This window comes from Chanodichthys erythropterus, chromosome 1 (assembly GCF_024489055.1).
Source record: "Chanodichthys erythropterus isolate Z2021 chromosome 1, ASM2448905v1, whole genome shotgun sequence".
Classification (NCBI taxonomy): domain Eukaryota; kingdom Metazoa; phylum Chordata; class Actinopteri; order Cypriniformes; family Xenocyprididae; genus Chanodichthys; species Chanodichthys erythropterus.
The window spans coordinates 36,729,910-36,801,998 of NC_090221.1; the positions used below are offsets into that span (position 1 = coordinate 36,729,910).

At 36.2% G+C, this 72,089-nt stretch overlaps 4 protein-coding genes across 5 annotated transcripts; 1 reads left to right on the forward strand and 3 right to left on the reverse strand.

Annotated features, from left to right (window-relative positions):
* Nucleotides 1-23,197: 23,197 nt before the first annotated feature.
* aurkb (aurora kinase B) lies at nucleotides 23,198-31,296 on the reverse strand. Of its 2 annotated transcripts, XM_067383767.1 has the most exons (9): nucleotides 31,221-31,296; nucleotides 30,914-30,952; nucleotides 30,737-30,776; nucleotides 29,686-29,719; nucleotides 27,771-27,959; nucleotides 27,549-27,687; nucleotides 27,330-27,478; nucleotides 26,903-27,077; nucleotides 23,198-23,593 (listed from the first exon to the last, which is right to left on the reverse strand). In XM_067383767.1, exons 1-9 carry the CDS (start codon nucleotides 31,224-31,226, stop codon nucleotides 23,411-23,413), a joined length of 954 nt encoding a protein of 317 aa, XP_067239868.1. In that variant the 5' UTR covers nucleotides 31,227-31,296; the 3' UTR covers nucleotides 23,198-23,410. The 2 variants fall into 2 exon arrangements, with proteins under 2 accessions (XP_067239868.1, XP_067239876.1); XM_067383775.1 differs by lacking the exon at nucleotides 30,914-30,952 and having other exon boundaries at nucleotides 31,221-31,274.
* A 1,661-nt stretch (nucleotides 31,297-32,957) lies between these two features.
* On the reverse strand, nucleotides 32,958-39,960 carry tmem107 (transmembrane protein 107). Its single transcript, XM_067383801.1, has 7 exons — nucleotides 39,883-39,960; nucleotides 36,646-36,725; nucleotides 36,335-36,442; nucleotides 36,071-36,138; nucleotides 34,354-34,454; nucleotides 34,003-34,099; nucleotides 32,958-33,206 (listed from the first exon to the last, which is right to left on the reverse strand). Exons 2-7 carry the CDS (start codon nucleotides 36,715-36,717, stop codon nucleotides 33,152-33,154), a joined length of 501 nt encoding a protein of 166 aa, XP_067239902.1. The 5' UTR covers nucleotides 36,718-36,725; nucleotides 39,883-39,960; the 3' UTR covers nucleotides 32,958-33,151.
* On the reverse strand, nucleotides 39,699-43,859 carry LOC137018938 (F-box/LRR-repeat protein 12-like). Its single transcript, XM_067383788.1, has 4 exons — nucleotides 43,736-43,859; nucleotides 43,363-43,438; nucleotides 40,950-41,620; nucleotides 39,699-40,100 (listed from the first exon to the last, which is right to left on the reverse strand). Exons 1-4 carry the CDS (start codon nucleotides 43,834-43,836, stop codon nucleotides 39,905-39,907), a joined length of 1,044 nt encoding a protein of 347 aa, XP_067239889.1. The 5' UTR covers nucleotides 43,837-43,859; the 3' UTR covers nucleotides 39,699-39,904.
* Nucleotides 43,860-44,171: 312 nt separating this feature from the next.
* leprotl1 (leptin receptor overlapping transcript like 1) lies at nucleotides 44,172-50,107 on the forward strand. Its single transcript, XM_067383816.1, has 4 exons — nucleotides 44,172-44,319; nucleotides 44,809-44,884; nucleotides 44,968-45,154; nucleotides 48,838-50,107. The coding sequence occupies exons 1-4, from the start codon at nucleotides 44,304-44,306 to the stop codon at nucleotides 48,952-48,954; spliced, it is 396 nt and encodes a 131-aa protein (XP_067239917.1). The 5' UTR covers nucleotides 44,172-44,303; the 3' UTR covers nucleotides 48,955-50,107.
* The last annotated feature ends 21,982 nt before the right edge of the window (nucleotides 50,108-72,089 follow it).

Sequence of the window (72,089 nt, forward strand, 5' to 3'; positions counted from 1 at the left end):
ATAGTACAAAAGGAAAGTAAAGACAGTTCAGATCAAGTGGGGTTGTTGATTGTAATCTCACCTAGTTCACAAGCCAAGTTTTGTTTTATTACTGGGACAGATTCAAGTCTCCCTTTCCTTGTTTATCTGGCAAAAAGCCGTTTAACGACAGACACAGAAACGAGAGACAGAGGAGATTAAATCAAAACTTACAGTTCTTGTTTTTTATGGAATATTGCAGTTTATTATAAGTGATAATTTTGTTAAATTCATGTTCCTGGTAATCTTGAATCAGAATAACCTCTATCTCTTCTCTTCTCTGATGACGAGGGCGGGGCAACCTGTCACTCACATGAGATCCACCAATAGCAAACCACAACCATCCAATCAATTCCCCACAGACAAAATCAAGCCCCGCCCTACATTTGTTCAGTTTCATGATGAATTAAAGGATTGAGAGTCCATTAAAAATGCATATTTGTTGACCAATAATGATAATAATATTAGACGCATCCTGCTATGTAAGTGCATGAGAAAAATGTAATTTTCCTAATTAAATTCTTAACAATTTCCTAAGGCTTTCAAGCACAAATTGCACCATTTCCTGAATACGACTCTTTTCCTATGTCTTGCATTGTATTTTTATTAATATGATCCGTGTTAAATCATTGACACATTTAAGCTTTTCCCATAATGTTTTTCTGTCTCCTGTTGCTCCGGGAAACAGTTCTGAGCACAAGAGATTACTATTAGCTAACCCAGCATAAACGTATATGGTTACTGTAATCTCAACATTTGGAAGCCAAATAAGTTTTAGGCATATATTCTGCAAGCAAGTTAAATATGTGCTTGCAATGCCTGTTTATGGTCACATTTATGGTCTTTAAATGAATTATTAGCTAAGAGGCATTATATCTAGGTCATCGGTCAATTATAATTTCACATGTCTCTCCAGTTGATTTCTGATTGTCTGATTCATACGCCCTCAAATGGACACATTCACTCTTACTTTAAAAATAAGATGGATGTGTTTGTGCACTTAACAACAAAATGCTCTATGGACGAATGTGAAAAACATTAATTTACTGATTTGTTTTCTAAGACTAAGTTAGGGAGAACTTGCGAGTAGCATGCAAACTCTGCCCTGTTTGCCTTTAATCATTTTTAGCCTTTTCTTTTGTTCACTGTGACTTGCAAGTTTCAACAGCGAAAGGAAAAACCAATGCAAACAATTCAATCTGTATGTACATCTTCATCAGTGTTTGTGGCCGCGTTTGCAGTGATTAATCAAGAACTGGTTCTTCCAGTCACTAGAAGTGCAGAATCACCCTAACACACCATATAGCAAACATACACGTGTACTGTAAGTGTCTTTTCATTCGGCCGCTGACTTGTCCTGAAATGACATTTGCCAATGAATACACTGAAAAGTTATTTCTCTGCTCACCTGTACATACAAGTTACTATGAAATCTAGGCTACTCCATTTTCAGCTTCTGATTTAAGGCATTGATATTCTCAAGTTAGTAAGATTCAACAACATGACAACAAGTCAGGACATGACAACTTTTACAAAAGGACAGACTTTTGCTGGTCCCCACTGACTTCCACAGTAAAGTAATAAAAAAAAAAATCCTGGAAGTCAATGGGGACCAACTGTTTGGATACCAACAAATAAAAAGTTCTTCAAATAAAGTGATCACATTTCTTCAGAAGACTTGGATTAAACTGCTCGATGCATGGATTTATTTTACGCTGTCTTCATGAACATTTTGAACCATCAGAGTTTTGGGTAATAGACTTTCAGTGGTATCAAAGTCATTTTCCTAATCTGTCTGTTTTGGATAAAAGTGTCAGTTAAATGATTAAGTGTAAATGTACATATGGCTGACAAAATGGTCGTATACCAGTACCTCTAGAACATTTACTTTCTATTTGACCAACTCTTTCAAAAGTACGGAGCCCCACACATGACATGCAGGAAAAAAGTACTAAATCATGCACTCGATTTGCTAAATCTTGATTATGATTTACTATTTCGTTCCCTCGATTTGCTAAATCTTGAGCACGATTTACTATTTTGTTCGCTCGATTTGCTAAATCTTGATTACGATTTACTATTTCATTCCCTCAATTTGCTAAATCTTGAGGACGATTTACTATTTTGTTTGCTCGATTTGCTAAATCTTGAGCACGATTTACTATTTTGTTTGCTCGATTTGCTAAATCTTGATTATGATTTACTATTTCGTTCCCTCGATTTGCTAAATCTTGAGCACGATTTACTATTTTGCTCGCTCGATTTGCTAAATCTTGATTACGATTTACTATTTCATTCCCTCAATTTGCTAAATCTTGAGCACGATTTACTATTTCGTTCCCTCGATTTGCTAAATCTTGAGCACGATTTACTATTTTGCTCGCTCGATTTGCTAAATCTTGATTACGATTTACTATTTCATTCCCTCAATTTGCTAAATCTTGAGGACGATTTACTATTTTGTTTGCTCGATTTGCTAAATCTTGAGCACGATTTACTATTTTGTTTGCTCGATTTGCTAAATCTTGATTATGATTTACTATTTCGTTCCCTCGATTTGCTAAATCTTGAGCACGATTTACTATTTTGCTCGCTCGATTTGCTAAATCTTGATTACGATTTACTATTTCATTCCCTCAATTTGCTAAATCTTGAGCACGATTTACTATTTTGTTCCCTCGATTTGCTAAATCTTGAGGATGATTTACTATTTTGTTTGCTCGATTTGCTAAATCTTGAGCACGATTTACTATTTTGTTTGCTCGATTTGCTAAATCTTGAGCACGATTTACTATTTTGTTCCCTCGATTTGCTAAATCTTGAGCACGGTTTACTATTCGTTCACTCGATTTGCTAAATCTTGAGGATGATTTACTATTTTGTTCCCTCGATTTGCTAAATCTTGAGCACGATTTACTATTTCGTTCCCTCGATTTGCTAAATCTTGAGCACGATTTACTATTTTGTTCGCTCGATTTGCTAAATCTTGATTACGATTTACTATTTCATTCCCTCAATTTGCTAAATCTTGAGCACGATTTACTATTCGTTCACTCGATTTGCTAAATCTTGAGCACGATTTACTATTTAGTTCCCTCAATTTGCTAAATCTTCAGCACGATTTACTCTTTCGTTCCCTCGATTTGCTAAATCTTGAGCACGATTTACTCTTTCGTTCCCTCGATTTGCTAAATCTTGAGCACGATTTATTATTTTGTTCGCTCGATTTGCTAAATCTTGATTATGATTTACTATTTCATTCCCTCGATTTGCTAAATCTTGATTACGATTTACTATTTCATTCCCTCGATTTGCTAAATCTTGAGCACGATTTACTATTTCGTTCCCTCGATTTGTTAATCTTGAGCATGATTTATTATTTTGTTCGCTCGATTTGCTAAATCTTGATTATGATTTACTATTTCATTCCCTCGATTTGCTAAATCTTGAGCACGATTTACTATTCGTTCACTCGATTTGCTAAATCTTGAGCACGATTTACTATTTTGTTCGATCGATTTGCTAAATCTTGATTGCGATTTACTATTTCGTTTACTCAATTTGCTAAATCTTGAGCACGATTTACTATTCGTTCACTCGATTTGCTAAATCTTGAGGACGATTTACTATTTCGTTCGCTCGATTTGCTAAATCTTGAGCACGATTTACTATTTCGTTCCCTCAATTTGCTAAATCTTGAGCACGATTTACTATTTCATTAGCTCTATTTGCTAAATCTTGATTATAATTTACTATTCGTTCACTCGATTTGCTAAATCTTGAGCACAATTTACTATTTAATTCCCTCGATTTGCTAAATCTTGATTACGATTTACTATTCGTTCACTCGATATGCTAAATCTTGAGCACGATTTACTATTTGTTCGCTCGATTTGCTAAATCTTGAGGATGGTTTACTATTCTTTCACTCGATTTGCTAAATCTTGAGCACGATTTACTATTTGTTCGCTCGATTTGCTAAATCTTGATTACGATTTACTATTTCGTTTACTCAATTTGCTAAATCTTGAGCACGATTTACTATTCGTTCCCTCAATTTGCTTAATCTTCAGCACGATTTACTATTTTGTTCCCTCGATTTGCTAAATCTTGAGCACGATTTACTCTTTCGTTCCCTCGATTTGCTAAATCTTGAGCACGATTTACTATTTCGTTCCCTCTATTTGCTAAATCTTGATTATAATTTACTATTCGTTCACTCGATTTGCTAAATCTTGAGCACAATTTACTATTTAATTCCCTCGATTTGCTAAATCTTGATTACGATTTACTATTCGTTCACTCGATATGCTAAATCTTGAGCACGATTTACTATTTGTTCGCTCGATTTGCTAAATCTTGAGGATGGTTTACTATTCTTTCACTCGATTTGCTAAATCTTGAGCACGATTTACTATTTGTTCCCTCGATTTGCTAAATCTTGAGCACGATTTACTATTTCGTTCCCTCTATTTGCTAAATCTTGAGCACGATTTACTATTTAGTTCCCTCAATTTGCTTAATCTTCAGCACGATTTACTATTTTGTTCCCTCGATTTGCTAAATCTTGAGCACGATTTACTCTTTCGTTCCCTCGATTTGCTAAATCTTGAGCACGATTTACTATTTCGTTCCCTCTATTTGCTAAATCTTGATTATAATTTACTATTCGTTCACTCGATTTGCTAAATCTTGAGCACAATTTACTATTTAATTCCCTCGATTTGCTAAATCTTGATTACGATTTACTATTCGTTCACTCGATATGCTAAATCTTGAGCACGATTTACTATTTGTTCGCTCGATTTGCTAAATCTTGAGGATGGTTTACTATTCTTTCACTCGATTTGCTAAATCTTGAGCACGATTTACTATTTGTTCGCTCGATTTGCTAAATCTTGATTACGATTTACTATTTCGTTTACTCAATTTGCTAAATCTTGAGCACGATTTACTATTCGTTCACTCAATTTGCTAAATCTTGAGGACGATTTACTATTCGTTCACTCGATTTGCTAAATCTTGAGCACGATTTACAATTCATTCACTCGATTTGCTAAATCTTGAGCACAATTTACTATTTAGTTCCCTCTATTTGCTAAATCTTGAGCACGATTTACTCTTTCGTTCCCTCGATTTGCTAAATCTTGAGCACGATTTACTCTTTCGTTCCCTCGATTTGCTAAATCTTGAGCACGATTTACTCTTTCGTTCCCTCGATTTGCTAAATCTTGAGCACGATTTACTATTTCGTTCCCTCTATTTGCTAAATCTTGAGCACGATTTACTATTTAGTTCCCTCAATTTGCTTAATCTTCAGCACGATTTACTATTTTGTTCCCTCGATTTGCTAAATCTTGAGCACGATTTACTCTTTCGTTCCCTCGATTTGCTAAATCTTGAGCACGATTTACTATTTCGTTCCCTCTATTTGCTAAATCTTGATTATAATTTACTATTCGTTCACTCGATTTGCTAAATCTTGAGCACAATTTACTATTGAATTCCCTCGATTTGCTAAATCTTGATTACGATTTACTATTCGTTCACTCGATATGCTAAATCTTGAGCACGATTTACTATTTGTTCGCTCGATTTGCTAAATCTTGAGGATGGTTTACTATTCTTTCACTCGATTTGCTAAATCTTGAGCACGATTTACTATTTGTTCGCTCGATTTGCTAAATCTTGAGGATGGTTTACTATTCTTTCACTCGATTTGCTAAATCTTGGGCACGATTTACTATTCGTTCACTCAATTTGCTAAATCTTGAGCACGATTTACTATTTAGTTCCCTCAATTTGCTTAATCTTCAGCACGATTTACTATTTTGTTCCCTCGATTTGCTAAATCTTGAGCACGATTTACTATTTCGTTCCCTCTATTTGCTAAATCTTGAGCACGATTTACTATTTCGTTCCCTCAATTTGCTAAATCTTGAGCACGATTTACTATTTCATTAGCTCGATTTGCTAAATCTTGAGCACAATTTACTATTCGTTCACTCGATTTGCTAAATCTTGAGCACGATTTACTATTCGTTCACTCGATTTGCTAAATCTTGAGAATTTACTATTTTGTTCCCTCGATTTGCTAAATCTTGAGCATTATTTACTATCAATCGCTCAATTTGCTAAATCTTGATTATGATTGACTATTCGTTCACTCGATTTGCTAAATCTTGAGCACGATTTACTATTCGTTCGCTCAATTTGCTAAATCTTGATTACGATTTACTATTTTGTTCCCTCAATTTGCTAAATGTTGAGCACGATTTACTATTCGTTCACTCGATTTGCTAAATCTTGATTACGATTGACTATTCGTTCACTTGATTTGCTAAATCTTCAGTACAATGTACTATTTCGTTCCCTCGATTTGCTAAATCTTGAGCACAATTTACTATTTCGTTCACTTGATTTGCTAAATCTTGATTATAATTTACTATTCGTTCACTCGATTTGCTAAATCTTGAGCACAATTTACTATTTAATTCCCTCGATTTGCTAAATCTTGATTACGATTTACTATTCGTTCACTCGATATGCTAAATCTTGAGCACGATTTACTATTCGTTCGCTCGATTTGCTAAATCTTGAAGATGGTTTACTATTCTTTCACTCGATTTGCTAAATCTTGGGCACGATTTACTATTCATTCACTCAATTTGCTAAATCTTGAGCATGATTTACTATTCGTTCACTCGATTTGCTAAATCTTGAGCACGATTTACTATTTTGTTCCCTCGATTTGCTAAATCTTGAGCACGATTTACTATTTCGTTCCCTCTATTTGCTAAATCTTGAGCACGATTTACTATTTCGTTCCCTCAATTTGCTAAATCTTGAGCACGATTTACTATTTCATTAGCTCGATTTGCTAAATCTTGAGCACAATTTACTATTCGTTCACTCGATTTGCTAAATCTTGAGCACGATTTACTATTCGTTCACTCGATTTGCTAAATCTTGAGAATTTACTATTTTGTTCCCTCGATTTGCTAAATCTTGAGCATTATTTACTATTCGTTCGCTCAATTTGCTAAATCTTGATTATGATTGACTATTCGTTCACTCGATTTGCTAAATCTTGAGCACGATTTACTATTCGTTCGCTCAATTTGCTAAATCTTGATTACGATTTACTATTTTGTTCCCTCAATTTGCTAAATGTTGAGCACGATTTACTATTCGTTCACTTGATTTGCTAAATCTTCAGTACAATGTACTATTTCGTTCCCTCGATTTGCTAAATCTTGAGCACAATTTACTATTTCGTTCACTTGATTTGCTAAATCTTGATTATAATTTACTATTCGTTCACTCGATTTGCTAAATCTTGAGGACGATTTACTATTTTGTTTGCTCGATTTGCTAAATCTTGAGGATGATTTACTATTTTGTTCACTCGATTTGCTAAATCTTGAGCACGATTTACTATTTGGTTCCCTCGATTTGCTAAATCTTGAGCACGATTTACTATTTTGTTTGCTCGATTTGCTAAATCTTGAGGATGATTTACTATTTTGTTCCCTCGATTTGCTAAATCTTGAGCACGATTTACTATTTCGTTCCCTCGATTTGCTAAATCTTGAGCACGATTTACTATTTTGTTCGCTCGATTTGCTAAATCTTGATTACGATTTACTATTTCATTCCCTCAATTTGCTAAATCTTGAGCACGATTTACTATTCGTTCACTCGATTTGCTAAATCTTGAGCACGATTTACTATTTCGTTCCCTCGATTTGCTAAATCTTGAGCACGATTTATTATTTTGTTCGCTCGATTTGCTAAATCTTGATTATGATTTACTATTTCATTCCCTCGATTTGCTAAATCTTGAGCACGATTTACTATTCGTTCACTCGATTTGCTAAATCTTGAGGACGATTTACTATTTCGTTCGCTCGATTTGCTAAATCTTGAGGACGATTTAGTATTCGTTCACTCGATTTGCTAAATCTTGAGCACGATTTACTATTCGTTCACTCGATTTGCTAAATCTTGAGCACGATTTACTATTTTGTTCGATCGATTTGCTAAATCTTGATTGCGATTTACTATTTCGTTTACTCAATTTGCTAAATCTTGAGCACGATTTACTATTTTGTTCCCTCGATTTGCTAGATCTTGAGCACGATTTACTATTTCATTCGCTCGATTTGCTAAATCTTGAGCATGATTTACTCTTTCGTTCCCTCGATTTGCTAAATCTTGAGCACAATTTACTATTTTGTTCCCTTGATTTGCTAAATCTTGAGCACAATTTACTATTTTGTTCCCTCGATTTGCTAAATCTTGAGCACGATTTACTATTTTGTTCCCTCGATTTGCTAAATCTTGAACACGGTTTACTTTTCGTTCACTCGATTTGCTAAATCTTGAGGATGATTTACTATTTTGTTCCCTCGATTTGCTAAATCTTGAGGACGATTTACTATTTTGTTTGCTCGATTTGCTAAATCTTGAGGATGATTTACTATTTTGTTCACTCGATTTGCTAAATCTTGAGGACGATTTACTATTTCGTTCGCTCGATTTGCTAAATCTTGAGGACGATTTACTATTTCGTTCCCTCTATTTGCTAAATCTTGAGCACGATTTACTATTTCGTTCCCTCAATTTGCTAAATCTTGAGCACGATTTACTATTTCATTAGCTCGATTTGCTAAATCTTGAGCACGATTTACTATTCGTTCACTCGATTTGCTAAATCTTGAGCACGATTTACTGTTCGTTCACTCGATTTGCTAAATCTTGAGCACAATTTACTATTTCGTTCCCTCGATTTGCTAAATCTTGAGCATGATTTACTATTTCATTCCCTCGATTTGCTAAATCTTCAGCACGATTTACTCTTTCGTTCCCTCGATTTGCTAAATCTTCAGCACGATTTACTCTTTCGTTCCCTCGATTTGCTAAATCTTGAGCACGATTTACTCTTTCGTTCCCTCGAATTTGCTAAATCTTGAGCACGATTTACTATTTCGTTCCCTCGATTTGCTAAATCTTGAGCACGACTTATTATTTTGTTCGCTCGATTTGCTAAATCTTGATTACGATTTACTATTTAATTCCCTCGATTTGCTAAATCTTGAGCTCGATTTACTATTTTTTCCCCTCGATTTGCTAAATCTTGATTACGATTTACTATTTCATTCCCTCGATTTGCTAAATCTTCAGCACGATTTACTCTTTCGTTCCCTCGATTTGCTAAATCTTCAGCACGATTTACTCTTTCGTTCCCTCGATTTGCTAAATCTTGAGCACGATTTACTCTTTCGTTCCCTCGAATTTGCTAAATCTTGAGCACGATTTACTATTTCGTTCCCTCGATTTGCTAAATCTTGAGCACGATTTATTATTTTGTTCGCTCGATTTGCTAAATCTTGATTACGATTTACTATTTCATTCCCTCGATTTGCTAAATCTTGAGCTCGATTTACTATTTCTTTCCCTCGATTTGCTAAATCTTGAGCACGATTTACTATTCGTTGACTCGATTTGCTAAATCTTGAGCACGATTTACTATTTTGTTCGATTGATTTGCTAAATCTTGATTATGATTTACTATTTCGTTTACTCAATTTGTTAAATCTTGAGCACGATTTACTATTCGTTCACTCGATTTGCTAAATCTTGAGGATGATTTACTATTTCGTTCGCTCAATTTGCTAAATCTTGAGCATGATTTACTATTTTGTTCGATTGATTTGCTAAATCTTGATTACGATTTACTATTTCGTTTACTCAATTTGCTAAATCTTGAGCACGATTTACTATTCGTTCACTCAATTTGCTAAATCTTGAGGACGATTTACTATTCGTTCACTCGATTTGCTAAATCTTGAGCACGATTTACAATTCATTCACTCTATTTGCTAAATCTTGAGCACAATTTACTATTTAGTTCCCTCGATTTGCTAAATCTTGAGCACGATTTACTATTTCGTTCCCTCGATTTGCTAAATCTTGAGCACGATTTACTCTTTCGTTCCCTCGATTTGCTAAATCTTGAGCACGATTTACTATTTCGTTCCCTCTATTTGCTAAATCTTGAGCACGATTTACTATTTCGTTCCCTCAATTTGCTAAATCTTGAGCACGATTTACTATTTCATTAGCTCGATTTGCTAAATCTTGAGCACAATTTACTATTCGTTCACTCGATTTGCTAAATCTTGAGCACGATTTACTATTCGTTCACTCGATTTGCTAAATCTTGAGAACAATTTACTATTTTGTTCCCTCGATTTGCTAAATCTTGAGCATTATTTACTATTCGTTCGCTCAATTTGCTAAATCTTGATTACGATTTACTATTTCGTTCCCTCAATTTGCTAAATGTTGAGCACGATTTACTATTCGTTCACTCAATTTGCTAAATCTTGAGGACGATTTACTATTCATTCACTCGATTTGCTAAATCTTGAGCACGATTTACAATTCATTCACTCTATTTGCTAAATCTTGAGCACAATTTACTATTTAGTTCCCTCTATTTGCTAAATCTTGAGCACGATTTACTCTTTCGTTCCCTTGATTTGCTAAATCTTGAGCACGATTTACTCTTTCGTTCCCTCGATTTGCTAAATCTTGAGCACGATTTACTATTTCGTTCCCTCTATTTGCTAAATCTTGAGCACGATTTACTATTTAGTTCCCTCAATTTGCTTAATCTTCAGCACGATTTACTATTTTGTTCCCTCGATTTGCTAAATCTTGAGGACGATTTACTCTTTCGTTCCCTCGATTTGCTAAATCTTGAGCACGATTTACTATTTCGTTCCCTCTATTTGCTAAATCTTGAGCACGATTTACTATTTCGTTCCCTCAATTTGCTAAATCTTGAGCACGATTTACTATTTCATTAGCTCGATTTGCTAAATCTTGAGCACAATTTACTATTCGTTCACTCAATTTGCTAAATCTTGAGCACGATTTACTATTCGTTCACTCGATTTGCTAAATCTTGAGAACAATTTACTATTTTGTTCCCTCGATTTGCTAAATCTTGAGCATTATTTACTATTCGTTCGCTCAATTTGCTAAATCTTGATTATGATTCACTATTCGTTCACTCGATTTGCTAAATCTTGAGCACGATTTACTATTCGTTCGCTCAATTTGCTAAATCTTGATTACGATTTACTATTTCGTTCCCTCAATTTGCTAAATGTTGAGCACGATTTACTATTCGTTCACTCGATTTGCTAAATCTTGATTACGATTGACTATTCGTTCACTTGATTTGCTAAATCTTCAGTACAATTTACTATTTCGTTCCCTCGATTTGCTAAATCTTGAGCACAATTTACTATTTCGTTCACTTGATTTGCTAAATCTTGATTATAATTTACTATTCGTTCACTCGATTTGCTAAATCTTGAGCACAATTTACTATTTAATTCCCTCGATTTGCTAAATCTTGATTACGATTTACTATTCGTTCACTCGATATGCTAAATCTTGAGCACGATTTACTATTTGTTCGCTCGATTTGCTAAATCTTGAGGATGGTTTACTATTCTTTCACTCGATTTGCTAAATCTTGGGCACGATTTACTATTCGTTCACTCAATTTGCTAAATCTTGAGCATGATTTACTATTCGTTCACTCGATTTGCTAAATCTTGAGCACGATTTACTATTTAGTTCCCTCGATTTGCTAGATCTTGAGCACGATTTACTATTTCATTCGCTCGATTTGCTAAATCTTGAGCATGATTTACTCTTTCGTTCCCTCGATTTGCTAAATCTTGAGCACAATTTACAATTTTGTTCCCTTGATTTGCTAAATCTTGAGCACAATTTACTATTTTGTTCCCTCGATTTGCTAAATCTTGAGCACGATTTACTATTTTGTTCCCTCGATTTGCTAAATCTTGAGCACGGTTTACTTTTCGTTCACTCGATTTGCTAAATCTTGAGGATGATTTACTATTTTGTTCCCTCGATTTGCTAAATCTTGAGGACGATTTACTATTTTGTTTGCTCGATTTGCTAAATCTTGAGGATGATTTACTATTTTGTTCACTCGATTTGCTAAATCTTGAGGACGATTTACTATTTCGTTCGCTCGATTTGCTAAATCTTGAGGACGATTTACTATTTCGTTCCCTCTATTTGCTAAATCTTGAGCACGATTTACTATTTCGTTCCCTCAATTTGCTAAATCTTGAGCACGATTTACTATTTCATTAGCTCGATTTGCTAAATCTTGAGCATGATTTACTATTCGTTCGCTCAATTTGCTAAATCTTGATTACGATTGACTATTCGTTCACTCGATTTGCTAAATCTTGAGCACAATTTACTCTTTCGTTCCCTCGATTTGCTAAATCTTCAGCATGATTTACTATTCGTTTGCTCGATTTGCTAAATCTTCAGCACGATTTACTCTTTCGTTCCCTCGATTTGCTAAATCTTCAGCACGATTTACTCTTTCGTTCCCTCGATTTGCTAAATCTTGAGCACGATTTACTCTTTCGTTCCCTCGAATTTGCTAAATCTTGAGCACGATTTACTATTTCGTTCCCTCGATTTGCTAAATCTTGAGCACGATTTATTATTTTGTTCGCTCGATTTGCTAAATCTTGATTATGATTTACTATTTCATTCCCTCGATTTGCTAAATCTTGAGCTCGATTTACTATTTCTTTCCCTCGATTTGCTAAATCTTGAGCACGATTTACTATTCGTTCACTCGATTTGCTAAATCTTGAGCACGATTTACTATTTTGTTCGATTGATTTGCTAAATCTTGATTACGATTTACTATTTTGTTCACTCAATTTGCTAAATCTTGAGCACGATTTACTATTCGTTCACTCGATTTGCTAAATCTTGAGGATGATTTACTATTTCGTTCGCTCAATTTGCTAAATCTTGAGCACGATTTAATATTTTGTTCGATTGATTTGCTAAATCTTGATTACGATTTACTATTTCGTTTACTCAATTTGCTAAATCTTGAGCACGATTTACTATTCGTTCACTCAATTTGCTAAATCTTGAGGACGATTTACTATTCGTTCACTCGATTTGCTAAATCTTGAGCACGATTTACAATTCATTCACTCGATTTGCTAAATCTTGAGCACAATTTACTATTTAGTTCCCTCTATTTGCTAAATCTTGAGCACGATTTACTCTTTCGTTCCCTCGATTTGCTAAATCTTGAGCACGATTTACTCTTTCGTTCCCTCGATTTGCTAAATCTTGAGCACGATTTACTATTTCGTTCCCTCTATTTGCTAAATCTTGAGCACGATTTACTATTTAGTTCCCTCAATTTGCTTAATCTTCAGCACGATTTACTATTTTGTTCCCTCGATTTGCTAAATCTTGAGCACGATTTACTCTTTCGTTCCCTCGATTTGCTAAATCTTGAGCACGATTTACTATTTCGTTCCCTCTATTTGCTAAATCTTGATTATAATTTACTATTCGTTCACTCGATTTGCTAAATCTTGAGCACAATTTACTATTTAATTCCCTCGATTTGCTAAATCTTGATTACGATTTACTATTCGTTCACTCGATATGCTAAATCTTGAGCACGATTTACTATTTGTTCGCTCGATTTGCTAAATCTTGAGGATGGTTTACTATTCTTTCACTCGATTTGCTAAATCTTGAGCACGATTTACTATTTGTTCGCTCGATTTGCTAAATCTTGAGGATGGTTTACTATTCTTTCACTCGATTTGCTAAATCTTGGGCACGATTTACTATTCGTTCACTCAATTTGCTAAATCTTGAGCACGATTTACTATTTAGTTCCCTCAATTTGCTTAATCTTCAGCACGATTTACTATTTTGTTCCCTCGATTTGCTAAATCTTGAGCACGATTTACTCTTTCGTTCCCTCGATTTGCTAAATCTTGAGCACGATTTACTATTTCGTTCCCTCGATTTGCTAAATCTTGAGCACGATTTACTATTTCGTTCCCTCAATTTGCTAAATCTTGAGCACGATTTACTATTTCATTAGCTCGATTTGCTAAATCTTGAGCACAATTTACTATTCGTTCACTCGATTTGCTAAATCTTGAGCACGATTTACTATTCGTTCACTCGATTTGCTAAATCTTGAGAACAATTTACTATTTTGTTCCCTCGATTTGCTAAATCTTGAGCATGATTTACTATTCGTTCGCTCAATTTGCTAAATCTTGATTATGATTGACTATTCGTTCACTCGATTTGCTAAATCTTGAGCACGATTTACTATTCGTTCGCTCAATTTGCTAAATCTTGATTACGATTTACTATTTCGTTCCCTCAATTTGCTAAATGTTGAGCACGATTTACTATTCGTTCACTCGATTTGCTAAATCTTGATTACGATTGACTATTCGTTCACTTGATTTGCTAAATCTTCAGTACAATTTACTATTTCGTTCCCTCGATTTGCTAAATCTTGAGCACAATTTACTATTTCGTTCACTTGATTTGCTAAATCTTGATTATAATTTACTATTCGTTCACTCGATTTGCTAAATCTTGAGCACAATTTACTCTTTAATTCCCTCGATTTGCTAAATCTTGATTACGATTTACTATTCGTTCACTCGATATGCTAAATCTTGAGCACGATTTACTATTCGTTCACTCGATTTGCTAAATCTTGAGGATGGTTTACTATTCTTTCACTCGATTTGCTAAATCTTGGGCACGATTTACTATTCGTTCACTCAATTTGCTAAATCTTGAGCATGATTTACTATTCGTTCACTCGATTTGCTAAATCTTGAGCATGATTTACTATTCGTTCACTCGATTTGCTAAATCTTGAGCACGATTTACTATTTAGTTCCCTCGATTTGCTAAATCTTGAGCACGATTTACTATTTCATTCGCTCGATTTGCTAAATCTTGAGCACGATTTACTCTTTCGTTCCCTCGATTTGCTAAATCTTGAGCACAATTTACTATTTTGTTCCCTTGATTTGCTAAATCTTGAGCACAATTTACTATTTTGTTCCCTCGATTTGCTAAATCTTGAGCACGATTTACTATTTTGTTCCCTCGATTTGCTAAATCTTGAGCACGGTTTACTATTCGTTCACTCGATTTGCTAAATCTTGAGGATGATTTACTATTTTGTTCCCTCGATTTGCTAAATCTTGAGGACGATTTACTATTTTGTTTGCTCGATTTGCTAAATCTTGAGGATGATTTACTATTTTGTTCCCTCGATTTGCTAAATCTTGAGCACGATTTACTATTTCGTTCCCTCGATTTGCTAAATCTTGAGCACGATTTACTATTTTGTTCGCTCGATTTGCTAAATCTTGATTACGATTTACTATTTCATTCCCTCAATTTGCTAAATCTTGAGCACGATTTACTATTCGTTCACTCGATTTGCTAAATCTTGAGCACGATTTACTATTTCGTTCCCTCGATTTGCTAAATCTTGAGCACGATTTATTATTTTGTTCGCTCGATTTGCTAAATCTTGATTATGATTTACTATTTCATTCCCTCGATTTGCTAAATCTTGAGCACGATTTACTATTCGTTCACTCGATTTGCTAAATCTTGAGGACGATTTACTATTTCGTTCGCTCGATTTGCTAAATCTTGAGGACGATTTACTATTCGTTCACTCGATTTGCTAAATCTTGAGCACGATTTACTATTCGTTCACTCGATTTGCTAAATCTTGAGCACGATTTACTATTTTGTTCGATCGATTTGCTAAATCTTGATTGCGATTTACTATTTCGTTTACTCAATTTGCTAAATCTTGAGCACGATTTACTATTCGTTCACTTGATTTGCTAAATCTTGAGCATGATTTACTATTCGTTCACTCGATTTGCTAAATCTTGAGCATGATTTACTATTCGTTCACTCGATTTGCTAAATCTTGAGCACGATTTACTCTTTCGTTCCCTCGATTTGCTAAATCTTGAGCACGATTTACTATTTCATTCGCTCGATTTGCTAAATCTTGAGCACGATTTACTCTTTCGTTCCCTCGATTTGTTAAATCTTGAGCACAATTTACTATTTTGTTCCCTTGATTTGCTAAATCTTGAGCACAATTTACTATTTTGTTCCCTCGATTTGCTAAATCTTGAGCACGATTTACTACTTCGTTCCCTCGATTTGCTAAATCTTGAGCACGATTTACTACTTCGTTCCCTCGATTTGCTAAATCTTGAGCACGATTTACTATTTCATTAGCTCGATTTGCTAAATCTTGATTACGATTTACTATTTCGTTCACTCGATTTGCTAAATCTTGAGCACGATTTACTATTTCATTCCCTCGATTTGCTAAATCTTGAGGATGATTTACTATTTCGTTCCCTCGATTTGCTAAATCTTGAGCACGATTTACTATTCGTTCACTCAATTTGCTAAATCTTGAGCACGATTTACTATTCGTTCACTCGATTTGCTAAATCTTGAGCATGATTTACTATTCGTTCACTCGATTTGCTAAATCTTGAGCACGATTTACTATTCGTTTACTCGATTTGCTAAATCTTGAGCACCATTTACTATTTCGTTCCCTCAATTTGCTAAATCTTAAACACGATTTACTATTTTGTTCCCTCGGTTTGCAAAATCTTGGGCACGATTTACTATTTCGTTATTTCGTTCCCAAGTTTTGTAAATCGTGTGCACGATTTTTCTTTCTTTTTTTTCTTGTTTGTCATGTGTGGGGCTTCATAAGTTAGTCTTCTGATTGACCTTCTAACTGGACAGCTCTATTCATGCATCAAAGGGTTATCAGAGGTCAGAAACAGACAAACACGAGCCATGACTCTTTTATCAATGCCAGGTTATAATTATATACTCTATAAGAAAAAATAAATGAATGTCTTGACATCTCTATCTTTATTAATGCTCAGGAAAGACTGTCGTGTGATGTATAGAGAGATTCATTTCGGCCCACACCCATGCATTCAGGCAGGAAAAATAGATGTTCATACATGCAAGGCTTCTTTCTTTCTTGTCTATCGTCACTGTAGTCACAGCACTTGCAGAAATCATGCTTCAAACACTGAGATCAGATGACAAAACACCATTCAATACCTGGACTATCACGTTAACTGTGCTTTCAGGTTCCTTGTGAAATATTTATGTGCACATTGTTCGCACCGTTTAAAATGAATGGATAAAAGTGTATGTATTTACAGTGTTAACGTTAACATTATATATTAAGTGGTTAATGTGATATTTACATTATACACTAGTGTTGAACTCTGTTTCTCCCACACCCACACACATTAAACAAACCCTTCCCGAGGCTGAGCTGCTCAAAGTTCACTGGTCACAATGAAATGACAAAATCTTTCTGTGCAAGCATGCTGAAGATAATATATCACACAAAAGTATAGAAAAAATAATAATTTTTAGACTATAAATAAGGGAGCCTGGGGCTAGCTGTAACAGTGTTACTCCATTTCTCATTCCAGCTGAGGTGAGTTAATTTAAAAATGCCCAACAATTTGTACCTAAATATTTCATGAGCACCACAGAAAGGGAACCAATGTTAAACAAGGGCTGTAACATTAGTCTGGGTATTGAATGGTGCTTTTTGCAGCATCTTTGTGATGCCACAAAGGGGAAAAAATGGAAGGGGGAGCTTGTATATATTTGAATTGTTGGGTGTGTCCTGAAGTACAATGGAGACAAAACAGAACATATCAACAATTTGTAAAAAAAAAAAAAAAGGGCTGATGTTCTGTATGATGGGTAACACTTCCATCAGCCTCTTCAGGACTTGCTGGTGTTGTGTGGTATAATGGCATTGACGCTATAGACTTTATTTCAATGAAAAATAAGGTTGTCAGAAGTGGGATTCGAACCCACGCCTCCAGGGGAGACTACGACCTGAACGTAGCGCCTTAGACCGCTCGGCCATCCTGACACACAAGCTTCGGTGGCGCAGTTCTGTTCCTGACTATGAATTTCATAGCCGGCATGTTTATAATATTTTCTGTGAGATTTACAAGTTGCAAAAGGCGTGAATACTGACCATACTGACCCTGACGGCTGTGACTGTGAGCCAGAAACAGTAAACACGCGTCATGCGTACAGTCATTTCATAATAAAAGTCTCTGAGTTTATTTTGCGGAGCACAATTTTCAGTAAAGCCGCTTTGAAACGACACGGACTGTCGTTTTCAAATGAAATTCATTTAAATTAAAATGAATCGAATGGACTTGACCTGACCTAAATAAAGATAGCATGAATTTGACATTGTTACGAAGCTTATGGACTGTAATGTTTCCTTAATGTAAACCGGGGACATTTCTTAGTTCAGAGGTGAAAAATATCAGAATCAGTAGTTTTATTGCCACTGGAATTTACACAAGAAATTTAACTTGGTATTGAAGCTTTTAGTGCACACATAAAAATATAACAAAACATATATTGCTTTTAGAATAAATTAAAAATATATATAAAGTATAAGACAGATAGATTTAGTCAGAATAAACATGTCCAGATAATGAACATATTTACAGTATGTGAATAATATTATGAATAAATAGGATTAATCAATTTTACGAAGATATTGCACTAAACAGTGGAGTATTGCACTTGAAGGGCATTTAACTGTTCAAGAGGGAATAGCCTTTGGGAAAGAAAAAAAAAACTATTCCTGTGCCCAGGGATGAGCAGTATTTATGATATATGTATTTCAAATATGTATTTCAAATACAACATAGTATTTTGTAATTTGTTTTTGATAGGGTTGATTAAAATGGCTTTGTATTTTTTTATCAGAATACTTTAGTGTTTTGTATTTTTGTAGTTTTAAAATACTGTAAAATACTTTTAGACCGAGCAGCAGCCCCCTATATTTATGATTTACAATCAATTAATTAATTAGTTAGAAACTTGCTATGAATACAGGTGCCATCACTTGTCTTCTTATGAATGAGTCAGTATTGCTGATGCAAAGTAGGCCCCTCGTTACCAAACACCAAGTAACTAAACTTGGATACAACTATGACTCATTTGTAAACTGATAAACATTAAACTGTTAGTTACTTTAAAACTAACCTTCATCTGGGAGATCACAGGGATATGTGAATATTTGATCTGTTAAAGCCACAATATGTACATTTTCGCTGCTAGAGGTCGCTTATCCTTGATTTTGTGGAATCATGGGATGTGTTGTCTTCACGTCTATGAGGTGATATGTTATATGTCTATGGGCATATAACATGTTTTATTAGACAGATGAGGAATATGATGTGTATTTGGTGTTTCCATGGTTTCTGCAAATTAAAACCAGCCCCGAGGGTAACACAGGTATATGTCATTGATAGGCGACGCACAGGCACAACTGCTTATTTCTCTGGATTTAAACATTCATAGAAACATTTGGGATAATGTAAATACACAAGTCAACAAAATAAACAAACATTGTTTACTTAAAGGTGCCATAGAATGGAAAATTGAATAGTTGAATAACAAGAGTTCAGTACATGGAAATGACATACAGTAAGTCTCAAACTCCATTGTTTCCTCCTTCTTATATAAATCTCATTTGTTTAAAAGACCTCCGAAGAACAGGCGAATCTCAACATAACACAGACTGTGACGCAACAGTCAGGATCATTAATATGCACGCCCCCAAATTCATGCATATGCCAGCTCATGTTCAAGACATTACACAAGCCAGTATTAACGTCTGGAGCTGCACAGCTGAATCAACAGACTTTATGCAGGTAAGCAAGCAAGGACAACAGTGAAAAATGGCAGATGGAGCACTAATAACTGACACGATTCAGTAATATTTGTGAATTGTCTTTCTAAATGTTTTGTTAGCGTGTTGCTAATGTACTGTTAAATGTGGTTAAAGTTACCATCGTTTCTTACTGTATTCACGAAGACAAGAGCCGTCGCTGTTTTTTATTTTTAAACACTTGCAGTGTATATAATTCAATATAACACAACTTCATTCTTTATAAATCTCTCCAACAGTGTGTAACGTTAGCTTTAGCCACGGAGCACTATCAAACTCATTCAGAATCAAATGTAAACATCCAAATAAATACCGTACTCACATGATCCGATGCATGCATGCAGCATGAATGACGGACATTTTGTAAAGATCCGTTTGGGTTATATATTAGCTGTGTGAACTTTTTTCATGCAATGTATTATAGAGTTGCGAGCTCGGGGGTGGGGAGCGCGAGGATTTAAAGGGGACGCGCACTGAATCTGCGCATATTTAATGATGCCCCAAAATAGGCAGTTAAAAAATTAATTTAAAAAAATCTATGGGGTATTTTGAGCTGAAACTTCACAGACACATTCAGACTTATATTACATCTTGTGAAAACGTGTTCTATGGCACCTTTAATCAGCTGAGTCAGTGTAATGGTGAAGGGATCGATCTAATAGGCCAGTTTATGGAAGGATGGCGAAGAAATTTCATGCTCCCTTGTAAAAGTGGCTGCTGTATTTTGTAGTTTATTTTGATACACTTAAAATTAAGGTATTTGATATTTTATTTTAAAATATTGTTTTATGTATTTTCGCCCAACCCTGCCTGTGCCTAGTTTTTTTTTAGACAAACCAGAACATATACAAACACAACTTATAAAACATATGTGCTCATGTTCTGTGGAATGGGTAACACTTCCATCAGCCTCTCCAGGACTTACTGGTATTGTGTGGTATAGTAGCATTATGTTGCAAGATTTGTTTCGATGAAGAAAAGAGAGCTTGTCAGAAGTGTGATTCAAACCCACGCCTCCAGGGGAGACTACGACCTGAGCGCCTTAGACCGCTCGGCCATCCTGACAGATAAACTCACATGTAGCAAAACTAGGCCAGATGAGTGTCTCTTCTAAAGATTTTCATAGTTTCTGTATTTATAACATAGACTGATTAATAAATACTTTCTATTCTTTGAGATTTACAAGTTGCAACGGGCGTGAATACTGACGGCTGCGACTGTGAGCCAGAAGCGGAAAACACGCGCCATGCGTACAGTTATTTCATAATAAAAGGCCCTGAGTTTATTTTAGCATGCTTTAAAAAATAAAGCCGTTTTATATTCAGTAAAGCCGTTTTGAAACGACATGGGTTGTGAAAAGAGCAATGCAAATGAAACGAACTGACTTGACCTGACCTTAATAAAATGGTATGAATTTGAATTTGAAGATTATGGCCTGATTCAGCTTCTTCTAAGGTGATTTCCTAAATGAAAAACGGGGACATTTCCTAGTTCAGAGATAAAAAAATATAATTGAAATCTCACTTTTAATTATCTATTAATTAAAAAATGGGGAGATTGTATTTTATACGTTTTTGTATTGTAATTAATAATTATGTTTTAATCCAATTCACAAGAAAAATCACACTATAACCACTGTAAGATAAAAACTATATTTTAACAAAATTATGACTTTACGAAGCACATTACAAAATTTTGAGAACATATGATAAAAACTATTTGAGAACATATGATATAACATTTTTTAATCGAAATGTAATGTTGGAATGGAAATCAGATTGGTGGCCAGTTAAGACCAGCAAACAAAATGTCTGATCTTTGGAGTTTTTCAGTGAACATTTGAAATGTGTAAGATTTAGATCTGTTATTCATCAAATAACCCAACACATGTTCTGCTGGCCTGGTCAACCAACATCATCCTGATGGAGCCACATCACATGATGTGATGAGGTCAGGAGGGGTGTTATTATAGCAACAACCTTCTAAAACCATCTGGATGTGTTTTATCACATGAATGAAGCTAGGAATTCTTGTTAGTTAAGTGTAGACACAATATAAAAGTTACTTAAATTGGTGTAAATTAGCTTCTTTATGACACATTGTTTGTGTGCTGAGGTTCATGGTCAGCCCTCCTCTCTTATATGAGTCAAATGCAAGATGCTAAATATTACATATTGAACTGTTTTCTGGACAGAAAGGGGATTGATTGGTCCAGCTATATTATTGACATATAAAAATGGTTTTAAATAATAGTATCAATAGTATCTCTTAGGTTTCTCTCTAAAATCATTTAATTGATAATTATATGAAAATGCATGGCTTTAATGTCTAAATACATATAAATGCAAGCAAAAACATCTGAATTGCACATATTTTCACACATATTTTGTTAGAGTAGCCCTGCCAGAGCAAATCTCTGATCCTACATATAAACTGCTGCAAATATACTAACATGAAATATACCATCTACTGACTTTCATATGGATTTACATACATGATTCAGTCTTGAGTTTTAAATGAATGCAGACTTGCAGTTTGTGAAATGAAATGGCGCCATCTATGGACCAAAATTTCAAAATGGCACTCAAAAACCCTTTACTACAGCTGATCACATTGAATCTCAAATCTCAACATTCATGTTTATGCAGTTCAGCAGTTGGTCGGACATCACAAAACCTGTGAAAAACTAAATTTCACATAGTCCATATGGATAATTCTGATGCTCTTTCCATTCAAATCACCAATTATTTACTGTATGAAAAAAAGCTGTGGCTCAGGATTTCTTTCTTTTGTACTGCACACAAGAAAATAAGCCTTGTGTTTGATGCAATAGTTTGCCCAAAAATCATCTAAGATTAACTAGTCCTGAATAAGAATCAAATAAAAATACAATAAAAAGTTAACTTCTATACGCAGTTACAACTGAAGTGACTGTAAACAAGAATATTAATAATTTGTCAGATCATAACATATCAGACATTTAACCCTCCATTATGTTCTTTTAAAGCTCCTAATGTTTTGGAATCTCTTACAACAGGTTCACATTCATCCAAGATCAAAATCACTTTAATTTTCTCATAATATACTCTGCAGCATCACCGTTGAAAAGAGCTTCGATCAAGGATTCAGTCTCTCTAAACTCCTCCTTTCTAAGAGGCTTTTACAGTCACACTCAGATGACAAAAGTAGTACTGAACTGTTCCAGGAGTCAATGTACCACACTTTGATCCTGCAAAATGCACAATTAATGTTTATAAAGTTAAATGACCACAGAATGAGGACTAGTTAATGTTTTTTTTTTTCAAAAAAATGTGAGATACTTGCTACTGTAAGCCACATTTTCACCAACATACAATACTGGTGAACATCTGAATGCGTCAGTACAGGAGTTTAACAAACACTTGAGTGTGCAAATCAAAACACCACAACGCCAAACTCCTTGAAAGCTCTTATTTTAATATATTTTGACAAGACACTCATTCATAGAAGACAGTAAAAACCACATGAATAAGAACAGAGCAGAGAACTACAGCTATACAAGACCGTGTAAAAGAGAAATAAAACCTTAGAGTTTGTTTACATCAAACATCAGGCACACAACACAAGCATCTCACGTGCACACACACACACACACACACACACACACACACACACACACAGATCCCATCAGTGATTTGGGACGGCCTGTGGGTTGTAAACAGGCGGCAGAACTCTGCGCGAGTTTGCTTTGACCCACGGGTGTTCGATCACGCTCTTGAGCGGCAGACGCATGGACGGACTGTGACGCAGCAGCTTAGAGATCAGATCACGAGCGCCGTCAGAAACCATTTTAGGAAACTGCAGATCCACCTGTAACAAACCAGAGAAACTCTATGAGCAGGGGTCACTTTCATGAAACAGAGAAAAAAAATAATAAAAAAAAAGTTAGAAAAATAGCAGTCAGGTATTGAGTTAATATTTTGCATTTGCAAAAACTTGAAAAAGGAACACAAAAAACAAAGACTAAAAACTTAAATTGAATTCCTGAAAAGAATGTTCTTAAAAATCAAAAATAACCTCCAATTTGTAGTGATGCATAATATATAGTATATAAAATGGATAATTCTATATATTTGAAAGCCGGTAATCAATATATTTTTTTTATGATTAAAAGAAGATTGCCTGATTATAAAAGTCTCACCATTAAAAGCCATGTCCCAAACACTTCTACATAAATCAAAACGTACAGTAGCGTAGTTTGAACTAGTGCAACAACTACTGCCTTACAAATAAAATAAAACAAACGCCTAAATAATGCAAAAAAAAAAAGTCACTGGACAACATTGTTTATATAAAGAATCAAAATGCATACAGCATGATTTTAACGCACTTTAATGCTTCACATCGGGCGGTTCTTTGCTTCCACGTCGTGCATTAAAATAGTTTCAAAGCGATTTCTGAGAAATGCCGTTGAAAGTAGGGCCTAGTGTTGTATCGAAGTCAAAATTTTGGTATCGTGACGATACCAAACTTCAGTATCATGATACCAAAAACCTAAAACAGTAGGAAAAGTAAATAAATAACATATGACAGAACTTCTTTCTTCACCAGTGTGCAGCTGAAAATTCTGGATTTGAGCTTCATTGCCATGAAGTTAGAGTAAGATTTAATATAATTTTTAAAGTTAAATTATTTTCATGCTCAAGAAAATTGCAAATTATGTGCCATTATGCTTTTTCCGTTTTTTTTTATTTAATTTTTATTTTTTATACATGTAAGCAGGGCTTGACATTAACTTTTCTCGCTCACCAGCCACTGTGGCTAGTAGTTTTCCAAAGTAACTAGCCACTCAGCATTTTCACTGGCCACAATTTTGATGTTGGTAAATTACATTTTATATGATATGATTTATATGATTATATTACATTTCTTTGAGTCATTTTACTTAATTTAGAAGATTTAAAACCCTTTCAAACTTTTAAATGCAGACTGACCACCCAAATCAAGATTACATTGTATATCAGCTGGTATGTACAAAGAGGTGGACAATATGAGCATGAGCTAGTATGAGAACAAGTTATTTGTGTTAGGCTATATAAAAGAACAAAGAAGCAAATTACAAAAACAGTAAATTAAAAATAATCTTTTTCAGATACACTAGGTTTATTTAACATAGCCTACATTTATTTAATGTTTGATTAACATTAATGACAGACAGGTAGGCCTATTTAATTGGGCAGCTGAATGCATGGACATAACTGACAAATATCCAGTTATTACCCATCTGTTTACGTCCACTTAAGCCATAACCGACTGTATTCACGCGAGATACTCCACACGATGGACATTTAGACATCTGTGTGCACGTGTATTTGACTATTCAGGCGCGAGGAGAACTGATCGCGCGCGTCAGAGAGGGAGCGCGCGCAAGAGAGCGCTTCTGTTGTGTGTCATTGAGCGCAATTCCGCCGATCCCTCCTTCACTAACTGCACGTAAATAACGAATTGTGTGATTGGAATTAGAGCTATAATGTAATTAGAGCAATGTTATTAAAGCATAAATTGGTTTAATATAACTGTATTCCCTTCACATTTATGTTTTTTTCAATTAATTTTATTTTAGCAACCAGATATCACTTATTAGACTTAATAATACACCTCTTTGCGGATGTCTGCTTGCATGAGTAATATAAATAACACTCATTTTTGAGAGCATAAACATAACGCTGGTATCACATTCACTAACCTGTCGCTCTTTAAATTCTTTGTACAAATCGGGATGTTTGTCGGCAAGATGCTTTTGACTCCCTTCGCTTGCGTTATTTTGTAACATTTTGCAGACGGGCTTTGTGGTATCCGTGGGCTTGCCCGGACTGTCGGCAATGTAAGCAAAATAATGCCATATTTTGCTTTGTGCATCTGCTTTCTCAACAATTTGTGGACAGTCTGCAAGAGCACCTGTATTTGCAGCCATACCTCTCGTTTCATCACCATAAAAAGCAGTTGCGCAGTTGAGAGGAATAAACACGCACTCAATGTGCCTTAGAAGCAGCGCGCTGCACGCACACTGCCCCCTGCTGTCGCACTTTAGGAACTACAGCTGGTACTCAAAGTACGGGTACTAATAAAATGAAGAACCGTACCGTTTCTAAAAGCAGGGCATCGCGATACATTTCTAGTACCGGTATATCGTGCAACACTAGTAGGGCCGTGATTGTTTTGCTGATTTCAAATGACCACATTCTCAGAAATCATTTACTGCACCTTTAATGCAAAGCTAACCTTGGAATATAACACTTACACCATGGTTAGTGTAGTCAGAAGTACCGACTTCAGTACCTAGTCGGTACTGAAATTAAAAAAAAAAAAAAAAAAAAAAAAAAAGTGACGCTTTGAGTGCTGTTGAGCGGATTCGTAAACATCTCTGATTGGCCGTTGTTTTCACGGCTCATCTGATATTTCTGTGATTGGCTTCAATGATCAACGTTGTAAATAGTTAATCTCTTCACCAAGCGCTTACACAGATACACACGGGACCGTTTGAAAGCAGGCGTTTAATCGCGGACCGATCCACTGTTAGACGCCTGCTTTCAAACGCTCGCGCTCCCACTTTCAAATTCAAACACTTCCGTGAGCTTTCAAACGCTCCTGTGCGTTGATCATTGTAGCCAATCACAGACATATCAGATGAGCGCGTCAACACAGTGCCCAATCAGGTGTTTACGAATCCGCTCAACATTTTTTTAAATTTCAGTACCGATAGGTACAGAATTCAGTACTTTTGACAACACTAACCACAGTCATTTTATTCTTGATGTTTGCAGCGCAATATTTGATTGGAAGGTTAAAACTGATTATTATTTTTGTCAGTTATGGCTCATTAGACAGCATTCTGCCTGATGTGACTTTTTGCATACATTTATATTCGATAACTCCAAAGTTAAAAAAACAAAACACACAAAACAAATTTTATGAAAGTATTTCAAAACTTAAGAAGTCGCACTTGCGAGCATTAAGAATTTCTTTGAATTTTCCGTAAGAAATTTCTTAACTAAATTTCTTAACCAGTCCTCAGAACCTGAAGCATTTCTGCTGACAGACAGCAATGGTTGTTCACACAAAAATAAAAGCATTTTCAGTAGAAATAAGAGGCAGTATAATAAATTTATCAACACAAACCTTAGTGATGCGCTTGTATGTTTCCGTGTGGCTGGCCGTCTCGAACGGAGGATTTCCCACCAGACACTCGTAACACAGCACACCGATGCACCACAGATCCACCTTCTCATCGTGAGTGTGACCCTCGATCATCTCCGGCGGAAGATAGTCCAGCGTGCCACACATGGTGCGGCGTCTGAAACACACGGTCATGAGATTCACTACAAACATCTAAACATTCTTAAATCAAGATGCATCTACTTGAGCAGCAAAATTACTTCAGAAATTAAGTCTTGTTTTGTGGAAAAACAAAGTTTAGATTTAGCTTAAAAAAAAAAAAAAAAAAAAAAAAAGGTCAGAAAAATAAACTTAAAGCGAAAACCAGATTATTTCTCTGACCTCCATTGGTAGATATGCGTTTTTGTTTGTATCATGGGATGCTTGTTACCGTAGCGACGGCGCATGGACAGACCAGCCGAAGTCTGCGATCTTGAGTTCTCCTCTGAAGCCCAGCAGAAGGTTTTCTGGTTTAATGTCTCTGTGGATCACCTTCTTCTCGTGACAGTAGTGAAGAGCGTCGGCCAACTCCTCCATGTACTAGAAACACACGAGATCAGCGTCAACATCAGCGGCGTACAGACGATAACGGGTGTGTTTGATCACTCACGGTGGCGGTTCGCTGATCATCGAAGCGTCCGCAGCGCTGAAGCTCTTTGTACATCTCGCCGCGCGGCGCGTACTCCAGAATCAGATACACACGCGTGTCGTCGTAGAAGTAGTTGTAGAACTGCAGGATGTTTGGATGCCTGTTCACACACACAGATCAGGATCACATGAACCGCTTCTACAGGAAGTAACAGCAGCACACCTGACAAACTCAAACACACACCTGAGGTGCGACTGGATCTCGATCTCTCTCCTCAGCTGATGTTCGACTCCTTCCTTCTCCATCTGAGATTTGAACAGAACCTTCAGAGCCACGATGGTCTTCAGCTTCCGCTCTCTCGCAAGATAAACGTTACCAAACTTTCCCTTTCCGAGAGGACGGCCGATGTCGAAGTCTTTAATGGTGAATTTTCTGGAACAGCAGATATTATTAATAAACACTGATGTTCTTGTTCAAGGTTTCCATCTTGTTTTCCAGTAAAATATCTAGACATTCTTAAATCAACACACATTTACTGCAGAAGCAAAATCTTGTTTTCTGAGAATCTGATCCAGTGAGTTTATGCATAAAACAGGAAACAAAAATCAATGACGGCTGTAATCCTATTTTATCTTTGCCACATATTTCTCATGCTCAAACCTACTAAATCATTTGCAACGCTCATTTTATTCTGCGTTTCAGTCAAGCGTGCGCTCACGATACCGGTTTTTCTTTTGCGCTGCACTTTTCTGTGAGGTTTTCTTTATGGCACTGGTTTGACGTGGGGGTGGAGTCAAGAAACGGGGGCACGCCTCCGTGAAATGCATTGGAGGGGAACGTAATCGGCAACAGGTGAAATAATTCTTTGACGGTTAAAAATAATGCATGGTTTGTTTTTGTTGGTTTGTTTAGCATATGCTGTCACCGATTACAACCCCCTCCAATGCATTTCTTATAGTAATATGACCTGTTGCGCTCTGTCTCACTGCCTGTATCCACTTTTGTGTCCTAAACATTCGTTTTTTGGGGTCGACAGCTTATAAAAACTTATTTCTAGGTTTTTTAGCTTGTTAGCTGTACACCTTGTCATAGCAGCTTTAGGCATTGTTTTTTGTAATGAGTCAGAAAAGACAAGGCGGCAGCCTGGAGACGGTTGGATTGTTTTCCCCCCGGTGGGCGTGGTTTTCAGATTATAATAAATGCGCTCCATATCTATGCTTGATCTGTTCTGTTGCGATCTGCGTCTCCTGCCGATGACGTGTTTCGCGGGGGCGTGCCCCCGTTTCTTGACTCCACCCCCACGTCAAACCAGTGCCATAAAGAGATCCGCACAGAAAAGTGCAGCGCAAAAGGAAAACCGGTATCGTGAGCGCACACTTGACTGAAACGCAGAATAAAATGAGCGTTGCAAATGATTTAGTAGGTTTGAGCATGAAAAATATGTGGCAAAGATAAAATAGGATTACAGCAGTCATTGATTATATTTTTATTTTTGCACTGTTAATTTTATTTTGCAATTTATTATTTGTTTGCAAATTTTTTTCTGCTCACTTTTTTTCCCCCTTTGCAATTATTTGTTTGTAAAACAGTTTATTGCTCAATTCTCTTTTTTTGGGGGGTTTTGCAAAACTTTAAGGCATTAGTTTGACTCCATAATTAAGTAATTTTGCTTCTCCAGTAAATGTCCGAAGTGAACTAGGTTTACCTAAAGGCTTAGTTCACCCAGACGGCCATTACTGGAAGCCAGTGATTATGGTTTAAAGTTATGCATTTGGATATTTTCCAAAAAACGCATCGCTTCACTTCAGAAGGTCTTTATTAACCCCCAGAGCCGTATGGATTACTTTTATGATGGATGCAAGATACCATTCACTCCCATTATAAAGCATGGAAGAGCCAGGATGTGCTTTAATAAACTCCGATTGTGTTTATCTGAAAGAAGAAAGTCACCTAGGATGGCTTGATTATGGGATACATTTTAATTTTTGGGTCACCTAACCCTTTAAATGGTTCACATTTCCATTATTTATTTATTTATTTATTTATTTAACACATTTCACATGATCTTCAGCAGGAATGAAAGATGAAATACCCCAAAAGCAAATTCAAGTTGTTGTGAAACTTCATATTCATGCATTAATTTTTAAAGTGAACTCACTTTGAGCTTGACTTTACTGGAACTCTCCCAGGACCTGAAAGAAAACAATCAGCAAACATTGTTTAAAAAAAATAAATAAAATAAATATAGTGTTTTAGTATATCTATTAGAATTAAAGGGGGGGGGGGGGGGGTAATCACACAGTTTCTGCCAATCTCATGTTAATCTGGAGTACATATAGTGTAACAACACATCCTTCATATCTCCAAAAAGACTTTTGAGTCAAAAAGAGTTTTGTCATATTTAAGATACACTAAACAGAGTCTTTCCAAAAAAGCAGAGATCTTGGAGGCGTGTCTTTCGTCAGTGCTGTGGGCGGAGCTAAAGAGTCACAAGCACACGCAGCTTCTGTCTAGAGATCACATGTTGGCTGTGACAAATAAAAAGGGAACAAAAACCTTCGGAGCGTTATGAATCAGTGTGTCGAATCAGCGGTTCGGATCGTGTGTCAAACTGCTGAAATCACGTGACTTTGGTGCTCCGAACCGCTGATTCGACACGCTGATTCATAACGCTCCGAAGTTTCCTGAAGCAATTGAAATCAGCCATCACTATACAAGTCGTTATTTTGTTTTTTTTTGGTGCACCAAAAATATTCTCTTCACTTTATAATATTAATATTAAACCACTGTACTCACATGAACTGATTTAAATGTTTTTAGTACATTAATGGATCTTGAGAGAGGAAGCGTCATTGCTCAGGCCTCACTGAGCCAATCGGATTTCAACAAAAATATCTTAATTTGTGTTTAGAAGATTAATGAAGGTCTTACGGGTGTGGAAAGGCATGAGGGTGAGTAATTAATAACATTTTCATTTTTGGGTGAACTAACCCTTTAACAGTGTAAATAAGTCAGAATGCATGAAATAGCATCACACCCCCCTTTAAGATCATTTATAATCTAGTGCACTAAACAATTTCACCTGCCAGACAATAAAGTAACTTTGCAAAAAGGTCAAACCACCACAGCAACCATATTGCAAACATCAACATCTTTACAGTCAGTTTATAAAGGAAGGTTTGCTCGAGACACGGTTCTTGAGGTTTTACCTGTAACAGTGTGCGTGTCTGATTTCATCTCACCAGCAGCCTGAAACACACACACACACACACAACATGAGCATCAGACACACAACAGTGACGTCCAGCTACAGAGGAGCACGTGATCTCAGTAAACTGCACTATAACTCGCTAGATGAACAGAAATGACATGAGTGTTTTTGTCACCTGTGTTTGCAGAGCTCTGGGTTCCCTGTTCTCTTTATTCTGATTAAAAGACACACAAAAGACATCTCAAACTCGACACACTGAACAAATAAAGCACTATCATCAATAACAAGATATGGGTAATGCAAAAAATACAAATATTACTAATAATGTCTGAGTAGATTTAGCACTCGTAGTTTCGTTCGGATAATCACGCTGACTTTGATACAGATCAATCCCTCCGCTACACTAACATCTCCTACACACTTATAAATATATATTTATACACTTATAATGAAATGAGATTATTAATATGCGATAACTATACCTGCATGATGATGATGATTCTTCTGTTTTTGGGTCTGCGCTTCAACTCTTCCGTTTTCTCTCTCAACCGCCTGGATTTAAAATGAAACCCAGCTGTTCTGCTATTGGCCCAACCGCCATGAAGCCTCGCTGATTGGCCAAGAATGAAGAACATTCATTGGACCGAGACCTTCCAATCACTTTGGCCCCGCCTCGGAGATTTTACACAAACAACGGAACAGACATTTTAAAATCATATATGATTTAATACTGTGTGTGGAATTAAAATATTTATCAATTTCCTGTACATTTGTAACTGTACTCATAATAAATATATAACGTTAGGTCATTCTACAGAACTGGTTTAAAGTCCGTTGGAAACGTCTTTTGTCAAATTTTGTATGCATGCAAATTGTATATTGTATATATTGTATATTGTACATTTCTAGTAATTGTGCAGTTAATTCTCATATTGTATTTTCAGAAAGTTTTGGATTATTTTTCGTCTTCCCAAATTTGTCACTACCAAAACACAATAATAAATAATTTAATAAGAAGGGTTACATTGACCTATTAAGATTTTGTTTACATTTACCTTGTAAATATATTTTTCGCTATTTAAAAAAAAAAAAAAAGTTTTCAGAGGTAAATCAATAACAATTACAATTTTAACAATATTTCAAGTAATTTATGAGATTTGTTGTATTTTGAATCCAGTCTTTCTTTGTAAAAAATGATCATACTGATTTCAAAGTGAAGGATTCATTAGTTTGAATTGAACCAAACACTATCATAACACCTTAGTTGATCATTCAATATACTTTATTTTTGACAAAACATCCCATGTTTCAGTAGTGACATCACATTACAGAATATTAACTCACATACTGAAACAATACTGATTTGCATAATAAAACATACTAAAATTCTAATGATTTGCATAACTGTACTAAAGTTTTGTTTATTTACCCCAAATAAATGATTTTGTGTTCCTTTTGTCATTACCAAAACATTGATATCACTATAAACAGTACCGAAAGTTTCGGTAGTGACAATTTTTGATACTTTTGAGCCGCTCAATTTTTTTTTTTACATAAAGTTTCATGATTTAAAAATAAAATATCAAATTAATATATTTTTAACCTCACTTTTAAAAAAGAAAATCAAGAATTGCAAAAATTATTTCAGTAATTTCACAAGTTGAAATTTAGGCGTTAGGGTTCGGGACAGACACCTCCCAATTGAAATTAGCCAATAAATGATGATTTTATATATATTAAGCTTACTAATATTCAATAGATAATAAGGATCTTAGTAAACATCTAAAATTTGAATACTAAAATGCATTTTAAATGTGTTTTTTTGGTTGAGGCCCATATATTACCATTATTGTATAAATTGTAAATGTAATGGAATGTAAATTGTAAATGTAATAAAGCCCATTTCTGCCACATGAGACAAAAAAAAAAAAAAAAAAACGCTTTGATGACAAAAGTTGAAGAAATTACATAAAGTCAAAATGATGATACAGTTACGAGATTAATAGTCATCATCTCATAATTATTACTTTTATCACATTTTTTCAACATTAAATGACAATTTCAACATTTTAAGTCATAATTTTTACTTTTTGTGTAACAATTATGATTTACCAAAGCATGATTTTCATGACAGAAATAGGCTTCAATAACTTCTTTGTATAAAATGCATATCAAGTCCCCAAAACTAAAAAAGACAACAACGCACACAAATACACTGTAAATGTATGTTTAATTCCTTTATAAAACACAGAGAAAAGTTAATACATTTCTCCTCCTGAAGTCTGAGATGAGGTGTGATACGTTCTGTAAAACACGGGACCATCTCTATCTGAGACAATCTCTCACACTAAAAGCGTAATCAGTGTTTGTTCTGCGGGTCTTCATGTCCTCGAGGGCCTCGGCTGAAGAATCTTCACACTGACTTCAGGGAAATGAGCAGAATGAACTCGAAGAGCGCTGGAAACACACTGTCACACACACAAATGATGAATTATGACTAACGCATCTCCATTCAGATGGCATTTCATTACATTAAAACACCATTTTAATATACCAAAGCAACATGTAGAAATAAGGCATTTATATTTTACAATCATGCATTCGTTGGACACTTGTTGTCAAACCTTTTTGAGATACAGGTAAGCAAGCTTTCATAATACTTATTAAAGTGCCCCATTATGCTGTTTTAAAGCTCCTAAAGCTGTTTTAAGTCTCCTACAACAGGTTCACATTCATCCAACATCAAAAAACACTTTAATTCTCTCATAATATCCATTACAGCATCAGCTCTTTTCTAAGTGTCTGAAATGATTCAGTCTCTCTAAGCCCCGCCCTTCAGATGGCCCAGTCTGTTGTGATTGGTCAGAAACCAAATGCTCATTATAATATCTGAATCTCAGCACTTGATACACGGTTTTACCATATCATGAACAACACAAACCAAACTCTTCCAGTCTCAGATACAACTACAGTGATTGAGGGCGGGGCAAAGAGACTGTTCAGCCAATGAAGACCAGAGGTGGGCATTATGCAAATTAGTTACAAACCTAAGTAGGTTCAGCAGGAAGTGAGACTGAAATTACTGACGACTCGTTTCAGTTCAGAATCGCTTCTTTCTTTTGGGAAACAAAAATCTTTAAAACTTTTAGTGATTTTACATTCACAAACAGACATGAAATACACACTACATGACAGGGAATATCTGAAACAGCATAATGGGGCACTTTAATTGTAATAAATAAAAACGTGGATGAGAAGACGGACCTGCAGAGGCTGAATATGATCCAGTAGGTCCAGCAGGGCCACTGCTGGAAAACAAAGAAGGACAGACTGACGCTGGCGCTGGAGTGAGCGACCAGAGCTGATGAGACGTTCAGAGAAACACCTCGGCCAATCAGATGACAGCGACACAATCCTCTACATTTACTCCACACACTTATTTGTTGTAAATCCATCAGGACTGATTCAAATTCAATATTTGTGACAATGTTGATCACCAGAACAGATCATTTATTTTAACTCGTTGCATTTGCTATGAGGAAACACATTCCAGAGTGTCTAAACGCTGAAATTAATCCTTCAGCTTGTTATTGACGGGGTGTTTTGTAAGGATACACAGGACGGCTTGATTACTGTTGAACATGGAGCCTCCCGAGAGAAATCCAGCAAGTTCAATGACGAACAGAGCCAGAGTCACAGACAGAGCCACCACCAGCCTGACACACACACACACACACACACACACACACACACACACACATCAGACTACAGGAAAAACTACAAGAGCATCATCAGATCGACTCAATGCTTACATCCACCATAAAACACCATCTGTTTGCCATATATATACTTCTATTTTCTACATGTGTTTGTGAACTGTAGATATTTATTTTATATTTTCTTGTATTTCTTGTATGTTATGCTTATGATCTTTTCTTTTCATTTTTCATTCCTATGTCCGTTCTATTCCCATTTTCTTATGTTTCCTATATTCATATGTACATTTTCATTTTATTTCATTTTTTTTCTTGTAGTATTATTTAGAATTATGTTGTTTTTTGATTGTTTTTACTTTTATTCTTGTGTGTTCAATTATCATGTTCTTTCTTACGTAAAGTTCTATCCCTATGTTACATTTTCTATTCCAATTCCTATTTTCTATTCATTTTATTTTTTCTTGTATTTTCTTTTTATGCTCTTTTCTCTCTCTCTTTCAGTTTTTTTTTACTTTTTTCTGTTTCTTACATTTTTCTTACAAGTCAAAAATTTTATTCCTGTTACATTTCTGTCTTGTTTTATTTTTTCTTGTATTTTTCCTGTTTTTAGTTTATATTATGCTTGTTAATGCCCTTTTATTTCTTCTTTTTATGTCCGTTCTATGATCACATTCTTTCTTACATAAATTTCATCCCTATGTTAAATTTTCCTTTCCAATTCCTGTTCTATTCATTTTTTTCTTGTATTTTCTTTTTTGTCTTTTTCCCGTCCCCTCTATTCACGTTTTTCTTACATAAATTCTATTCCTGATAAATTTGATTCCTATTTTTTTGTCCTATTTATTTAATTTGTTCTTGTATTTCATGTTTATTACGCTTGTTTATAAGTTTTTCCTTTATTTTTATTTGTATGTTTGTTCTATTTCCATTTTCTTTCCCATGTTTCCTATTTCTTAAAATTCTATTCCTATGTTTGATTTAATTTCCTTTCTTGTATTTTTCCTGTTTATTGTTTGTTATACTTGTTCATGTTTTTTACGCTCTATTAAGATGTTTTTCTTACATAAATTCTATTCCTGTTAAATTTTCTATGTCCTATTTATTTGATTTTTTCTTGTATTTTTCCTGTTTATGTTATGCTTGTTAATGCAATTTCTTTTCTTTTATTTTTATTCCCATGTCTGTTCTATACACATACATTTTATTCCTACTATAAATGGTCTATATTGGTCTTATTTTTTCTTGTATTTCCTGTTTATTGTCTGTTATTGTCTATATAAAAATAATTTAAATATAAATCCTGTGTTCTATTTCAATGTACTTTTCATTTGTAAATTTTAATCCTGTTAAATTTTCTATTCCTATTCCTGTGTTCTATTCATTTTATTTTTTTCTTGTATTTCCGTTTATGTACTTTTCTTTCTTTCACTTTTTTTCCCTATGTCCATTCCAGTGTTCATTCTTATATACATTTTTATTTTATGCAGGGAGATGCTGTACTGCATACGGTTGTGTGTGTGTGTGTGTGTGTGTGTGTGTGTGTGTGTGTGTGTCTGTGTGTGTGTGTGTGTGACAAATACAAATGTGAATATGAAGTGAACTGGTGTGTGTTTTACCGTGTATCTTCTGTTCTGAATTGTTCTTCAGTGAAATCCAGTGGCAGGCATGACCGGATGTTATTCTCCTGTAACACACACACACACACACACACACACACACACACACTGTCTGAGTTCTGTGACTCTCTTGAGCAGAGATGTTAGATCTCTCTCTGTCTGTCTCTCTGTCTGTGTGTGTGTGTGTGTGTGTGTGTGTGTGTGTGTGTGTGTGTGTGTGTGTGTGTGTGTGTGTGTGTGTGTGTGTGTGTGTGTGTGTCTCACGCGGGACCAGAAGATGGTGATGATGACGACCAGGTGCGCGGCGAGCGTGAGGAAGCGCGCGGGCACGAGACTCTTCACCGCAGACATCCCGCCTTCACACAAACACACCTGCAGTATCAACAACAACACAAACACAACAACTGAACAAACATCACAGACTAGACAAGACATCCCATCATACAGTCGCGGTTTGTCTCAAAATCTGGTCGAAATCGTTTAAGTGTGTGCTGCAGTTATTTAATGACACTTCTGCTTTATTAGGGATCACACAGTGAAGATGAACTTTAGTGAAAAGAGATTTATTTACTCACATGTTCAGCCACAGACGCGCACGTCAGCGTTACTACAGCAACGGTCTCCTCCTCGAGCAGCGCTGCGCTCATATCGCCACCTGCCGGCGCGGAGGCGCGCAACACACACACACACACACACACACACACACACACACACACACACACACACACACACACACACACACACACACACACACACAATATCAGCTGCTTTGTTAAAAAAAAAAAAAAAAGTACATTAAAGCTGAAATCCAACCAGAATGATGACAACACAGAATAAAATACTATCACTAGAGATCATCAGTTTATTTTACACACTTTGTGTTTAAGTCTTCCACTTTTTGACAAAACCTTTGCTCTCTAGAAACCCAGTCAGTTTGGGTTAAAATTCTTTTATAGGCTTAAACACTGAATTATTACCAACATATGAAATTAAATTAAGGACATGCATCATTTTGCAGTATTGTCTAATGTCCGTTAAAGCAAAAGTGTCCAAAAGTGGGAATTATGTGATAACGGACACATCAATGCATCATGTTTTATAAGATCATTATGTTTGTAGCGTGATCCATTAAAACATACAATATATATATATTTCAATTCAGACCTAGATATTATCACTATTACTCCACTGGGTCTGGTCTGAAATATATTGTTCGCTGCAAACATGATCTTAAATTTATTAATTTACTATTAATAAATGTGTAAAGTTGCATAAAATGGAAATACTCAATAAAGTAGGCTAACTAGATGGATAAATGGTTGGATTCCACAACTGGTAAAATAAGACATATATAAGACAACACAACATTTACTGTAGGATCATACAATTTACTGGAGACTTAATTTAAAAAAAACTGTTCTATTACGCTTCTGATTTGGCAGTGAAATTCACAGATTTTGGGTGCGTAAGATGTGAAGGATTCAGTGGTCCAGTTAGTATTTTCACCCCATAATGGTGGCTGCGCTACGGGAGCGCCATCTAGTGGCTGTTACCAAAAAAGGATCAAAAGTGTCGCCTCTTGGTTTCTACGCTCTTTGCCCTAAATCCTTGAATCAAGCCTTACGAAAGTTAGCCGCCATTTTGAATTTTCCTAAAAAGTTAATTGGTCAGACAACGTCCATTTTGGACAAGTTGACCTATAGCTGCAAGCTTGCAATGTCCAGACTACAGGACATTCTGAGGATGCACATAAAGTTTCGTACAGATGCACATAAAGTTTCGTACAGTTACACTGATGGACTATAGGCACGGAGCGTTCTTTAGAACTTCCGCATTAATATAAGCCAGCTGGAAAACTTCTGGTGAGAGTCATGTGCTGGTGTGTTGAGTATCAGTAGTGTAATACCTAATTTATAATCAGAATATAGTCACTTAAACAGTCAGGCATAGCATTAAAGGTACAATTTGTAATATTTTTTTCCGCTAGAGGTCGCTAGAAGCCTATTCAAAACAAAGGCGTAGTTTGATGACGCCAAGTTTTAGAGCGGAAACTTGGGACATGTGGTCTCCATCTCAACGGATGGTGCAAAAGAATAGGGATTGGAGTCTGGAAGAACTCATGTTCGTGGATACGATTATTAACGTTACTGTAGTATGAAGCAGAGCAGGAGCGAGTGTTGCGGGAGCTGAACGAGGAGCTGGAGCGATTGATCAACACACGCCTCACGAGCAGCGGGACTTTTATTATGACACAGCCGTCGGTGCCGCTTCCGCTTTTCCGGTCATGAGTTTCCGGGAGCTGTCAGAACCAGCGGCAGATGGTAAACAGTAATTATGTTCCATAAATAACACAATCTACCATAAAACGTGCAAGAAGTAAATAAGGAACTGCTTGAAGCGAGCTAGTGGTTTGCTGGACGCTAGACTCTACTTCCGCATTTGTCCACGGCACTGTTGTCATGTGGTTTCTACGTCAGTAAAGGCGGTAACAAAGGTAACTGACGTCATTGACAGGCGACTGCACTGCCCCGTGTCACTGTTTAGAATGGGAATTTTCTCATGATTTACAAGTAGTTGAAAACATTAGAGATATTGTTAGTAATCAGCTGGACAAAATATATAACACTAGCCTAGTGGTTTTTGGATATTTTACTGGAAAAATTTTACATTAGTTACATTAAATTAGTTATTCAAATGCAAGAGGGCATAATAAATAAAGAAAGAAAGACGTACCTCAGTGTTCCTCCTCTGCTAAATTTAATTCGACCATCAGTTTTCACACTTTTATGTGAAAAAAAGCTTCAAATATTAAATATTTACTGTGTACTTTAGTTAGATTAATTGAATAAAATGTTTTCACAAGTGTGCTGAAATCATTGATCTTGTGCTGCACTGACTGACAGCTGCTGTGATCGCTTTCTGTGTCATTCATTCACAAGAAAAGTTATTGTTTTTCATGAGACTTTTTTTCATATTTCAAATCGACAAAATGTATTTTTAAACCTAGTTATTTTATAATGTTTAATATTTAGTCAAAATGAAGTAAAAAACTATTAGAGGAAATGGCTGATATATGCGCAAATAAATGCTACTTTGCCGCCACCTGCTGGTTAAAGTGGTCATTGTCGTCTTTTTAATTTTTAAATAAGTGTTTTCGATCAAATGTTGAATTCCCTACATTTTTAAACGTTCGGTTTTACAATGGGGACAATCTCAGAAGGATGAACAAATAATGTTTGTGGTCATCACATTAAAAATAGCTTAATAGCTGCGTATTTATTGCAATCAATAAAACTGGTTTATTGGTAAATTAGGTAAATGTGATAACTGCATTAAAATACGAATACAACATTAAAAAGTCAACCATTGATGGTTTTGCGGGTCGATGTACAGCGACTACAGAATGAACAGCTAACAGTTCACCGGAAATGCCCGAGCTGGCTTAACGACAACCAGGAAGTAACCGTGCATATAGCCCATAGGGGGCGCTACAACTAAAACCATTTTAACTCCACCACCATATGATCCATGAAGTTGAAAATTGGTATGCATTTTCTGTGGCGGATTTCCTAACATATCTTCTAATATGTCTTGGATACTTAAAGAAAAAACATGGCCAATCAAGAATGTATTTGTACTTCTCATTAGATTTCCATTAATGTAAAGTAATTTAAATAACAGGCAGTGCAAAAAAAAAAAGTAAGCATTTACTGTATTCAGACATAATTTATTATACATTAAAAATCATGTTCTCTGCTTTTCTAAACTGGTTTGTGAAGACGAGGGTGTTTGTTTTCAGTCTGTTCACACACCAGCTCGTCCTCATGAAAAGCGTCAGTCTTTGTTGACGGTGCGTGTGCATTTGGTGAAACTCGTGACGCATCCGGGCAGCATCGAGCACAGCGCGCACCTGAGGCTCGGCGCAGGATCGTCTTCACTCGCCTGCGGTCTGTCGGTCTCATCCTGTGTCACCTCGTCCTCTACAAACTCCACCTCGATGAACTCCAGCAGGCGCAGCTGCGTCAAACACCTGCGCCGATCAAACCACACATCAGTTTGTGAGCAGAACAGGCTCTTTAAAGGAACACTCCACTTTTATTTGAAAATAGGCTCATTTTCCAACTCCCCTAGAATTAAACAGTTGAGTTTTACCGTTTGTGAATCCATTCAGCCGATCTCCGGGTCTGGCGGTATCACTTTTAGCATAGCTTAGCATAGTTCATTGAATCTGATTAGACCGTTAGCATCGCGCTCAAAAATGACCAAAGAGTTTCGATAATTAAAGCTTGACTCTTCTGTAGTTACATCGTGTACTAAGACCGATGGAAAATGAAAGGTTGCGATTTTTTAGGCTGATTTGACTAGGAACTATACTCTCATTCCGGCGTAATAATCAAGGAACTCTGCTGCCGTATCATGGGTGCAGCAGTGCAATGATATTACGCAGCCATATCATAGTTCCTAGTCATATCGGCCTAGAAAATCGTAACTTTTCATTTTCCGTCGGTCTTAGTACACGATGTAACTACAGAAGAGTCAAGTTTTAAATATCGAAACTCTTTGGTCATTTTTGAGCGCGATGCTAACGGTCTAATCAGATTCAATGAACTATGCTAAGCTATGCTAAAAGTGATACCGCCAAACCCGGAGATCGGCTGAATGGATTCGAAAATGGTAAAACTCAAATGTTTAATTCTAGGGGAGTTGGAAAATGAGCCTATTTTCAAATAAAAGTGGAGCGTTCCTTTAAAAACCACAAAAAACTATAATTTTTCCAATCGTAATTATTCCTCTTTTATCCATCTGTCAAATCACAGAATTTTAAAATAAATGAGTGTAAAAAAAGATATAAAAATACATGTCTATTCTTCCCACTCACCTGCAGCTTCTGAGCACCATCATTTGCGTGAGTCTGCATGTGCGCAGACGCAGCGAGCGCAGGTCCGGCAGGCGGCTGAGAGACAGCAGGCCCGGACTGACTTCCTTCCCGCCCAAACTGAGCCGCTCCAGACCCGGCCATCCCTCACCCAGTCCCAGCGCCACCATCTGCATCCGGCTGCACGTCTCCAGCTCCAGGTGTTTGAGGTGCGTGAGCGTCTGCCCGCCGGGCGGGACGCAGCTCTTCAGACCGGCTACGGTCACGCGGATGAGATCGCGCAGCTCCAGACGCTTTAATCGCTGCCACGAGCTGAGACTGCGCAGGTGCTGATCGGAGAAAGACGGCACGTTGTCGAGGATGAGCGTTTCTATGGTGTCTGCGGCGGATCCGGAGGAATCCTGTGCAAAGAACCCAGACGGGACTTCACAAAAATGCAGTTCTAGCACCTCTAATGAAGGAGGCAGCAGGCGGCAGCTGCTTAAACCGCGCAGGTCTGCATGCAGCAGGCAGAGTCTGCGCAGACGTGGGCACTTTGAGCGCAGCGCCTGCAGCCAGGACTCTGTGAGGAAGGCACCGCCGCGCGCAGACAGCAGGAGGCCGCGCAGGCGCAGTTGTCGCAGTCCATGACCCAGATACTGACGCAGTAAAATCCATAGCACTCGAGATGTCACCTAAAACACACGAGAACAGATGAACCACAGTGAAATAAGTCAAACAGGATGGGAGTAAAATAGGGCGGGACTTGATTTTACTCAGTGAATTGATTGGATAGTGAAAAGTGTCTCATATATATATATATATATATATATATATATATATATATATATATATATGACTATACAGACATCTAGTGGTTACAGTATTGTATTACAAATGATTTTATTTCTCCCACCAGATGGTGCCAATCCATGCATTGGATTTTTAATACCTTGTAATTTAATACAAATAAATAGATATTTTGTGTTTTTTAATAATATTTGAATTGAAATATTTATAGAAATTATTATTACTTATATTCGTATATTTATTTAGAAATATGACATTTATATAGAAATTTGCATCATTTATTTTGATATGCAGATATAAATTATGCATATTTTAGAGGTGAATATTATCGCTTAAGAGAAACACCAGAGGGTTAAACAAGTAAAATGTATAAAGTTTATAAAGTTAAATTTAAAAAGTATATTTATTGTCTTAGTGTTCTACAGTATCTTATGGCCTTGTGCCATGTTTTTCTTGAGAGGAATGAACAAAATAAGAATTTCATTGTACTAAAGCATTTTTTTTTTTTTTTAATTCTTTATTTGACAGGGGGAAAAAATGTCCCAAAACTAAAAGCAGGAGTAAACTAAGAGCAAATGATCAATATAACAATATATAGGCCTTTACAATAAAATACCCCCACAAATAAAAAATTTAGACCCCCATTTAATTTATTTAATTTTAAATCGGTTTTATTTATTTATATAAATCAATTTGTATTTATTTATTTATTTTAACTAATTTAATCAATTTAATAGATTAATAACTAACTAGTTCTGTCGGATCGATTAATTGCAATTACTAACATATAACAAAAGAGTTTGTGTATATCATTTTATATATATATATATATATATATATATATATATATATATATATATATATATATATATATATATATATATATATATATATATACACATACATACATATACACACACAATGTGATGGAATTTTTTAATTATTCATAAATAACATTTATTTTTCCTTGCAGGACTAACATTTATATGCTTTTGAAACCTAAATGTCCTCAAAACTTGGACCAGTGTGAAGTCAGTGTGTGTAAATCATATCTGAATATAACAAAAGTGGAAATGAAACTTAGAGAAATATAGACAACTATCTAAATATAACAGCCCCATGATATTGAGCAACCAACAAACTAATGAACATGATTTGGTCAGATCTGGCTTTACTTAGTAACAGAAGGGTTTGACATGAGGAACCAATCATATTGCAGAATGCTTTGCCATGCTCCTATCCTATATAAACTGTTGTATTTGATTCTCTGTGATTGATACGAGGTGATGAACCTAACCGTGATTAAAGCACAGTCTGGAGTCTGTCTGGTTTTTGTGAAAAAAATAGTCAGGTCAAAGTGTCTGAATAATTTTTGGACCCAATTTTTTATAATTTTACTGGTATTATTATCATTATAAAGACCAAGGAGTGTCATGGTGAAACTTCCAAACATTTGGTATCTCTGAAAAGCCCTGAATGTGTTCTTCACAGGACATCCAGACTTAAAACTGTGATACCTCAGAGAAATTCACTAAAATATAATGACCGGGCCCCAGTTCAGTTCAACTAAAGTAAGTTACAGATGGTGAAACAAAAACAATAATGAATTGACGAACAAAACTCTCACTCTTTTCCAGGCGGAGAGATCGACAGCTCTCCACAGTCTCTGGTCCTTCACCAGCTGCTTCCAGCGCCTGCACACCCTACAAACACACACATACATTCATATTAATTTATGAAATTACACGCTTTTGTTTCTTTGTTTGTGTTTGATGACTTCCGGCTGTCTGATCGCCGGCTATTATGTGACTGAAACTACAGAATCTCTCATCTGTCACAGTAAATCAGTGATATCTGATGTTTCTTCATTCAATCAATTCATTTTATAAAACATTATATGCGATAAAAACAAAACATAAACATAAAACACTGTTACCAACAGAACTGCTCTCACGTGTAACTAACACAGTTATTTTACGACACTCGACGCGATATTGTACCTGGAGTTGCGCACGAGTTCTCGCACATTTAAATAAGATAAAATGTCAATTAAAATGTTTTCAGGAAAAAAGTCCAGAGTGCAGCATCTCACCGCGGCCATTTCAGTGCGGAACCTTTAGTTAGCGCTCTGACATACTGACGGACACATTTACCGGTGACACGCTGCAGAGGCCGCTGTGTTGTTTGCACACAATTCATATTTTAAAATGATCATATTTATGTTATAAGCTATTTGAGAGCTGTTGCGGATTATTTTTTTTACGACTATTGAAATAAAAAATAGTTTAGAAAAATAATTTCTGTAGGAAATAATGTGTTGTTAACATCGCATCGAACTTTTTAAAAATATTCTCATGTAATAAGTAATTTTATTGTAATTTAATATATACTGTTTGTTACACTTGTTTGATTAGTTGTGTTGTTGTTTTGCGGTCACCGGAAGTGGTCTAGTCCGGCGCATGCGCAGTGTGGAGGGCAGCGCTAGCCTTGCAGAGGATCATAAGCGCGAGGAGTTTCTTTAGCTTTAATTATTCAAACTGTTAATTAGTGTGTTTATGAATCTACGCAATGGCGGGAATTAAAGGTGAGCACATTAAGCTGTGTGTGTGAGAGTGTGTATTAATGAAGCGAAAGATGTTTGATGTTTATTAGCGGCCGCAGATTTACATCCTCCAACCAAACAAACATCGCCTCTGTTTGAATTGAAAATATATAAAAGAAACACATACATTTGAACATAAATTCTCAATATATTTGTGACCTATTTTCTATAATCCTATAAAGTTGGAAACATCCATTAATGTTGACATGTGAATATATAATTATATATATATATATATATATAATTATATATTCACATGTCAACATTAATGGATATACATACATATATATGTATATGTATATATATATGTATATGTGTCTGTGTGTGTGTATATATATATATATATATATATATATATATATATATATATATATATATATATATATATATATATATATTATATTACACAAATATTTATTTAGAGTTTTAAACTCTGACATTTAAAACTTATATCTGCTCTTGCTCTCTCAGCTCTCATCAGTCTGTCGTTTGGAGGAGCGATCGGCCTGATGTTCCTCATGCTGGGCTGCGCTCTGCCCGTTTATAAGTAAGTGTCACATGATGTTGGGGTGGTCATGTGATCTGCTGCATGTGTGTGCTGCTTGTTCATGCGCTGGTGTTTCTGTGCAGTAAGTACTGGCCTCTGTTCCTGCTCTTCTTCTACATCCTGTCACCCATCCCGTACTGCATCTCTCGACGCGTGGTGGACGACACTGACTCGGCTAGTAATGCCTGCAAAGAGCTGGCCATATTCCTGACCACGGGGATCGTCGTATCGGCCTTCGGCCTGCCCGTCATATTCGCCCGCGCCGCTGTGGTAAATATCAGACCTTCCTGTTAAAGTCAACATGAAACACAGTTGAGTTCTGTCAGGTGGAACAGCATATTCAAATATTCAACAAGAGTAAATGTTGGGATGTTTGGAATTGATTATCAAGGCAAACATGGGTTTAATATCTACAACAGAGCTGTTATTGGGACATTAGGAAGCTGCTTACCGATTATCATACTCATCAACACAAATGCATGACCACAAAGTGAGTATATCAGACATTAGCAGAGCTAACGTTCAACATGTACGCTGCTATAGCAGGAAAATCAGTCCATTTCTCCTTCATATTCTGTTCTGCTGATGTTGTCTCTGTCTCTGCACTTATATTTTTAAAGAGCACTTGTACATGCTTTTACACTGCAATTACAATTGCATAATGTTGTGAGATTACCGTTTTAAATTTGGAATATAGAAATGATATTTTAAATGTGAAACAAAAACCACCAGTAGGTGGCGGCAAGTCGCTGTAGTAATGAGTGAGTCATTGATTCAATCGATTCATTCAAAATGGCTGATTCATTCAGGAATGAAGTAAGTGACTGGCTGTGTTTGAAATCACCCCCATACCCTCATTCACTATTCCTTACATTAGTCCACACTTAAAGGGGTGCGTGAAAACAAGTACGTGAATTCAGACACTGAGTGTTTGCATAGTTTGTGCTGTTTAATAATCAATTGAAACTTAGCAAACTGGCAGCTCCAGTAGCAATGAAATGGTTAATCTTGAAGTCTGTAATGGGAACTACCATGTATAAACCTTAATTAAAGGGTTAGTTCACCCAAAAATGAAAATAATGTCATTTATTACTCACCCTCATGTCGTTCGTAAGACCTTCTTTCATCTTCGGAACACAAATTAAGATATTTTTGATGAAATCCGATGGCTCCGTGAGGCCTCCATAGCCAGCAATGACATTTCCTCTCTCAAGATCCATTAATGTACTAAAAACCTATTTAAATCAGTTCATGTGAGTACAGTGGTTCAATATTAATATTATAAAGCCACAAGAATATTTTTGGTGCGCCAAAAAAACAAAATAACGACTTATTTAGTGATGGCCGATTTCAAAACACTGCTTCAGGAAGCTTCGTAACTTTACGAATCGAAACGGTGGATTTCAGCAGTTTGACGGTTTGGTACACGATCCGAATCCCTGATTGGACACAAAAGATTTGTAAAGCTCCGGAGCTTCATGAAGCAGAGCTTTGAAATCGGCCATCACTAGAAATTAAGTAATTAGTTTGTTTTTTTCGGCGCACAAAATGTATTCTCGTCGCTTCATAATATTAATGTTGAACTACTGTGCTCACATGAACTGATTTAAATATGTTTTTAATACATTAATGGATCTTGAGAGAGGAAGCACCATTGCTGGCGTTGCAGGCTTCACTGAGCCACCGTATTTCATCAAAAAGATCTTAATTTGTGTTCCGAAGATGAATGTAGGTCTTACTGGTGTAGAATGACATGAGGGTGAGTAATTAATGACAGAATTTTCATTTTTGGGTGAACTAACCCTTAAAGGGGGAACTATTATGCCCCATTTTACAAGATGTAAGATGTAAGTCTTTGATGTCCACAGAGTGTGTATGTGAAGTTTTAGTTCAAAATAACCCACAGATAATTTTTTATAGCATGTTAAAATTGCCACTTTTTGGGGTTGAGCAAGAACGTGCCGTTTCAGTGTGGGCCCTTTAAATGCAAATGAGCTGCTGTGCTCGGCCTGAGAGGGCGGAGCTTCAAGAGCTGATTCTCTGGTGTCAGGAGTCAATCAGAACGCACTATAATGCCAGAAACTGCGAATATATGCTGCATGGAGATAGAACAGGTATAGTTTAGTTGAATAATGGTTATAACTTATATTGTCGTCTTGTTTTTATCCACTATATTAGTACAAATCTGTTGTACCAGACCCGTTAAGCTTTACCAATGAGTTTTATGAAGTTTATTGTACTTCACAAAATATGAAGCATCTGTTTTCACTCTAGAAAATCACTTTAAGAGCTTAATAAAACACAGTGCAAGTGTGCATTAAAGTATTATCCATAAACTCTCTCTCTCTCCTTTGTATTATCATCAACATACACAGCGAATTACACAGAAACACTCGTTACAACTAACAGTAAACAAATATATAAAGACCTTAAACCTTTTTGGGTGGTGCTTAATAAACTGGTAAACTTTATATCCGTAAATCAACTCCAATGAACTGTAATAAAGTGCTCTCACCTTCATTACTGCTGTATCCAGTATCACTCTGGAGACTGTAAGCTGGATCACAAACTGATCTATCCTTGAGTAACACATTTTTAGCACAACCTCTGTTTTGTATTGTGTCTTTGTATTGACATTCATTCACAAGTTCCGTTGTGAAATGGTTCGCGCAGACATAAACAAATTTCAGTAGAGATGAGGGAGCATTTTCTTTGAAAATAAAAATGAATCCACCTTGTCTTCAGAGGCTCAGATTTAGGGAGTAAATGGAGAGAGTTATGTGGATTAATCCATCCAGCTACAGAACACCTAAAACGCTTGGGAGACGTTCTCGTCAGTGCAGCAATGGCGGACTGTAAACTCGCTGTGAACTCGCTCAGGGCGGATCTATGTTAAAACGACAGTGTCTGTCAACATTTGTGGGCGGGGCCTGTGGCTAATGTGATGTCACACTGCTAGGGATCTGGAAATGGCTTGTTCTGAGACACTGCTTATGATTTATGGGGATTTTAAAAAAAAAAGGACGGAGTGGATTTTTATCATTATAGGGTGGTTGTGTACACACACTGCCAACACACATTTATGTTCAAAAGTGAATTTTGCATAATAAAATGAATTTACGCTGTACCCACATTGGACCAACGGTTTGGAAAATGAACGAAAGGATGGATGATTCTTCTGGTCAGACATGGGAATTAATTTGACGTGTGACTCACAGTGCATTATGGCTATTATCTAGTTGTTGTGGGTACATCAGTTGTACACTCATTATTGAGGTGCATTATGGGATTGAGTGAGTGCACTTGATAATGTCTACTATGGTTTCGGACACCACTACAAATGGCTGTTCCCTCCTGTTTAAGGGTATAGGGGGTAATTTATATTTTTTAAGGTGCACTTGTGCATGCATTTACACTGCAATTAAAATTGCGTAAAAAATGTTGATTATTGTTTTAAATCTAAAAATTTGAATATAGAAATGATAGGAAAAAATAGAATATTTTAAAAATGAAAATCAGTGGCGGAAAGTCGCTGTCTTAAAAAATGAGTCATTGAATCATTGACTCACCCAGTTTGTTCAAACATTCAGATTAATTCGGTAACAAAATACCTGTGCGTTGCTGCAGAGACGCAACATGGGCTTTGTTTGGAACTATTTTCCCAGCAAAACAAAGACTCTTTTGTCTCTACAATTTAAGTCACTTAATACAAACTTATTGTTTATTTAATTGTGGCCCTGACACGAAGAAAAGTCTGGCGCAGCATGTGAAACAAACCACACATGGAGCGTTCATTCACGTTCGGTTAATGGATATTGTCAGTCCAGCCCTATAAATATCGAGCAGTGATCTCAGGCCGTTAGATATCACCTTGACTCTTTAAATGTGAAAGCATGGATTGATGAGATTGATTTCCAGATGGTTGCCTGAATATTTAATGTGATTGTCTGCAGATCGAGTGGGGAGCCTGTGCGCTCGTCCTGACGGGAAACATTGTCATCTTCGCCACCATCCTGGGCTTCTTCCTGGTCTTTGGGTCGAACGATGACTTCAGTTGGCAGCAGTGGTGAAGCGCCGCGTCTGGACTGTTTCTTCTCGATGCAGCGTCACTATGATACTGTTACAGCAGTTTGTTTTACTCTGACATTATTGTTTTTATTTATAACTGCCCTCCATTGATAGATGCAAGAAATCAGTGCAATAATTTTGTTTGATTTTAGATTTGTCTGACATCAGATTGTTTTATTGTTTTTTTTCTTTTTTTCATTTCATGCACGACTGAATTCAGGTGGTCAAACAAACACTGGTGGCATCAGATTGTTTCGTCCGAGCATTTCATTGTACGCACGCACTCCTTCTTTCTGAAACCGGAAACATTTCAGCATCTCATCCGTCTTCAGCTTTATGACTCTGATGTCTTTTCTGTTACCAGCTTTGCTTTTTTTTTTTTTATTCAGAACTTATTTATTTGTTCCTGTCTTGTTTTCTCTTTGATGGCGCATTAAACATGAGATTGTAGAATGAAGCTCATTATGTTCATGTTGATTTGAATGATTCTGTTAGTTTGTTTTTATTGCATAGTGATGCTTTTAGCATTGTGAGGTTTCCAGATTTCCCAGACACGTTTCTTTAAAAAACAAAACAAACAAAAAAATCAGTAACTTTATCAGCTAACTATGAAATTGAGATCATGATCGATTTAAAAGCATGTAGACTAGCTTATATTCATAATTTAAGGTGTAAATTCAAAAATAAACACCAAATCATGCGAGTTTCTATAAATCTCCCCGAAACTAATCAAGAAGCAGTTGGTCTGTGTTTCCAGACGCCAAGGGTTTAAAGTCAACATGAAATCAACATGGACACTTTCATTCATTTCTGCTCTTATCGTCAATGATTAATCAGAGCACACTATTCCAAAAAAAAAAAAGATTGGCCTTCGTAATCTTTAATCAAAATGTAATGCTTTTAAACTGATGTAGAGATACTTTTCTCCACTACCTGATTCCTCAATGATAAAATCAAGTATACTTTTTTCACAAATCTGTCGTCAGAGGTTGAATGGGTTGTAAATGCAGTTTCATGTTGACTTTAACGCTTTGATGAGATGTTCTGTTATTTTATATCTCACTGTTTGTGCAGAAACGGCACAAGTAACATTGTGACTTTCTCCCCCTCTTGTTCTTTTTTTAAATAAATGCCATTTTTGAAAAAAAAAAAGAATTTTACTTTTGTTGTACACCACCTCTGACCTTTTGCTCTGTTCCTGTTCAGATTTTGCTGGCGACCTCATCCTTTAATAATCACACAAATAATAATATACAAAATCTTGAAACACAAAGGCCTTAGGCAGGTTTTCTCTTCTGTCAGTATGGAATGGGTTTGTCAGTGTGGAATGAGGGAGAGTCGCTGCAACACGCCTGCGTTACAGAAACACCTGCGAGATTTAACTCGGATTTCATGAATAATTCACATTTGCATTAATCTAAGATAAAACGTGCAAAGACTTGCATGCCAGTTTCATTCCAAATTCGGATTACTGTACCTGGATGATTTACTTATTTTGTACAATACTTATGATTCACTGATTCTTACTTATGATTTACTTTAATTTTTTAGCTATCTTTATTCAATAAATTTTCTGCCATTTTGAATTTTGACAGTTTGTCCGATTTTCACCAAAATTGGATCAGATAATCTTTAAACCATGCTGGCAAAAAGTTATTAAAAGCTTTTTAATTAACCCAACCATTCTTGAATAACACACAAATTTGACGAAGAGAACACCAAATTGGATGTAAGGCTATCGGTATATCGGGATATATCGCCCTCCGAAGGGCACTTCGGAGTGAAAATAATCATGGCTGCCATATTGAAGGGTTATTCCAAATCGAAGTGCTCAAAACTGGTCACTTCAAAGGGCCCCCATAATCCTTTGCACAGGGAAGTTGTTTGGCGTCACAGAATGGGTACAGGAGTCTCGGAGTTTGATTTTACCTACAAATGTATTTTTCTATACTACTGTAATATTTATACGAGTTAGATTTGGTACATTATTATGGTCAAAACGATATTGTACTTCAACAAAAATACTTTACAGCTCCCTTTATTAGTCCAGTCAAATGTTTCAATTACATAGACACAATATACAATATGCAATAAACCAAAAATGAATAAACTAACGTTAAACAAAAGGCGCAGCTTGCACAATCTACTCCTCCTTGATTGTCTTGTTAAGAGGATGCAGAAGTGCGTTACAAAAACATTTTTTTTTTTGACCCCTACACCCTTCATGCCTTTGAAGCTCTCACTCCGGAGGGTAAACCCTTTGAAGGGATTGAGACAAGTCTTGGTATGTCATTACAAGCATGACCCGAGGCAGCATTTCAGCGCAGCGCCACCTACTGATCAAGAGATATGAAAACTGTCTACTTTTGCTTATAACTTCTGGACCGTTTGCCCAAAAATCATGAACATTTAATTCAATGAGATGAATGATACAGAATTTTCCCATAACAGCCATTTTGAATTTTGTAATAAAATGCTGTATTTTACAAACGCATTAGCATATTATTACAAAAATTGGTATGTGTCATCGGAACCATGCCCTGTAGGTACTCAAAAAGTTTCAGAACAGTGCCACTTTCTGGTCAATTTATAATGAAATTTTAATAAATGTCAACTTTTGATTCATTTTAATGAAATGGTCTTGGTATATCCCTTGAGTCATATTGAGAACAATGATACCAATTATGCTATACTCAGTCAAACTTTCTGTCCACCATGTTGAATTTTTTTTTTAAACTATTTTTTCGAACTCCTCTTAGACCGTTGGTATGATTTTCACTAAAATCAGCTTGGCATGATGCCAAGCTTATTCTGGGACTGTAACTCAGCGACACTTTGCCATATTGACACCGAATTTTGCATTTGTCAGTAGCTGTGTTTCCATTACAGATTTGCGCAAAACTTTTGCGATATCTTCTAAATGTTGATAAAAAACTATTACAAAATGATGGCGTTTCCATTAACCGATGTTATGCGACTAAAACTCTCGCAGAGTCATTTTCCTCTTGCAATAAGTCATTTTCTAAAAGATACTTCTTTCTGAGAGCTTTATTTGCTATCTTTACAGAATGATGATGTGACTGTAAGTAAATGCGAAAAAACTGTTTCCATTGCAGTTTTTGCGAAATATTTATTTTTCGAATTGCCTGAAAAACCACCTCATGCGAGCATAAAAACCTTTTTGTGATATTTGGGAGTTTTTGTGAAATTCACGAGTTTCTATTGAGCATAATTTCAATTTGAAATTACAATTTGCGCAATTTGAAGGGTAATGGAAATGCAGCTATTGTCTCCTTACGCTGACCACACAACATCAATTTGGTAACAGCGCCACCTAATGGTCAAAAGTGATAAGCAATTTAATCATATTACAAGTGATTGTATTTGTGATTTTTCAGCCATTTTGACTAATATAATATAAAAATGTCTTCAATTACTCATTGTTTTGCTGTGAAGCTCCCAGCCATGCTTGCATAACTCAACATGCCTTTTTTATGTTTGGCCCCTTAATTGTTGCTTGCAGCTATATTATTTTTAAATGATTTTGCACTGAAATATGAGTGGGACACATTCCTGACAGGTTTCATGAGAGTTTGTGTGTGAGTGTGTGTGTGAATTTGAATATTTGGAGAGAAAGAAAGAGCGTTTTCTTCCCCCTGAAGCGAAAGAGATCCATCAACATGTTTCAGAGCTGTAGTGAAGGACTGAGAGACGAACAGATCAGATCAGAACACACTGGAGGTTATGAGGAGATTTTTCAGAGTTGACAGAGATGAAGATTACGGACAGATTCAATATCTCACTGCAAAATGCATCCGACTGTCTCAGGAGAAAGGTAAGAGTCCAAATGATCCAATTCAAAGATGGAAACCAAGTTTTAGACTGATTCAAACCCATTAAGATGATGCAGGTAGATCAGCTTAACGAGTGAGCTGAAAACAGCAATATTCATTTTTGTTTAAATGCATATATTGCTAAAATTCTGTAATTTATTTGACTTATCTTGTAGTTTCTAGTATATTTTGTTGGCGGCACTTTACATTAAGGTCCCATTTGTTAACTTTCATCGATGCATTAACTAACAATAACAATGAGCAAAACTTTTGTTACAGCAATTTCTTAAAGGGATAGTTCACCAGAAAATGAAAATTTTGTCATCATTTACTCACCCTTAAGTTGTTCCAAACCGTTATGAGTTTCTTTCTTCTATTGAACACAAAAGAAGATATTTTGAAGAATGTTGGTAACCAAACAGCTGCTGGACCCCATTCTTCAAAATATCTTCTTCTGTGTTCAAAAGAAACTCATACAGGTTTAGAACAACTGATGAGTGATTAAACAATGACATGAACTATCCCTTTAATACAAACACAACTGTGTTAAAGGGATAGTTTGTGTTAATGTTAGCTCAGGTCCTTTAAATAATATTGACGGATAAGTTATTGAAATTAACATTAACTAATGCTAATATATGCTTTATAAGTATTTTTATTGTTAGCTCATGTTTTGGGACCTTATTGTAAAGCGTTAATTAGGCTAGGCGGCTACTTGTTTATTTGCATTATAACTTTCTTTACTTGACTATTTTCACACAATTTCTCATTATGCGTAGCTGTGCTTGAAAAACTTCAGCAGTTTTGGTCATGCACACAACTAAAATGACTAGTTAGGGTTAGTTTGCGATTTCAGATGATTTAGCAGTTTTTTTCCCCCCGATTCGCAGCGATCGCTGATCAGTAATGCAGTGCGCATGCGTGTGTGTGTTGCAGCAGCGCTCCAGCGCGAGCTGCTGGTGTCTCGAGAGCGGCAGCAGGCTCTGCAGGCGGAGATGGAGGCTCTGTCAGTGCGAGTGTGTCATAAGCAGCAGATCTGCGTTGAGCTGAGCATCAAATACGAGCAACTGCTGGAGCGATTTCAGCAGCAGCAGGTACAGCCGAACACAAACCACATTAATATGTGAGATTGTACACTGTAAAAAAGTAGTTACTTAAAAAAATATTAACTTATAAATTCATGAAACAAGTTGCACTCGTTTTTACTTCTCTTTTGTGACATATATCGAGTGAAATGGCCTCTCGAACAAGAACAAATGTAGGGCGCGGCTTGATTTTGTCCTTGGGGAATGGACTACATGCACGGCGTTCTTTAGAACTTCCGCATGGGAAAACTTCCGGTGAGATGTTACATGGTTATATGCTGGTGTGTTGAGTATCAGTAGTGTAATACTTAATTTATAATCAGAATATAGTAACTTAATTAGTCAGGCAAGGCATTAATTTAGTTATTCAAACGTAAGACAGCATACAAAATAAATAAATAAAGACGTACCATAAGACTTTTTAAAAAAAGCTTCAAAAATTAAATATTAATTGTGCACTTTAGTTAGATTAATTGAATAAAATGTGTGTTTTCACAAGTGTGCTGAAATCATTGATCTTGCGCTGCACTGACTGACAGCTGCTGTGATTATAAAGGGAAAGTGCGGTGTTCGCAATAAGAAAAGTTATTGTTTTTCATGAGTTTTTTTAGTATTTCATACTTCACATTGACAAATGTATTTTTAAATCTAGTTATTTTATAATGTTTAATATTTAGTCAAAAACTAGGTGAATGAAACGATTAGAGGAAATGGCTGATGTATGCGCAAATAAATGATACTTTGCCGCCACCTACTGGTTAAAGTGGTAATTATTGTCTTTTTTATTTTTACATAAGTGTTTTCTATCATATGTTGAATTTCCTACATTTTTAAACATTCAGTTTTACAATGAGGACAATCTCAGAAGGATGAACAAATAATGTTTGCAGTGATCACATTAAAAATAACATTTGAAGTGCTGGTGGAATTAAAGTCTAATTACAGACACAGCGTTTTTAAACGGTCCCAGTAGCTTCATCTTTATCGCAATCAATAAAACTGGTTTATTGGCAAATTAGGTAAATGCGCTAACTGCATTTAAATATGAATGCAACATTAAAAAGTCAACCATTGATGGTTTTGTGGGTCGATGTACAACGACTACAGAATGCCCGAGCTGGCTTAATGACAACCAGCAAGTAACCGTGCATATAGTCCATTGATTAGATGGTTGTGGTTTGCTATTGGTGCACATGTGAGTTACAGGTTGCCCCGCCCTCGCGCCAGTAAACACGTCATCAGAGAAGAGATGTTGCTGCAAGAGGGAGAGGAAGTTATTTTGTTTAAAAGCTTATTGTAGCAATATTACACACAGTTCAATACTATTAAAAACATATGCAGTGTACAGTAAATAATGTGCAATATGGCAGCAGTCCATATATAACCTGTGTGTGTGTAGGAACAGGCTGATGTCCTACAGCAGCGTGTGCTCTCTGTGACGGAGGACAGGCTTAGAGACTCGTCACTGCTGTGTCTGCAGCTGGAGCAGGTGAGCTGTGATTTACAGCAGCTGCAGGGCTCAGAGACGCAGCTGATGGGCCTGGTGGAGGAGCTGCACCAGGAGGCCCAGCTCAGAGCCCAGCAAGCTGAGGTCCTGGAGACGCGGCTCCGCGAGGAAACTCAGTCAAAGGCACAGCTAGTAGAAGACTTAGAGATGCAGCTAAACAGGTATCTGCGTGAAACGTGTAAGAAACATGATTCTTTTATACACAGCTATTGTATATCAAATATGATCTTCACAGTCCGTATGACAGACACATAGTATTTTTTGCTTGATCAGTAAATCCCTGGAGCTGGTGGAGCTGCAGATGTCGCATGAAGCCCTGCGGCAGGATCTGTGTGATCAGCACAGCGCCCACCAGAGGATGGTGGAGGAACTGCGGCAAGAGAATTCAGAGAGTCTCGGCAAACTCCGTGAAACGGCCGAACAGTTCGAGTGGCTGTGCGAGCAGCAGCGGAGCTGGATGAGCTGTGTGAAGAGGTTCTGTTTGCTCTATTTCGGAACATGCTTCGTAAAGCTTCCAAACCTTTGCGAATCGTTTGTTTCAAACCAGGGATTCGGAGCACGTATCAATTGCCAAAGTAGCGTGATTTCAGTAAACGAGGCTTTGTTACATCGTAACTGTTACAAAATTTCAATGGTTCGCCACTAGGGGGCGATGATCTTGTGAACACACAAACCAGCGACTCTATATGATTTTACCTGATCTCGGATAATTTTGTAGAAATTTCATGACACATTTGTATAATATAAAGGAAGAGTTGTAGTTAAAAGTCACTTATTGGTCTGATTAACCAAACTATAATTTAATAAAATATCACACATTATAAGGACTTTAATCATATTATATGATTTATTAATTTAATAATAGATTACACCTTCAATAAAACATTTGTAACTGGTTTGTAAAAGGTGTTTTTATGCATGTTTGGGCTGAGTTTTTGCTGCATTTACACCGTTCTGACCACCGTGTGGGGCGTTTTGACAGTTTCAAAACAGTAAATCATTTTGCGAAGCAGTTGGTTTAATTGATTCAAAGTTTCGCAAAGCTTCGTTTCCCCCACCACTATTTATGGAAGCTTGTTTTCTGCCACTGAATAAAAATCAAAAAGGTAATTGCGACTTTTTATCGCACATAGGCATGTGACCGTATCAAATTTTCATGTTGTGATTAATTGCTGAAGCTTACGGTATTACCACGATATTGAAATAAGTTGTCATAGTATAACAGGTTTAAGAACTCTTTTTGTAATAACAAAAATAACTCTGAATGTTTAAATACAGTACACAAAAAAATATATAAAGTAAAATTTTCAAACAGATTAAAGTGCAAAAGAATTTGGAGGGTATAAAGAACAACAGGAAACACTTTACAATAAGGTCTCATTATTTAATGCATTAACTAAGATTGAGCAACATTTGTTACAGAAAGTATTATTTTTTGTTAATGTTAGTTAAGAAATACAACTGATCATTGGTTTTATCTCAGGTCCAATAAATAAGTTCTTTTGATTTTAATAATGTTATTAAACAGTAACTAAGAAACTCACATTAACTAAGAATAATCAATGGTTTATAAGTTTTTTTCATTGTTAGTTTGGTAATAATGAATTAACATGTTAACTAAAAAGTTGTACTGAACAATATCAAATAATCACAACATTTCTAATCATTAGAGCATGTTGTAGCCCAGATTAAAATATAAAAATGTTTAAGTTTGAAAGTAAATAGCCTAATAAGTCTTTGGTGCTGTGATGAACAACATTGAGTTTACAAAAAAAATGAACGGCTGTTTGAGGCTTTTTAAAAACTGTTCACTAGCAACTGCTTTGTTTTGTGGGGTTTCCGGGGTAACCGCTGCATTTCTGCTGTTCCATCAGCGCCCTCTGCTGTCAGAGAGTGAACGTGCACTTTCATTCAGCGCGTCTCCTTCACTCGTTCCGTCATGTGCTTCTCGTGCACGTTAGGCTTGTTTACATCTGAGCGCGTGTCCCTTTGACGCAGAATACAGTGATGTTGTGCATTTTAAACGGTTGATGGGGAAAGTATTATTAAATGCATTATAAAAATTTTAATAACTGGTAATAAATTATTATTTACGATAATGAAGTTTTTTGAAGTGTCTATGATAACAATATCATGCATATTCATTATCGTGATATGTCGCATTACTGAATACACAATTGTGAGAAAAAAAAACAGAATTACCAGATATAAACTTGCAATTATGAGAAAAAAAAAGTTAGAATTGTGAGATAAAAAGTAGCAATTATCTTTTAAATTGTTTTATTCCCTGGCGGAAACCATAACTATTCACTCATTTGTAAACTGCTGAAAATGAGCATATGTCACACGAAACATGTTTTTAGATTCCAGTGCACTTCTTTTCCATTGTTTTTCAATGTAAACATGCTAGACGGACATTTTTAACTGTTGCACTCGCGTCTTTTGCGTCGTCTCAGCTTTCTAAAAACATGCCACTCAACTTAAAAAAACACATCTCTAGACCTTGCACTTTTTTCATTCCGCTGACCTGCATCTCGTGTTTTTAGCAGCACAAACGTTTCATTACGTTTCATCCAGTTGTTTTTGAATGCTAGGATGCATGTGAACTGTGAACAGTGAACAGCCCCCTAAAAAGGGAAATGAAGCTGTTTTCTGCAGGTGAGCAGGTGTGTGTGTGTGTGTGTGTGTGCAGGTTTAAGGACTGTCTGTCAGGTGAGAAGGAGTCCCTGGAGCTGCAGGTGAAGAGGTTGCAGGTGGAGTTGGATGCTGTCAGGAAGACTGTGAACTCCGACTGTCCCTCAGAACCCCTCAGAAGGTCACTTTTTATTTTATTTTTTAATTTATAATATTATAAATGTGCTATGATTTTTCTCTTTTTCTCACAGATGGGATGATGAGAGGATATCTGACCTCCAGGCTGAAGTGGACCAATGGAAAAGACTGTATGAAGACCTGCTTAAACTCACCACACAGCAGGTACACACACACACACACACACACACACACGTTCACAAACCCTGTCTGAACAAATACACATCATAGTTTTATAATATTTATGTGGTTTTGTCAGGGCCAGCGGGCAGCAGATGGACACCTCAAACCCCCGTGAGGATCCAAACACAGACGACAGCTTCACATCACACACTGACCCATCTGTAGTTCGGTTTAAATCATTGTTATGAAAAAAGGGAGATGTTCAGATCGAGTTATTCGTCGCAGTCTGTCATGATCTGGTCAGTAGTTCTGTTCTGTGGTTTAGTTCTTTTTGTTTTGCTGTTTGTTCTCTGATTCAGTGACACTTTAAAGTCACCAGAATTACTATAAACCCTAAATGATAAATCAGGATTATTAATTTTATGCAAGTGACCAGTGTAAGGTTGGAGCTGTTTAGCTATGATACAAAAGTTTGGAATAATGATGTTTATGAAAGAGTCTCTTCTGCTCACTAAGGCTGCGTTTATTTGATTAAAAATACTGTAAAAATAGTGAAATATTATTGCAATTGTAAATATCTGTTTTCTATGTGAACATATAGTAAAATGTAATTTATTTCTGTGATCAAAGCTGAATTTTCAGCATCATTACAGAAATCATTCTGATAAATTTGATCAATCCCAAACTTTTGAATAGTGTGTGTCAGTTTGTTAAATAGATTATTTGAAGTCTCCATCACATGCACACACAGTTATCAGTGGTTGTGAGAGTGTTCAGACACTAGAGGGTGATGTTCCTCCACTGACAGACACACCAAACCTCAAGCAGCAGCTCAAGAACTGTAATGTATTTCACATCTTTCCAAATATGAGCACAACTAGACAGAGTCATCATAGTGCTGGAGCTCTTGACTGAAGCAGATGTCATTGTCCTTAAGTCACCTCTGATCCATCTCGACTCGTACTGTCTCGTCATCTGTGTCTGACAGCAGGAATGTGTTTCCCAATGATCCATAAAGCACAGCACAAACTCATCGTGCAACACTAACATCACACAGTCTCCAATACACTTTTACTGGGAAGTTCATATTATTTAATACTGTGTTAAAGTTATTAAAATCCAATGCATGGAAGACAAAGAAAACCAGATGTAATACCACTGCGTAACCACTAGATGCCTGTATAGCCTATATGCAAAAAGTGCTGTGTTTCCCCTAGTTTATAATAAAAGTATTTTTAGACATAATTACTTGCTTTTGTACCATTCTGATTGACCCTCTGCCATTGTTTGTTTGAGGGTCACACTTGTTCACGGTCAAAAGTGACCAAGCACCTGAAATTTAACTTTTTTATTTTCAGTAAAATCAATGTAATATATTTTTGTTCATTTTGTATTTTTTTATTTTGTATTTTGACAGAATTTCATGGTACTAATTAATAATTATGCGATAATTGTAATGTTTTCCCATTGAAAATAATACGATTTTTTCATTTATTTTATTACTTCTCAAATAAAGCAGTATTTCATGTTAAAGGTGCAGTATGTAATATTTTTAGTCCGCTAGAGGCCTATTCAAAACAAAGGCGTAGCTTGGTGACGGCAAGTTTGAGCGCGGAATCAAGGGATATGTGGTCTTCACTTTACAGCCGGTGGAAACAATCGGAATCGGACTCAGGAAGAAATCATGTTCATGGATGTGATTATTAAGGTTACTGTAGTATGAAGCAGAGCAGGAGTGAGTGTTGTGGAGCTGAACGAGGAGCTGGAGCGATTGATCAACACACGCCTCACGAGCAGCGGGACTTTTATTATGACACAGTCGCTTTTCCGGTCATGAGTATGAGGAAACGCAGCTCTGTTTATCATATTAGATACATTTGAGAGTGTTGAAAATGATGTTATAACGTTACTCTGTGCGTTCGCTCGGCGGCTGCTGTGAGACACTGTTACACACTGCAGTAAGATAGATCCATTTTACAATATCAGATTAAATGCTGGATGATTGTGTTGATAAATGACATGCAATTAATTTAAAAACGTATTGTATGATGGAGAAAATGCTGTATTACTGTTACTAAAAATAAATCTGCATCTGATTATGCTATGTTAGCTACTTCACAAAATAGTGTTTTTCTCTGAGGCATGGTAAAGCATGGTACTTGCAGAAAATCTAATTAGATTTAAACAATAAGACTAAACGTGTTGAGCCATATAACAATAATTAGTTTTCTGTCTATAAATATATCAAAACAGTTGTTCCCTTGTCTAATAAAACATGTAAATATTAAAGCGTCTTTGGTGTTTCCATGGTTTCTACAAAATAAAACCGGAAACCGAGGGTAACGCGGGTATGACGCCATTGACAGGCGACTCCTCACACGAATTTTCTCACGATTTACAAATAGTTGCAAACATTTGGGATGTTATAAGTACTCAAGTGAACAAAATATATAACACTGGCCTAGTGCTTTTTGGATATTTTACTGCAAAAATCTTACATATTGCACCTTTAAAATAGAGACAATGCCTTTAAAATCCAATTTTTGAGGCAGATTAGTGCCATCTGGTGGGAGTAAAAAAAAAAAGAAAAACATCTGTAATGCTGTGGTGTAACCACTAGATTCCTATATAGCTTTACATGAAAAGGCTTATAAATTCTCTAGTTGTTTTTAGACATAAATTCTTATTTTAAGTTATTGATTTGAATATATATTTAGACATTCTCAACGACAACATTTTGTACAGGTTTAGATTTTTTTGGTTTGAAATATTGATTTGAAGTGTCAGTTTTTGCATTAATTTTACTAGTCAATCACACAAGGACATTTTGTTACACATTAAAATGAACAGGAATGCTTTATCAGAGGTTAATCAACCTGATTTCAGCCTCTTATTTGAGTCTTCTGGCTCAATTTTGCCATATTGTTACAGCCACACCAGTTCATTTGTGTGAGTGAGTGTGTTTGTCTGTTTTGTACTCTCAATGTTTTAGAGTGTAACCCCTTCCATGGTGTCTGTGTTTTTACTGCATTGTGGCTGAATTATTCATTTTATTTCCATAAAAGTCATTGAGTTTCGTACCATTCCGATGAAGTCAAAACATTTTTTTTTTTTGGTCTAAAATGACTGAACAACACTAGAGGGTTATGAGAAACATTTGCTTTAACACCATTACATTACCAACTAGCTCGTGTTTACTTAGAAAAACATTGGAAGTGCAGCGCAGTGAAATGGAAAAACGTGTTCTGTGTGAACGGGTCCTTTACGCTAGCATAGGATAATCAGTTTCAATCACTTATTTTTGTTTATGTGGAATTATATTTACTACTAAATGCTCTCCAAAGGCAATTTATTTGACAAATCATGTGCTGAAACCTCTTTACATATACATTTTATTCATTTAGCTGTCCTCTCCATCTGTGAATCTGTAATAGTGTAGATGTGAAGAGAGTCCAGGACTGTAAGGGTTAAGAGAGGCAGGGAGTCTGGATGCCTTGTACCTTCATTACGTAGAAAAACAGACATGTCTTGTAAGACTGATTTCCCCGGTGATGTCAGGGATTTTCAAAGTCCCTTGTGTTTAGGGAACAGGACTGTTGTATATGATTCAAAAATATTATTATGGAGAGCTGCTTCCACACGCTTATATCAATAACAAAGCTGCCATCTCAAACAGATGTTTGGAGCGATTCATTCGATCCAATCAATGTGTCGGACTGTTATGATGTTGTCATAGAGACGCCCTCTGCTGGTGGATGCTGGAACTGCGTCTTGAGTAACCTCATTTACCAACAGGTGTGAGTCTTGAAAAGCCCCTTTCAAACAGCAAAACTGATAGGAGCAGCTCCGGCGGAAAACAGTGACTGGATCCAGAACCTTCAGATGACACACAGCTCATGTCTCAGTCGCTTTAAGGTACTGAAACCACACATGAAACCCCGCAATACACAGTGTGGCAGCGATAAGTTTAAAGCAAAGTCCAAAAGTTGTTTGAATCTGCGGCCATCTTTGAAACGCCTCTCGGTCATGCAAGTGCAGATCCTATCTCTTTGAATGAGGAAACATCAAATTCTCCAAAGCTGTTTGCCAAGCTTTCGATTAAATTTCATATTTGAAATCACCAGTGAAAACGGTCTCATAGATGTTGTTTCTAAACGCTCGAATTGTGACAAAAAACAGCATTTTCATGCTGGATTAAGTTAATGTGCATGGGCAATCCTAAGCGCGTCTTTATTGAAAGCGTGTGTCTGACTGTTTCTATTGGAACCGGAGCTTCTAACATCAATGTCCTAACTACACGCGACGCGACATGTGATAAAAGGTATCTTTTCCATGTTAAAGGTGCAATATGTAAGAATTTTGCAGTAAAATACCCAAAAACCACTAGGACAGTGTTATATATTTTGTTCACTTGAGTACTTACAATATTTTCAACACGCTCAAATGTATCTAATATGATAAACAGAGCTGCGTTACCTCATACTCATGACCGGAAAAGCGACTGTGTCATAATAAAAGTCCCGCTTCTCGTGAGGCTTGTGTTGATCAATCGCTCCAGCTCCTCGTTCAGCTCCACAACACTCGCTCCTGCTCTGCTTCACACTACAGTAACCTTAATAATCACATCCATGAACATGATTTCTTCCTGAGTCCGATCCCTATTCTTTTGCACCGTCTGTTGAGATGAAGACAACATGTCCCAAGATACTGCTCTAAAACTCGGCGTCATCAAGCTACGCCTTTGTTTTGAATAGGCTTCTAGCGACCTCTAGCGGACAAAATTATTACACATTGTACCTTTAATGTTAAAATCATCTAATGTGAGTTTGAATATCATTCTGTGTTCCTAGCTTTTTAGTTTTAATGAAAACAACAGTGGCTAATTCACCTCAGATCTTGAAAATAAAATGGGCACAAGAACATTAAAACTGTCAATTCATTGCGAACAAAGAAGTGTATTCTATGACAAAGATTGGTTTAGTCACTTCGTATGTACTTTAAATAATGTTTAAATGGTGTAATATTTATGAATTTTACTTTAATATATTTTAACTTTAATTAAATTTTCCCAATAAATAGGCAATAATAAACCTGGTGTCCTTCATGAATCCTGTTCTTTCTGACATTAAAGCACTTGAACACAACGAGCTCGTAATCATGACTTCAGAAGTGGGAAGTAGGAAATTTCCGATAACTCGTGAAGGTAGCATCAGCACTCCAGTTACTCGTCAAGTTTATTTAAATAGCACTTTACACAATAGATTGCTTAAAATCAAGCAGAGGACAGAAGAAATGAACTGGAGAAAATTAAAGGCCCGTTCACACCAAGAATAACTATAACGATAACTGTAACGATAACTATATCATCATCAATGACCAATAACAGTCTGTTTATTCTAAGTTCGCACTGCAGTTTCAAAGTGTGTACAACATGTTTTTGCTGTTCTTGTTGCATTTACACGGCTTTAACCAGAAGATGTCCTCAGCAGGCTATGTTTCGAGTGAATAGCTAGTGCTAATCTAACAGTGAATATACCTGACGAAGTCAATACAGTGAAATAAAAACAACACCTAGTCTTTTTCACTACAACTTCAAAGAAAGCAAGACAGTGTTGCCAAATCTAGCACTGGATACCTGAGGTCATTTTATATCACAATGTTTGCTAGATTGCATAATGATCTCATCGTTAATATTTCTCACCATTTATTCCCAGAGTACGACCAATTCTTTTCCATATATCCATTTTCTTTAAAGTATCATTGAAAAGGGGGTTTGACTTGTCAAACAGTGGTGGATTTTACTGCGATTAACTTCTCCGCGATGTCGTCTGCCATTTTAAATGCGCGAGCCCTTAAAGGAACACTCCACTTTTTTTGAAAATAGGCTCATTTTCCAACTCCCCTAGAGTTAAACAGTTGATTTTTACCGTTTTTGAATCCATTCAGCCGATCTCCGGTTCTGGCGGTACCAATTTTAGCATAGCTTAAGCATATAGTTAATTGAATCTGATTAGACCGTTATCGCGCTTAAAAATCACCAAAGAGTTTCGATATTTTTCCTATTTAAAACTTGACTCTTCTGTAGTTAAATCGTGTACTAAGACTGACGGAAAATGAAAAGTTGCGATTTTCTTGGCTGATTTGACTGGGAACTATACTCTCATTCCGGCGTAATAATCAAGGAACTTTGCTGCCGTATCATGGCTACAGCAGTGCAATGATATTACGCAGCGTCTCTCACAAACGTCTCCATGGTTGCAAGGCACGTTCCCTGTGCAAGCAGGGGCTCACGGGCGCTGCGTAATATCATTGCACTGCTGCAGCCATGGAACGGCAGCAAAGTTCCTTGATTATTACGCCTGAATGAGAGTATAGTTCCTAGCCATATCAGCCTAGAAAATCACAACTTTTTATTTTCCGTCGGTCTTAGTACACGATTTAACTACAGAAGAGTCAAGTCGAAACTCTTTGGTCATTTTTGAGCGCGATGCTAACGGTCTAATCAGATTCAATGAACTATGCTAAGCTATGCTAAAAGTGGTACCGCCAGAACCGGAGATCGGCTGAATGGATTCGAAAATGGTAAAACTCAACTGTTTAACTCTAGGGGAGTTGGAAAATGAGCCTATTTTCAAAAAAAGTGGAGTGTTCCTTTAAATTAGAATGAATATTATTATTTCTCTATATAATTATCGTTATAGCTGTGGTGTGGACACTGCTATTCTTATATATTTAGAATGATTTTTAGAACTAAATCGTTATCTTTATAGTTATCGTTCTTGGTGTGAACGGGCCTCAACAACTTAAAGAAGGCGGAGCCTCAGAGCCACACCCACCTATTGCATCATCACCACGGACATGGTAGTTCGAAGGTGTTTACCAGCCTGAGTGTCCTCAGATAATAAGTGTTGACATTTAATTAATTGCAGAAGTTCATGTTGGAGGTTTAGATCAAACCCTGAGCCGAATGTTTGAGGAAAATCAGCGTAGTTGCACAAACAAAGTTGTTTGGAAACAAACTTGTGTGTGTAATATTTTTTGTAGATGTGTATCATATATTGACTGTCCCTCACCTGTAAACACCTCCTTTTAGCTCGCGCATCATCCATCACTGAGCTCAGAGTTTCTGGAGCATACTGATGTTTGTGTTTGTTAAATATATAAAAACAAAATCAGAAAACATTACTACTGGATTGAACCCAACAAACACAGAATGAGGTTTGTGAGTGTTTCATCATTACAATATTTTGGCGTTTTGTTGGCTGATGGTGATCATCACGTGTATTTTGTAGTCACATGTTGTATGTTCAGTCACTGAAATGGTTTAATCAGAAGCGTGTGCTGTTGATCTGTGACCCTGAGAGCTTTTTCATTCATTCATTCATGCAATCATTCATTCAAGGAGAGTTTGTGATTATGCATGTGTGAATCACAGTGGATTTAACATGGCCTCAACAGAAAATCCTAATACTATTACAGAAAGTTGGTGCAACCAAATAAAGTACAGATGTTTAGTAGTTACTAAGTGGATTTTACATCCTAATTTAAGTAAGAACAAATGGTAAATTTACAGTGAACTCAAAACGGCAAGGACATCTTGATCTCCCATAATACTAATATCAAAGCATAGAAGTTTGTAAAAGGGTCATTTTGGGTTCACTATTTGGGCTCTGTCAGTGTGTGGATATAGATCATGAGCGAGTGTTATAGACACGTTAAAGTCTCGGCACAGACAGACCATCTCACATAGTTCAGCCCTAAAAATAGCTGCGCACAAATCTGAACCCACAGTTCAATATGAAGGCGACGACTGAACCGGAAACGTTTTACCGTTTTAATACAACAAAGCTCCATTCAGCCCCGAGACTCGTAATATTTTATTCACGTAACCTGCGTCTCACACTCTCGCAGAGCAAAGCAAACACAGACGGCGTGTAGGATAATATTTGTGCATGTGTGTGAGTGTGTATCGCAGTTAAAGACAGAAATATTGGTGTTCTGTACAGCAGGTAATTCTTAAATCCATTATCGCGTCTCTCAGCTGAAGTTCATATGCTCAAATATCTGCTGACAGCTTTCAGCGGCGCACAGCTAGACGCAGAGAGAGACAACGAGAAAGGAGGAGAATTTCCTCTGTGATGTTTTTGTGGTCTGTAACGGCAGATCCAGGGCCTAAAATTAACTTGTTGCCACACCTGCCACTGGCAGCTGATGCCAGAAATGTTTCTCTCTCAGCCATGAAACTGTATTTGTCTTAATACACTCTTGAAGGTTATTGGCATCGATGGTTCTGTGAGGAACTTTAACATCCAGAGAGTCTTTCTGTTACACTAAAGGCTTTTTTGAGAACTGATCACTGAAAGGTTCTTTGGGGAACCAAATATGGTTCTTCTATGGCAATATTATGAATGAAAATATAGTGGAAATATTAATATCTGTATGATTGAACTGGTTCATCATGACAGACGCAGTTGATCGTTCGTTGTGTCACTCACAGCATCATGTGGGTCGATCTTGGGTCTCAAATGTGATTTTGATCCGTGCAACATTCAGAATGGAAGAATCGTCTCTCTTTCAGTTCATTTGTAAGTCGAAATCTGAATTAAATTGTCCACATTAACAAGAATTCAAACAAAGTTCAGACAGGTGATGCATTCTGGGAAATGAAGTGTTCTTCCACTTTGGTCTACAAAGTTTATTGTATTAAATATGATAAAAATATTAACAAAATACAAATTTCTACAGGTGAAATTTCAGACATCTGTGTAAATATAACGTATAACAATTACTTTTTAAACTATTTAAGTCAACATTCAAACATCTAACGTTCTATCTATCTATCTATCTCTATCTATCTATCTATCGATCGTTCTATCTATCGATCGTTCTATCGTTCTATCTATCGATCGTTCTATCTATCGATCGTTCTATCTATCGATCGTTCTATCTATCGATCGTTCTATCTATCGATCGTTCTATCTATCGATCGTTCTATCTATCGATCGTTCTATCTATATCTTTCGATCGTTCTATTTATCTATTGTTCTATCATTCAATCTATCGTTCTATTGATTGTTCTATCGTTCTATCTTTATCTATCTATCGTTCATTCTATCATTCGTTCTATTATCTATCTATCTATCTATCTATCTATCTATCTATCTATCTATCTATCTATCTATCTATCTATCTATCTATCTATCTATCTATCTATCTATCTATCTATCTATCTATCTATCTATCGTTCTATTCTATCGTTCTATTCTATCGTTCTATTCTATCGTTCTATTCTATCGTTCTATTCTATCGTTCTATCGTTCATCTATCTATCGTTCTATTCTATCGTTCTATCGTTCATCTATCTATCGTTCTATTCTATCGTTCTATCGTTCATCTATCTATCGTTCTATTCTATCGTTCTATCGTTCATCTATCTATCGTTCTATTCTATCGTTCTATCTGTCATTCTGTCTCTCTATCTATCTATCTGGTCAGTGACTGTTTTGTGTGTATTTTTGTGGTGTCACTGATATTACAGAAAAATATTGTTGCTTTTTTTTTTTTTTTTTTTAGACTTACTGGTACATTTGCCATCTCTAGATCAGGTTTTGACGACTGTCACTCCGCCATCAGGATGTCAGACGGTTTCTGAATTGTATAAACACCGGACAGAAGTTCCTCACAGGTCATCTGTGAGCGTGTTTAACGCTGTCTGTTGCTCATTGACCTACTGACCGCTTTCCTGACATTTTAAGGTCAAGGGTCACCTCCCACGTTACACTGTTGCGACTGTGGTGATCCCTCGATGAGACATGACCTGCGGAAATCACACGCGTGTAGGTCGGTCATGCCACACTGAAAGTAGATTTAACATTTCAGTTATAGCAAATATCAGCTGCAGAATTCTTGATATATCGTTGCAGAATGTAAATATATTATCCCACAGCTCTATATTTAAAGTTGCAAATATTAGCATATTCTGCTGATGTGTGTGTTGTAGTTTTAAAGCTGAGTCATAAAAGTCAAGCATATGGAAACGGCATCAGATGCAGAATTAGCTAAACCTTCACGCATTTACTGTTCACTTTATGGCGTCTGAGAATAGTGTTTCTGACGTGCTTCTGCTGCCGCCCCATTGAGAGATTCATGTACACACTGATTTTATGAGCAAATTCATAAAGGAAACCTCAAGATTCAGGACCACCAAGATTAATGTGCAGGATCTGAGGGTCTTATAACACGCGCTGCCAGCCGCTGAAAGGAACATTGTGTAGTCAGTCGTCTCACAGCCAGAGCTGTAATTTACCCTCCGCCTGCTGCTGGAAAAATACTCACATTAATGAGCTACAAAAGCACAATAATCACACAACACTGAACTATTATCATCAGCCAATACAATAAGCCACCGGAGCGCTTAAAATGGTCAGTCATTTTATTATGCAGTGAAAAAAAATGGGGGGTCAGCGGAGGAACATCATTTATTGCAGTCTGTAGCTTATTTTATATTTATAGCAGGGCTGGGTAAAAAATATCGATTTCTCGATTTTAATCGATTCTCATTTTTACGAACCAATATCGATTCTTAAATCCCAAGAATCGATTAGTCTGGTCTGTTTTCAGTTGATGAATGAGCAGAATATGTAGCTCCTCCCATCCAATAAATCACAATAATCTTTGTTACTTTTGATATGAAGCAAAGTCTCTGATTTCAAATGACGTCCATCTTAATATGAGATTCAAAAAATAAATACCGTTTTGGCGCTGTTTAATGTGGCGTGATGGATCGCTTTAGCGCCTCAGTTAAAGAGAAGCATGTGATCATCCTCTCCTCCGCTTTAATACCAGTTACAGCGAAATAAACATGCATGAACATCTGAAGGTATGTTAAAATATACAGTACAGCTTACTGAAATCCGTATCATGTCTCGTGTAATCGCTCAATCAGAGCTTCAACCTCGGAAAGACGTCAATAAAACAGCTTGTAACGTCACATTTACCTCAGAAAAACATATTCAGTGACCATAAACTCATTAGTCAGCTAGAAAAGTGCTCTAGAAAGCAACATTCTGATAAATATAGCGATGCACCGTAACATATTCATTATAATTTTAATGTTCTTCAATATTTAATGCATGTTTGAATAAATCAGTTATGACAGCCGCAATTTAAATGTTTATATTTAAAAAAAAAAATGAATTGGAGTAGAAATATGATTATGTAATTCTAAACTTTATTTATAATAAAAACATAATTGAGTGTAATTTACGTGTTTGTATATAAATAAGTTAATTTAACCTTCGATATTATTATAGTAGTACTGACTGACTCCCATGTGTAGTTTACAGCATTAGTTGAGAGATTTTTTTTCCCCCCAGAATATTTGCTAGAAATACTACATCCAAAATAATCGAATTGAATCGAAATCATAATCAAATCAAATCGAAAAGCATGTGAATAGTAATCAAATCGAATCATGAAAATTGTGTCAATACTTAGCCGTAATTTATAGATTTGTAGCTAATTTGCATAATGCCAGTGGTCTTCATTGGCTGAACAGTCTCTTTGCCCCGCCCTCAATCACTGTAGTTGTATCTGAGACTGGAAGAGTTTGGTTTGTGTCGTTCATGTCGGGAAGACGCTGTTTTCTGCTGCCAAAGCAAATCCTCTCTGATAATATTGATACGATAAAACCGACACCAACGTTACTGCTCGTATTGATAGCTGAGATTCAGATATGAGCATTTGGTTTCTGACCAATCACAACAGACTGGACCATCTGACCAATCAGAGCAGAGCAGCTGTCAGAAAGGCGGGGTTTAGAGAGACCGAATCTTCGAACGAACCGTTTCAGATAGGGCTGGGTATTGACACAATTTTCACGATTCGATTCAATTACTGTTCACATGATTTTGATTCAATTCGATTTGATTCTGATTCGATTTGATTATTTTGGATATAGTATTTCTAGCAAATTTTCTAGAGGAAAAAAATCTCTCAACTAATGCTGTAAACTACACATGAGAGTCAGCTGGTACTACTATAATAATATTGAAGCTTAAATGAACTTACAAACACGTAAATTACACTCAATTATGTTTTTATTATAAATAAAGTTTAGAATTACATAATCATATTTCTACTCCAGTTCGTTTTTTTGAAATATAAACATTTGAATCGCGGGTTTCCACAGCAGATTTATTCAAACATGCATTAAATATTGAAGAACATTAAAATTATAATGAATATGTTACGGTGCATAGCTATATTTATCAGAATGTTGCTTTCTAGAGCACTTTTCTAGCTGACTAATGAGTTTATGGTCACTGAATATGTTTTTCTGAGGTAAATGTGACGTTACAAGCTGTTTTATTGAGTCTTTCCGAGGTTGAAGCACTGATTGAGCGATTACACGAGACATGATACGGATTTCAGTAAGTTGTACTGTATATTTTAACATACCTTCAGATGTTCATGCATGTTTATTTCGCTGTAACTGGTATTAAAGCGGAGGAGAGGATGATCACATGCTTCTCTTTAACTGAGGCGCTAAAGCGATCCGTCACGCCACATTAAACGGCACCAAAACGGTATTTATTTTCTGAATCTCATAATAAGATGGACGTCATTTGAAATCTGAGACTTTGCTTCATATCAAAAGTAACAAAGATTATTGCGATTTATTGGATGGGAGGAGCTACATATTCTGCTCATTCATCAACTGAAAACAGACTAGACTAATCGATTCTTGCGATTTAAGAATTGATATCTGTTCATAAAAATGAGAATCGATTAAAATCAAGAAATCAGTATTTTTTACCCAGCCCTAGTTTCAGACACTGAGAAAAGAGCTGATGCTGCAATGGATGTTATGAGAAAATTAAAGTGTTTTTGACTTTGGATGCATGTAAACCTGTTTACAACATTAGGAACCTTTAAAAAAGCATAACAGAGGCACTTTAAGTAAACTCAGTGACAGATATTTGACAAACCAGGACAAAATTTACAGCTGCATATTCAGAAGAAAAACACTGAAAACAACCATTAACTTCTTCCAAATGGCAATGATTTCAGCTCTCCATCACTTCCTCTGTCCTGTCATGAGTGTCTGTTCAGAATTAAACTCCACATAACGCTGAAGTTTAATACAGCGATCGCTTCCAGATGTCTCTGCATACGATGACCCTGAAAACAGGATCCTCACACCGCCGTTTCCTCACAGCGAATGTTGCTCCGTCACGTTTCGCCGTGTCTACGAGAGCGTAATGATGTGTTTCTGAGATTTCACATGATCACGTGATCTTTTGAGGTCAGAGGAGAAAGTATTTTCTTTTAGGAGAGTTTGGTCTGGAAGCACAACCTCAATCGGACTAAAACAATATTGTGTTTCCACGTTTCCTGCCATTAGAAAGTGAGTGTCTGATACTCAGACACGTATGCAATCTTCACTACAACAAAAACGATGTATTAAAGTGATTCATCATAAAGTGAATTATCAAATACACTGTAAATACACTGTTTTGTCTTGTTTTCAGTAGAAAAACATTCTTAAATCAAGATGCATTTACTGGAGAAGATAAAAAATTGATCAGAATGAAGTGAGTTTCTGCCAATGGAGTCAGAAAAATAAACTCTTTTTCCCTTTGAATCAAGATTAATTTTCTGACTCCGCTGACATTCTTGTTTTAAGCACAAACTCACTTCATTTTGATGCATTTTTCAGTAATATCCTTTTTCTTCTCCAGTAAATGTATCTTGATTTGAGAATGTTTTTGTACTGT

Coding starts and splice junctions, on each gene's coding strand:
- aurkb (XM_067383767.1), bottom strand. Junction 27,688..27,770: donor GAGATCCAGTCGCACCTCAG/GTGTGTGTTTGA, acceptor GTGTGTGAACAG/GCATCCAAACATCCTGCAGT. Junction 27,078..27,329: donor GTCCATGCGCCGTCGCTACG/GTAACAAGCATC, acceptor CGTGTGTTTCAG/ACGCCGCACCATGTGTGGCA.
- tmem107 (XM_067383801.1), bottom strand. CDS start 36,717: ATGAGCGCAGCGCTGCTCGAGGAGGAGACCGTTGCTGTAGTAACGCTG. Junction 34,455..36,070: donor TTCAGAACAGAAGATACACG/GTAAAACACACA, acceptor TGTGTGTGTCAG/GCTGGTGGTGGCTCTGTCTG. Junction 33,207..34,002: donor ATCATATTCAGCCTCTGCAG/GTCCGTCTTCTC, acceptor TGTGTGTGACAG/TGTGTTTCCAGCGCTCTTCG.
- LOC137018938 (XM_067383788.1), bottom strand. CDS start 43,836: ATGGCCGCGGTGAGATGCTGCACTCTGGACTTTTTTCCTGAAAACATT. Junction 41,621..43,362: donor ATCTCTCCGCCTGGAAAAGA/GTGAGAGTTTTG, acceptor CGTGTGTTTTAG/GTGACATCTCGAGTGCTATG. Junction 40,101..40,949: donor ATGGTGCTCAGAAGCTGCAG/GTGAGTGGGAAG, acceptor TGATCGGCGCAG/GTGTTTGACGCAGCTGCGCC.
- leprotl1 (XM_067383816.1), top strand. Junction 44,885..44,967: donor TGCGCTCTGCCCGTTTATAA/GTAAGTGTCACA, acceptor GTTTCTGTGCAG/TAAGTACTGGCCTCTGTTCC. Junction 45,155..48,837: donor TATTCGCCCGCGCCGCTGTG/GTAAATATCAGA, acceptor GATTGTCTGCAG/ATCGAGTGGGGAGCCTGTGC.